Genomic DNA, 72,089 nt, shown 5'->3' with positions numbered 1-72,089 from the left:
CGTCAATGCCTTTTTGCTCAAGCGTTAGCTTAGCAATATTGCGACAAAAGATCATCCGTGGCGTAATTTTGTTCGCGACGCAATTCTACATTGAACGATGTGGGTGTAGATGTAGTAGAACGAAGCAGCATAAGACCGATTCGGTGATGTTATTTCCAGTTGGTTAAGAACTTTCTTTGCGATTTCTAAGCACAAATCTTCAGTCTTTATCAACCCTTCGTTGTGGATTTCTGCTGTGAATTTCAAGTTCGTATTTGAATTTCCGTCGCGTAGTCGACAGAAAATATCTTCAGTCATATGTAATTTTCTGTTTCTCCCATAACTTTATGGAGATGAAGAAGAGCAAGTAGTCAATATCATGGTAAAAAATGCACGAATTTGATTTGTATGTGATGTGTTGCTCGCGTCGTTAATGTATAAATTGTCGGTCTTTCTCAAATAATTTAAAGAGCTCGGCATGCATTGCGTTGTAGAAAATGGCATGCTCAACGCCGTTGACAATTTTCAATTTCTGGAAAGACGCTGTTGGACTAGGTACATTTACCAACAGCATGCGAAGGAAGAAGCATTTATCTCGATTCGGATGCAAGGTGTGTAGTGTGCCTATCGTAGTTTCTTTCAATATGCCAGGTTGTCCTTTGATTCGCTCTCCCGGTTTATGTAGTTCACATGATTCTCTACTCGCATTCCATATGCAATACATAGACATTCCCGAACGCAGCAGTGTTTTCACAAACACATCATTTTGACATAACGTGAAAAAAGCAGTTAACGTTGTCGCAACTAAGAAGTAAAACCGTTGTCCATTTTCTAGATGTACTGCTAAGTGAACAACAGCTGGACTTAGTTCGTGCATGGGAAATGAAGGAAATCGCCATACAACTTCAGTGCTGCTTCTATATCTTCTAGTCCGATACTGTGCGATTTCGTCGATATGTATGACAGCATTCCTACCAATTCTTTTTGGTTGCACTCCGAAAAGTGTCGAGTTGGTGACATTATTCACGGACTGAAAAATGTATTTGATCGCGTTACAATATTCTGCGTTTATGTGCACTTTGTATGTTTTAGATAGCAAAGGCAAATGTGGAACAACCCGCCGGTTTTCTACGTTAAATGTACCATTTCGCATAAGCATACTGCTTGTTTACTGCTGTTTTCTTCTGACCTCCGTCTGTACAAACGATATCTATTGTTTCCTGTAACTGTATTGGATGCTAATGGTCGAGGATATCGCTTAGCGCATTTTCCGCCCATCAAGCCTTGTGCATTTGGATTCAGTGTACCGCAAGTTAAAGTATCATATTTTTCGTCGCAACTTCATCCAAATCCTTATCGGCGTCGGCATCGGCTATTTCAGCGGATATTGCATCGTCGCTTTCGTCTGAGGTGATTTTGTGATAAGAGCCAGATTAGTGTATTGCCATTGCAGTGAGTACATCCAGCAGCACACAGACAGTTTATGTTTTATCATGAAATCCATCAGCGATTCCAGCTTCTGTCTGAATACATGTGCTGTGATGTCATGCCTCTCCATCGGCGATTGCCGAGGAAATAAGAGTTGTTGCGTATCGTCCCAAGCTGAATTACATGTGAATGTAATGAATAGGTCTTGAGCGCACCCAGGCATATGACATGGACTGCCTGTATATGAAGATGGCAAAATCGTTACTTGTATTACCATCATTTACAACTACATCTCGCAAAAGAACGTATTTTCCAGAGCGAAGCTTGGTATGATTAAAAGGGATAAATGTTCTGTATAGTTTTTTGCTTACGTATCTACGATGTATCGGTGAATCAATTGACGGCATTTAAAAAGGTGATTGTCTTCATTCTCTCGAACCATGACTCGCTACAAATAATAGTTCATTGTGCTGTATTTCTTATTTGTTTCTTCGCCTCTGACTGGATTTATCATCATTACGTTGAGGTAATATTCATCGGCACCATACCAAGAAATAACTGGATATTGCAAAGCATCGTAGCATCGATGAGTTTTTGCAGCTTTTGTCACTTGGTCTTTTCTCAGATGAAAAGCTTATCTATAGTTTGGAATTGATCTCCGACTATAACAACTGCCAGCTCCCGTAAAGTCGAAGTACTGAATCTTCGCACATGTCTTTCAGCAGGCGTTTTGACAGCATCAATAACAATCTTGTGTGCATCAGATGGTATCATGTCAACTGCAGTTTGGCACAAACTCACTCAGTCGTTTTTTTCGTGAAGAAGCTCGTGCAGTTGGGTAAAGATGGAACATTTTATGCTGGTTGAAATTTCGCGGCATGTATTCATTTCATCACTGCCATCACCAATGAAATACATTTATAGGAATTTACGTTGGCCGTTGATCATCTAGGAGCGGAAGTTGTAAATTTGTCCCTTTACTTTGAAAGTTGGCATCAATTCAACTATTACGATTTCTGCGCCGAACGACGTCATTTGGAAGCATACATAGTATTTCCTGATGAGAGATAGGAAATGATTTGATTCGGTGGTATATCCGGTAAAAAAAGTTTTTAATGGCTCTGGCGGTTCCTCGGGTTGATTCAGTTTAATTCTTCCGGTTCCACAACGCAATGGGGAACACTCTTCAGTTGTAGTGACGATGAAAACATGCCAGGTCAAACTGTAACCATCAGCTGGGTTATATCGGAATGCAGGACGATTGTGATCACGTGATTGTTGAACATGGGGTCGTGTTTGGAGCTGATCTGCTGTTTCTGTTGACGTCTTTCAGCCACACTCAGTCTGTCGCTTTCATTCTGCTGAGAACGAAGCAGATCTAAAACTGCAGAAAGCAATTATCCTGCTCGCAGCCGTGCATCCTCAAGTCTTACTGCACTCGCTTACTCAGCACTTTTTGAACCATTCTTTGTCTTTTTCGCTCGTTCGTGATGCCCGTTCTTCCTCAGTTTGATTCGCAATTACTCGTCGCACTGCTTCCGCTCCGGGAGTACGACAACCTAAGTTTGATCTCCTACGAGGTATTATTTTGATGAACTAAAGCAGATCCACTGCACTGGTAAAGAATAAAGAAAGTTACGACAAAAACATTAAATTTGCAGAGCATTAAAAAGAAAAAAACAAGAGCTAAAACGCAAAGAAAAAATTAAAAGCACTAACGAAATATTTCAGTTCAAACAAAAAAACAATTGACACGTGTCTTTTCCACCTCAAACAGCACTGAGAAAGAAAAAGAGTTAATAAACTAAATGAAAAACAATGAAACACGAAAAAATAAGCTGCACTCACGAAATGAACGCAATTGTAAACGGCACAGCCGAAGTCCAATGCAAAACGAAAATAAATTTAAATCTATGAAAATTCAATTTAACAATGCGATCGGAAACGCTAAAAATGTTTAGTGACAGCTGTCCGGCATGAGCAATGTTTGGTATTGCGTGTGCTGCTGTTACGTTCAACAGATTGTGCTTCAGTAGGTGTATAGAAACATGCGCATATTCGAATGCAACGTTGCGTCAAAATTTCAAAGCAATCGATGAAAAAGTTCGGAGATTTAATATTTTGAACAATATATTCTCTATAGAAATTATGATAACATTTTTGTTAATATGAGTACAAGGTGGATCACAATCAGTGAAGACACTATTGTTTAGAGAAGCGAAACACCAAGATATGATTACAATGAAATTTATTCCACCGGTTAAGGATATGACACTACACAAATGATTGGCATTACAGACCGGTACATGCACTGTGACTATGGAAATTCAGTACAGGAATCAGTGCAATCACAGCTGCTAGATGTCGTTGCGTGGAATCAAAGAACGCCTGATTACGCTGCTGGGAATACTCTGTCACGCGGTTTGTAGCTGCGTACACGAAGCATCAACTGTGGCTGCACGGGGACCTGAACGAACAAGTTGCTGACCGAACATATCCCAGACATGTTCCACAGGCGACAGGGCAGGCGAACGGGCAGGTCAGGGAAGCAGTGGTACCTGTCGTTCTTCGAAGAAGTTTTGCACATCCCTCTCGACATGCTGCCGGGCGTTGTCCAACTGAAATTTGCCATGTGCAACGGCCTGCAGGAGTAAAACCTCCCTGATGTAGCGGTAGCTCTTCAGATTGTCCCCAAGGCGTAGGAGGCGAGATCACTTGTTATAGACAATGGTACCCCCAAACCATCACATCTGGCATTTATCTGCTATTCCGCTCATCAGTACATTGTGCCCGATTGCGGTCACCATGGCGGCCATCATTGTAGGACAAGCTGAAGCACGACTCGTCCGAAAACACTACATTTGCCACTCAGCACATCCGTGTCAGCGTTCATGTGCCCATTACACTCTGCAGCGTTGGTGGGTTCTGGTCAACGAAAGCCGACGCAATGGCATGCGTGTCACTAGTCCAGCCCACAGAAGACAGCATCGAATCATCGATGCAGACATGTCCACACTCATTGCAGTGCTCCAACGTCACGCCAGCATTGTGGACGAAGCTGTTTGTCTGTTATGGCCAGGCGAACAAGATGGCGGTCCTCTCGCGCTGTGGTCACATTGTGTCATCCAGTACCCTGTCAGCGCAGTGTGCGGTCCTCTTCTCTCCTCTGATTCGAAATATGACCCATTGTTGAAGCTGTATGCCCTGTACCAGCCGCAATGTCACACGGAACGACCGACCCGCCTCCCATAGACGAATCATTCGAATGCTCTCACATGCCGATATTTCATTCTGTGGTGTAGGTTACGCATAGTGGCACTTGGTTACACGTTTCCATTTCGTATGACGACTCCACATGAACTGAGCATTGCGTAACACTGATCTGTCCCGTCGCACAAAATAGGGTGCTGTTGGGCCTCTGCCATTTAAATCATCTGTTATGGTTCCGCTGTTCTGCACATCCTGTCATTGTGGCATGTTGCAGACCATTGTTTCAGAGCGTTTCACTTTTTACAAACAGTAGTGTATTATATGTTAAAGTTCCCATAGCGTTTTTCTGCCCACATTTCCAGTTAATTATGTCCCCTTATTGCATCCTTCCTATCCAACGGCGCCATCTTTATCGCTGGTAACAATACCAATTCCCGTACCTTCCATCCACTGTAGAACTGCCCCAAAGCTTTGGCCTCTCTTCTGTCCTTTATCTCCTCAACACTGCTGTCAAGGCCAGACCATCTCCATCAGTCCACCTCCTTCGGCATCCTTATAACGCCGTATTCCTCGCCCTCTACCTACGCTTCAGAAATTCCAGCGATCCCTCCACATCCTCCTCAATCAGCTTACTTCCCAATGTAACCTTCACAAGGTCAACCCCTCCAAAACTCAGGTAAAAATTATACGGTGAACCAACCGCATAAATTTTACCTTACCATTTATGACCGTCCTATCTAGTTAACTAATACGAAAAATATCTTGGCCTGACCTTCGACTGTTAACTGATGTAGAAACCTCAACTACTAATAATCCAACAGAAAGCCCACAATAGACTAAAACTTCTAAAACTACTGACAGGCCGAATTTGGGCATTACACCCCTTTGCTATTCTCCGCATCTGCAAAACCTTGATCTGACCCTTCCTCTACCCCACCCCTTCACAAGTTCTACAAGTCCCTCCAGATCCTCGAAGGCCATACCTTTCGTCTCACTTTGCACATCCATTTATCTTCCCCCTCGTGGATCTTCTCCGATCTCATCAACCACTAAACCACCTCACCCACACTGAACACCTGTGGATCTCCTACACTATCCGCAAACTAGATTCCAGTAGCCCCATTCTCACTCCTCTGATCACCACCTCTGGTTTTACAAACTGTCCTTACACCTCCACACACTCCATATCCCCTCCCAACTCAACTTCAACCAACTCCCTCTCCCACAATAAGATCTGCCCCCATATTTGTCCCTCCTACCAACTTTAAATCTTCCCACTCCATCTCCCTCCATAACAGGGATCCCCTTCCCCTTTCCCTGCCCATACATCCCCACTCCTTTCCTCTTGTTACCTCTAACTTACCCTCGTCCTCACCCTCTGTCATTCCAACCTTCTGTCTTCCCACCAACCATCCCAGGAGCTACCTTCATCTCCATAGTTTTCTTACCTAACAGACCCCTGTACTTTCTACCTGCACACTTCAGCCCCACAGAACATATTTTCTCATCCGAAATACTTCTCTCCCAGTGCATGTCTTTCAGATTTTAAGTGAGAGTGCAGTGCTTCAGTGCATTTCCTTCGAAGAATTTCACCATTCTACGATGTGGTTTTAAAATGTGTATATTTTCGTTTTTTAACTGTTTTTGATTCTTAATTAAAATAAGAAAAAGCTTAATATATTTTTTGTTATTTTCGTTATATTTTTAAAAATTCTCTTGGCTGAAGAGCAGAATATTTGACCGCTGACTGCCCACCCCACACCCGTAAGCGGTGTGCGGGCTGCACTAACAATAAAGGAAAAAAATAAAAATTTCTATCAGTATGTGAATTAAAATCTCAGGAACTACTGTGGAGATTTTGATACGATTGTCACTAACAGATAGACTAACTCATGAGAAAGGTTTTGTATATAATTTATTACTGCTATGCCAGACAAATCGTCTGCTCGCAGTTGCTTGATGCTCTCCGTGTGAAGCCGAGGTGTGCCGCTTGTTAATAGTATACGATAGCAGAAGCAAAAGAGCCCTAGTAAACATTGGTCTGCAAAAAAACCGTTTGCGAGATAATTGTGAATGCGTGACTGCGAGCCAGCACTGTCTTCTGCATTAATTATTGCAGTATTTAGTATATTTGAAATGATAGCAACGAGGTTTGCCCAGAAAGTAATGCAACGCATTTTTTCTCAGCTGAAAACAATGCTACAAAAGCGAAACGTTACGTATGTACGTATTATTTGAAGACTCCTGAGTGAGCGCGCCAAGTTTCCGTCACTTCCGACAAATAACAACGGGACAGTTCCAAAATGGTGTCTACAATGTACGTCACAAGCAATGTGCAGTCATAGAATTTCTCACTGCAGAGAAAAAAACTGGGGAATTTTCACAAACTCTCGTGCAATGTCTATGGTGCATCTGTTGTCGACAGAAATACAATTAGTCGCTGGGCACGGAGGGTGAGGTCATCACAAGGCGGTCCAGCGGAGCTCAACTATTTGCAGCGTTCGGGGAGACCATCCACGGCTGTCACACCTGACACGTTGCAGCGAGCTGATGTTGTCATTCGCGAAGACAGACGCATTACGACTCGGCAGTTGGCGTTGCATCTGTTAATGAGCAAAGGAAGCGGCCCCAGCAAGTCTGAGGACTGCTGAGCACATCGCAAAACAAAGCTGGACAGCGTTACCCCATCCACTCTGCAGCTCTGACCTAGACCCCTCGGACTTCCACTTGTTTGGGCCATTAAAGGATGCCATACGTGGAAAACATTTTAAGGACGATGAGGAAGCTCAGAGTGAAGCACAGGCTGCGCCACCAGGACAAGGATTGGTCCCGACAGGCATACACACCCTTGTTTCGAGCTGGAGGAAGGCCGTAGATAGGAATGGAGATTACGTGGAAAAATAGGGTGTGTGGATAAAACACTGTTCTTTCGCGTGTGTAATTCTCATTATGTTTAATAAAGAACTGTTGAAGAAAAAAATGCGATCCATTACTTCCTGGACAACACTCGTATTCGATTAAGTCCCTATCTAATTGGGCTAAAATTTCACCCAACACCTACCTTATCTTGCGCAACGTTGCAGAATGTGGTACATGCTTGATGTGGCACAAGCACATTTTGCTGTTGATGAAAAGCGACTTCCAATGTGACAATATGATCTATTATGAATAGGTTGAGTAGGACATATACCTTGGGCTTCAGCATCACCTGACCTCAATCCTCGGGATTTTTCTGTCTGTGGTCATCTCAAAAGTGAAGTGTACTGCTCTTCCGCTGATAACCGGCCCAGCGAATTGTATGGTTTTTTCAAAATTTGCGAGACGATGCTGAAGTTTGAAAGAATTCGTAACTCAGTGCTGAGTTTTTTTACCCTGTCTACATCCGGTACTTTAATTCTTACATTCTGTCCAACTGAAAGTTTTGGAATTTTGTTACATGAGCCTGCTTTAATTTTCTTGGCCTGCAATTGGAGACCTTGTTTGGCAGCTTCTTGTATCCGTTTCACATTATTAACACTGTTGGAAGTTGTGAGCGTCTCGTCACAACCGTCAGCTGGTGCCGGTGTCTCGTTGTTTACTGTCGTCAAATCCTGTGTCTCTGGTGCTTCCTCACCTGCTGCAGCCTCACTTTCTACCTCCATTCCTTCTGTTCCAGTACTTGATTCACTGGTCTCAATTCCTTGGCCGTCATTTTCAGTTTCTTGTGAGTCAGTGGAAGTGGTGTTTAACATTGTTTTCAAGTCTTCTTCAGCGTTTATACTTTTTATTAAATCACGTGGGACAACTGAGGTCGCAATGCCCATTTTCATTGGAACCTCAAACATGGCTTCATATGGTGAACATCTGATCCCTTCATGATAAGCCCTATTTTTCGTTACATGCACAAACCTCAGTCCTTCAGACGATTTTGAAGTTTCATTTGTTTCCATCCAAGTTGTTAACATGTTTTCGATATCTTGATTTGCTCTTTCGACTGGTCCCTGAGATTGACTCTACCTCAGTTTCCCGTGAACTATCTCTATATCATTCCACAACCCTCATAAACTTTGAATGACTTGGTTACAGAACTCTCTACTATTATCAGAATGAAGTATACTTGGGACAGCAAAGGTGCTAAAAAGGTCCAAAAGATGATATGCTACGTCATCAGCCTACGTCATCAGCCCTTTTCGAAGTTAGTGCGCGGAGGATAACAAATTTTGTCAAATGCTCTTGGTATACAAGTGTGAAATTCGACTTATTGTGTGCATGTGCCTCAATGTCGATTAAGTGAATTTGGCATCGTGAATTCATTTCACTGTGCATGATAGGCTCCACTACAACACCCCCTTTCAATGTTTTTTGCTTTTTCTGAGATGGTTCACATAATCTCACCTAAGTAACGATTGACTCAACAGTCACATTCCTGTACTAAAGATTCAGTTCCAAAACCATCCGCGTTCGGCCGCCATGGTTTATAGCAATGTGGGTCTCATGAAGTACAGTAAACAGTTCATCAAAACGATCGTAATTAAGAATTTCTTCTTTTCCAGAAGACACTGGTGCTATGAGTTGCTCTTCACTTCCGATGTTGAGAATATCATATCGCTTCAAACGTCTGTAGCGAACAAATTTTTTATTGCAAACGATTTTTGCATTTTTCACTTCACTTAAGACAGTATAATATTGCTTAGCAGTTACATAAAAATTGTTGTCCTTCTTCTTATTCACTGATTCACTTTAAAATTCGTAAAATCTGTTACGCATAACATCAATCATTCTGATGCAAAACTGCAGAAGAAACACCACAAAAACGAATCGCAAAGATAACCGTACGCAGGATGCTTGACACTGACTGAAACTTCGCAGCAGCGAGCGGACTGAGAACTCTTAACTGCCAACAAAGAAACTTATCTGAACAATGAAACATGTCTGACCCTGTACGACGGAGGCGGGAGTCTTCGATTCAGCTTTTACCAGTTTGCATTTGTAAATCCTAAGATTTACCAATGTTTGTTGCATAAAATGAGAAATTTCGGACTTTTACCAAACCGCGATGGTAAATCTTAGGTTTCGCCGCTTAATTCTAAGATTTACCAATTATCTTACTTTTACAGTAGCATATACATTGAGAGGCTAATTCCAGAATATCCAGACTAATGAAGAGGGATCGACAAGAGGTTCGCGAACTTACACCACTTTTGCCCGACCCGCCCGGTTCTGAGCCAAAAATATACGCGAATGAAAATAATCAAAGCAGACTACTTTTCATGTTGAACTAGCACTTACTTCAGACCGTTCGAATAGTAAATATGGCAGCATTAAGTCTTTGAACAACATCCAGAATGTGGGCTTTCCACGACAGTCTACTATCTACCTGAAAACCCAGAAATTTGAACTGATCGGTTTCACTAATCATATGCCCAGTCTCTGGAATTAAAACATAGGCTTTTTTTGAACTATGTATAAGAAACTGTAAAAACTGAGCCTTAGCGAGATTTAGCGTTAGTTTATTTTCTACAAGCCGTGAACTTAAGTCATCAATTGCACTATTTGAAACAGTGCCAACGTTGCACACAACATCCTTTACTACCAAGCTAGTGTTATCAGCAAACTGAAATATTTTAGAATCAACTGTAATACTAGAAGGTATATCATTTATATAAATAAGGATGAGTGGACCCAACACTGATCCCTCGGGCACCCTTCACTTTACGGTACCCCACTCAGACCCCAAATCACAGCCGTTATAAACATTGTGAATAATGACCTTTTGCTGCCTGTTGCTAATGTAAGAGGTGAAGAAATTGTGAGTTACTCCCCGTATTCCGTAGCCACGCTGTGGCTAAGCCATGTCTCCGCAATATCCTTTCTTTCAGGAGTCCTAGTTCTGCAAGGTTCGCAGGAGAGCTTCTGTAAAGTTTGGAAGGTAGGAGACGAGGTACTGGCAGAAGTAAAGCTGTGAGGACGGGGCCTGAGTCGTGCTTGGGTAGCTCAGTTGGTAGAGCACTTGCTCGCGAAAGGCAAAAGTCCCGAGTTCGAGTCTCGGTCCGGCACACAGTTTTAATCTGCCAGGAAGTTTCGTATCAGCACACACTCCGCTGCAGAGTGAAAATCTCATTCTGGACCTTACAATACTGTTTATAATGGGCTACTGTAGCTTGATTGTGATCGCTTCTAACATTTTGATATAGTTCCCACTTTGTTTCACACGATATTTTTATCCCATTAATCAGCTACTGCTAGTACCGAGTTTAGAACGTTCTAATGGGAAGCAGCTCGTTATTGGCACTATAAAAATCCTGCCACTCTCATTCCTTTACAAGGTTTAAAAACCTCTCTATTGCCGTTGGATTAGCTTTTCTACATAGTTTGTAATTATATATAACATTTTTTTAGTACAAAAACCTTTCAGTGTTAAAATTTGTGCATCATGGTCTGAAAGTCATTCATCTTTTTACTAACAGAATGTCCATCTAGTAATGAAGAATGAATAAAAATATTGTCTATAGCTGTGCTACTGTCCCCCTGCATCTTTCTGGAAACAACACAGCCTGCATCAGATCATATGAATTTAGGAGATCTTCCAACATCCTACTTCTTGCACAATCACATACATACTTAATATTGAAGTCGTCACATTAACTAATTTTGGTACTTCCTATAAAGTGAACCAAGAACCCTCTCTAGCTTGAGCTAAAATGCTCTGGAGTGAGGCGACCTATAAATTACAACAATTAGAAGTTTAGTTCCACTAATTTAACTGCCCCTGCACAACATTCATGCCTGTGCATTGCAGTGCCGTGATACGTCTACGGACTGAAATGGAATACTGTTTCTTACTCCGCAAAGAACTCCTTGAAAAACAACCAGCCAATCTGTGTCCTGGTAAAGGAAGCCTCTGAATTGTTAAATTATTTAAGTGGTGCGTCGAAACACGAGTAATGTCAGAGTCAATGTAAAAATGTATCAGTTTGAGGTAAGGGACCTTGGTCTGGAAACGAACGAGTTATGAGCACTTGTTCAATGTTAGAGCTATGTCTCACAGTAGCAAAGATGAACAAGTGCTCATAGCACTTAAGGTGTGCAATTTATGTATGTAATCAACTAGCAATGGAATATAAAAACTGGGGTACAAAGATTAATTATCAAAAAACTAGAATATCTTACTATGATCTGAATGAGGTGTACATAATGTAGAAAAATATCAGAGATGTCATCAATCTTTTGCAATGTGGAACCCATTTTAGAAAAAGAGGAAGTTTAAATTAGATCAATATTGGAAGATCAGTAAAGGAAGCAAGGTCATTGAGATGCTCATTTCAATATTATGGAGCAGGAATGTGATAAATAGAACATAAAATCTCACATTCAAATCGATTTTACACAGTAAAGTCCTGTATGGAACAAAGAACTGAGCAACTAATCAGAGAAAAATAAACAGGCTGAAAGTATTACATTTGAATTTCTGGAGAAAATCTGCAAGGATCTCATGGAAAGACTACATGTGGACCACCATGTAACAAAGATAATGGTATTGAAGAAGGAATATGTGATGTGATGGATCGAAGAAAATTACAGTGGTATGTACATGTGAGAAGGATATAAGAAACAAGAATGCAGAATTGATACTGAGGTGAGAAATTGACGGAAGAAGAGGGAGAGGGCGACCGATGACTTTCTGGTTCCAAACTGTACACATGACAATAGGATGATTTGTTGTGGAAGATGAGAAGTCACAATACTGAAGTACCTGGAGAAATATCTCGAAGAGATAGTGCTCAGTAGTTGTGTAATACTCATTGAGAGTGCGCTCGGGGTATGGAGCCACTGGAGGCATGTCTCTCAGTAAGTGAGTACCATTGGATCCACGAGTTCCCACGCGACTGCTATCAGTGTCAAATGGAAACTTGCAATTCCGTTGCTATGATGCCCGTGCAGTGGTAAGGATACGTAATACCACACAATAAATTATGGATGAAAAGAGAGAGAGAATACGTTTCTATTGAAACCAACTTTGTCAAGATCACCACTGTAAAAAAGTAAATAGACACCGTCTACTTCGAATCTGTACCGTTTCTGTCTACTAAAATGCTACTGGTCTGTTAAGAATCACATGGGAAAAACTATATTGAGGAAGGTAAAGAAATTTATGCTGTCTCTATTGGTTTGGAAAAATGTTTCAACAGAGTTCAATGGAACAAGCTGATAGACATTATGAAGAGGAAAGGAGTAGACTAGTAGGAAAGACGACTAGTACAGAATGTATATCTACAGCAGGAAGAAAGAATAAGGACTGGAAATGAAATGTCGGAAGGAAGTAGCATTGGAAGACAAAGTTGTTGCCTCTCTACCTTGCCTGTTCAACTATATCTGGGAGAGTTTATTGTGAAAGGCTTGGATGGAAAAAGAGAAGTACGTATCGGCGGACAGAGAATACAGTGCGTAAGATTTGCTGATGACATGGTATTAGTGGCAGAAAGTGAACAAACTGTCGGTAAAATGCTAAAAGATCTAAATGAATAAGGGATGAGAATCAATACAGTAAAAACAAAGAGCATGGTGATCGGCTCACGAAGAAGACTGGCAAATTTTAAGATGGGACACTTTATTATTAGCCACGTAAGAGCACTTATATATCTTGAAGTTACGATCACTGAAGACTTGAGAGGCCATCAGGCGGTGAAAACTTGCGTTGCTGAAGCGAAGGATGTATTCAATAGGAGGAGGATATTATTATGTGGCAAACTAGATAAAAGTCAGAGGAAAGATTTTGGCTAGGTTTTGTCTGTAGTGTGACACTCTATGAGGCAGAAACATGGACACTGAGACAAGAGGCTGAAAAAATGCTAGAAGCATTTTAGATGTGAATGAGACGGAGAATGGAGAGAAGAAGTTGGATGAAAAGACTGAGTAACGAAAGAGTGTTAGAAACGTCTGATGAGAGAAGAAGAGTCTTGAAGGTTATAAGAGAAAGGAAGAACTGGAAGAGACATTCGTTGCGACAGGAGTGCTTGCTAACAGAAATTTTGGAAAGATTAGTCTGTGGAAGGCGATTGAGAGGAACGAAGAGAGACAAGATGACAGACGACAGAATGGGAAGCGGAAATTACGCGGACCTGAAGAGGATGGCGAAAGACAAGAAAGCACAGAGAGCTGCGATGTCTTTGTGCTAAACACTAATGATGATGATTATTATTATTATACTGTGAGAGTGCCCACAAAACACACACACACACACACACACACACACACACACACACACACACACACACACACACACACCCTACCTAATGTGAACAGCTAACAAACCAACAAATACTGTCGAACTAACAACCTCTGCGTGTCTTGTTACAAAACGTAATTAAGTGCCAGACTATTTATTTCGTATGGATATCGTGAAAAATCGGGTTCTTGCATTCTGCTGGCGTAATTTGCTATTCAGAGTAAGATAGTGTAGGTCCATTTACGTCTCCATTTTTCTTTGAAGAATAGCAGAAATATGATGGTCTGTCAAACAAATGAGGGTAATTAAGTTCAATGTGAAAATAATTACGCTGTTCCAATTTAGGGACGTTCAACTGATTATGTATCACCAAGGGTGGGTTCATTTCTCACCTGAAAAATTTCAGGCGTCACATTTTAATGAAAGTATTCCCTTTTGTTTGCTAGATTCTTGTTTCGAAATAAATCTGCAATCTGACTCTGATTAATGGCTATACAAAATACTACTCTTTTCCAGTGAAAATCGAGTTTGTGGTTTTTGCATAGCTACTCCTGATTTATTGTGTTCTGTTTCAGGATGCAGTCTTTCCAGTGCAACGCAGAGGCGTCTAGCCAAACTTTCCTCTCAATTCCTCCGCATTGTACACGTGAAATGCTTCGAAAAGCAGGTGACTCGCTAGGCACAGTTAATGGAGTGACATATAAAGAGTATTTCGACGACTCCAGTCACACAGTACTTACTCCATCACCGAAGAAACTTTCGACATATGAACCACAAAAAGAGGAAATCATTTATAAGGTAAGCTCAGTCTTTACTCTACATGAGGAGGACGAGGTGAAACCATCCGAACAAAAACGTTCTGAGGAGTTCGTGGAGCCTGAAGACGATGAAAAAGACAAAGACGCGTTACATGTTGTTGAACGCCCAGATGTGCCCACTCCGGAGGAACATATTGTGGTTACAGAGATTCCCACAGTTGGTTCGCAAGGAGACACTGCGTTAAGCGAAGACTTGCAGGACACAGCTGTAGAGAAATATATTGAATTTAGCCCCAGCATGTCGCCACCTGCTTTAGAGAAAGGTCATGATTACCGTTTTGATACAGAACGCTCTAGATTATCTGACAGTGAGCATTCACTGGTATCGTCGACGAAGGTGGAAGTAGGATCTCAACCAGACTTGGGATCCGTGGACGCAAGTTCGTACGAATTGGTCTCCCTTATCGGCTCAAGCCTAGTTTCTAAGCCACTAATGGAAGCACAGAGCGAAGGAAAGTGCCAGAAGAAGAAGAAGACCTCTAAAAAACTGAGAAGGGTTTCAAAATCTGTGCCTCACGTAGTGCCGGAGGAGATGCAACATCTAAACGATTTCAGCCGAGTAGTTACACAGGAAGCTATCTACGCCGAGATGTCGTCCGGCGATGACGCCTTCGCTGCGAACCAAGACCAATACGAGGACGAAGAGGAATCGTCTTACAGTTCAGAAAGTGACGACGATGCCTCGCAGACGAACAGCCAAGAAATTGACGACCTAGCTATTGAAAGCAGCTCAAGTTTTCCTGCACCTGCAGCCCCCCCTGCTTCTGCAACGAGCAGTCCAGACGGGTCAAGCAGTGCCGCCTCCCATCGAGAGGTATCTCAGTCGAGTGACAGCACATTTCAGGACGAATCAGGAAGCAGAATCTCGTGTGGACAAGGTAGTTTAGGTTTGGAACTGTTGACGGAGTCCTACATTGATCAACTCGGCCACGAGAGCAGTGAAGGACTCATGTCGAACATACTCGAGCATCCAGAGATGAGTCTCTCTTCGTTAAGTCCAGAGCGCAATACCGACGTCGAAAACAGCAAGTCTCCGTCCCCGTGCGCCACAGGATCTGCGTGCGTCTCCACCACTACCGCGAGTTCGCGACAGGAGGAACGCGAGTGCAAAGCGAGAAGGTTAGAGAGATTGGTTGAAAAGTTGTGCCATGATTTCGTTGCACAGAATCCGGCTGTGAAGCAGAACCCTGCGTCGCTGGTGTCGTACTTCGAGAACGCTGGCGCAATAATCCGTTCTCTGCCTGTTACCGAACTGAAGCGCAGTTTCAAAAATGTCTCGAAGGATATTTCGGCAGCTGCAACACCGACGGACAAGTCGCAAGCTAGTTCCGAATCGTCGCAAGTTGCGTCACTGGACAGCATTAGACCCACTCGAAGATAGAGCTGTTACTTGACCAACGGAACAAACACTCAAGAAGCGTCTCTGGTCATTGAAGTGAACTTTTTTAAATCTTAAGAGCTCAATAAATTACAAGTACTTTCAAATTTGACGTTACTTAATGCAATCTGTTTTGTTTTGTAACTAAATGTTTGCTGAAACTTCCAGGCAGATTGAAACCGTGAATCGGGTCGGGACTCGAACCCAGCACGTTGCATAGATCCCAGGTTCGGGTCCTCGTCTGGCACACAGTTTTCATCTGTGCACACAGTTTTGATCTGCCATGAAGTTTAAAATCAGCGCATGCTCCGCTGCAGAGGAAAATTCATTTTGGAAGTATGTGCTGATTTGAAACTTCCTGGAAGATTAAAGCTGTATGGCGGACCAGGGAAAGTTTCGATGTAGAGTGAAATATTAATTCTGTAACATCAGAGGCTGTGGCTAAACCAGTTCTCTGCAACATTCTTTCATCCAGGAATCCGATCCAACAACGTATGGAGGAGAGCCTCTGAAGTTTGGGAAACAGGAAAGAATCACAGGCAGAAGTGTAACTGTGAGGGCATCGTGTCTGTATGCTCAGTCGGCAAGAGCACTTCCCACGCAGCGAATGGTTCAGGGTTCGAAGCACGGTCCAGAATATTTGTAGTCTACCAGGAAGTTTCAGATGACATGTGAATATATTAGACGGACATATGCTTTGTTTCCGTAGTTTCCTCTCAGACTTGTGTCCAAAGGCCTTATTACCAATTTCAGTGCTCGGTCACTGACACAGCTCTCAAGGAAACCTAGCCAGGAGGTTGTATAGGATATTTGAATGTCTTCCAGAAATCGTCTTAAATGGTTAATTATGTCATTTTATCCTCATTATAGGCCTTTTTCCTCATGAATTTCAGCATTTTTTAAAAAATGGAAGTGAAATTCAAACAATTTTAAAGACCTATAAAGCTCCACATGAGTCATGTGATGCCTGTGACGTCAGTGGCTAGTACTCTGCTCTTACTGTCGTAATGCACACTCACAGTGATATTTTGTCTTGGAGTGTGTGGCTCTGAGCACTATGGAACTTAACTTCTGAGATCATCAGTCCCCTAAAACTTAGAACTACTTAAACCTAACTAACCTAAGGACATCACACACATCCATGCCAGAGGCAGGATTCGAACCTGCGACCGTACGGTCGCGCGGTTCCAGACTGTAGCGCCTAGAACCTCTCGGCCACCACGGCCGACTTGGCGTGTACGTTTCGAAAAATGGGTTACAAATTTTAGGGAGTAGTACCACATTGTACAATTTCATCTATAAAAACTCCGTAAAAACTGTTTTCGAGTGTTCAAAAGAATGAGAAGATGCAAAAAATGTGGTTGCATCTTGCTCGTAGAGTTCAGAATGAGATAGCGGTCACTATGTGTATTTATTTCTGTGAGGTTGATTGTCACGTAAGTGAGCACTCTATATCAACACAATGTCGCTTGTAAAGTAACAAGTAGCGTGTTGGACTTTTAATGCAATGTTAGAACAATCGATCCTCATTTGGAACAATTTTCTTTGTCCCTACTGTTCTCTTCGCTTAATACAATTGTTTTCTTAAATTTATTTTATTCGTAATACAGTTACGTAAGCGCTTTAAATTCTATGTCGTATTACATTCTATATCAGTTTTCTTTTATTCTATCAATTTGACATGAGTCACAAGGATGGTGTTAAAGAAATGTATTTCATGCCTGATAAAGCTCATATTCTGAAGAATCTGAGAAACCATTTAATAATTTCCGACCACATTATTCTTCCCAAACAGTTCGTTGAAGACAATAATTTGTCACTTCAGGTTGTCTCCATTGAGCCTGTTGTAAAGCTGTCTGATTTTGACGATAGAAAAATTGAATATCGCTTGTAACCTACGAGGAAATTTAGTAAGATCAGGATATTACTATAAAATGAAAGTTGGTCCTTCTTAGGCGCTTTTAAATCATAGTGTTTCAGCGGCAGTTAAGAATGCAGTGCGACAACAGATACTTTAAGGTTCTACCGCATCTACTGCATATTTCAAAGACATAATTTTCCGCTGGTTTAAATTAATGACATGGAGAAACAGAAAATTCCAATGTGTGAAGCTGCTGAAGACAAAAATGATGATGCGCTGCAGCTACACACGAGAGTTATTGCTCTGTCTGAAGATTTGAAAACTGAGAAAAGAGTTACCTAGAGAAGAGTACAGTTCTAGCAAGAGTCGTAGAAATTAAGTCAGAATTATCTTCTGAATGAAAAAATCACCCCTGGAAAACCTTTTCATCATGGCTGAGCAAATAATTCAGTTCCAGATTCACTCAGTTTTAAGACAATTCTGCAACTTACTGCTGTGTCACAGTACTTCCGCCCCAGTCGCCATATTATGCAGTTTTCATGTTATTTCTGGAACAAAAAAATCTGAGTTGTTTCTGAAGAAAGCATAAAAACATCAACTTTCGGAAAATTTCCACTATCAGCTTTCACAAAAGTCCTTTACGATGTTACTTAAAAGTTGCCGATGTGTTTTCCTTTACTAAATAGCTACACTGTATGCAGAAAACGTCTGCAAAAATGCTAGTAACTTCGGCTAAAGCTTCTATAACACACGTACAGCTTCGTCTTGCACCTAGTCTGTGACGTCACCAGAGCTTCAGCCAGTAACAGTGCGTTTTCGATCACATAGAAACATAATGATTTTTAGGCTTCAACTACATAAGAATAACAGATATTTTGTGTGAATATTGACCGAAAATGCTATTTTAATGTTATAATAACTCAGAATAACAACAATCCAAATCATATTTTTAATGAGCCTATTGGTCGCAGTGGCGCTTTTTTCACTTGATTTTTGATGGTGGAAATGGCCGAAGAGAAGCAGAAAGAGAAACAACGCAAAATTTTACTTTTTAAATGTAGTGTGTACGTTGTAGAAGAACGTGGAGACCAAAGTACACTCCTGGAAATTGAAATAAGAACACCGTGAATTCATTGTCCCAGGAAGGGGAAACTTTATTGACACATTCCTGGGGTCAGATACATCACATGATCACACTGACAGAACCACAGGCACATAGACACAGGCAACAGAGCATGCACAATGTCGGCACTAGTACAGTGTATATCCACCTTTCGCAGTAATGCAGGAGACGATTGTAGAGATGCTGGATGTAGTCCTGTGGAACGGCTTGCCATGCCATTTCCACCTGGCGCCTCAGTTGGACCAGCGTTCGTGCTGGACGTGCAGACCGCGTGAGACGACGCTTCATCCAGTCCCAAACATGCTCAATGGGGGACAGATCCGGAGATCTTGCTGGCCACGGTAGTTGACTTACACCTTCTAGAGCACGTTGGGTGGCACGGGATACATGCGGACGTGCATTGTCCTGTTGGAACAGCAAGTTCCCTTGCCGGTCTAGGAATGGTAGAACGATGGGTTCGATGACGGTTTGGATGTACCGTGCACTATTCAGTGTCCCCTCGACGATCACCAGTGGTGTACGGCCAGTGTAGGAGATCGCTCCCCACACCATGATGCCGGGTGTTGGCCCTGTGTGCCTCGGTCGTATGCAGTCCTGATTGTGGCGCTCACCTGCACGGCGCCAAACACGCATACGACCATCATTGGCACCAAGGCAGAAGCGACTCTCATCGCTGAAGACGACACGTCTCCATTCGTCCCTCCATTCACGCCTGTCGCGATACCGCTGGAGGCGGGCTGCACGATGTTGGGGCGTGAGCGGAAGACGGCCTAACGGTGTGCGGGACCGTAACCCAGCTTCATGGAGACGGTTGCGAATGGTCCTCGCCGATACCCCAGGAGCAACAGTGTCCCTAATTTGCTGGGAAGTGGCGGTGCGGTCCCCTACGGCACTGCGTAGGATCCTACGGTCTTGGCGTGCATCCGTGCGTCGCTGCGGTCCGGTCCCAGGTCGACGGGCACGTGCACCTTCCGCCGACCACTGGCGACAACATCGATGTACTGTGGAGACCTCACGCCCCACGTGTTGAGCAATTCGGCGGTACGTCCACCCGGCCTCCCGCATGCCCACTATACGCCCTCGCTCAAAGTCCGTCAACTGCACATACGGTTCACGTCCACGCTGTCGCGGCATGCTACCAGTGTTAAAGACTGCGATGGAGCTCCGTATGCCACGGCAAACTGGCTGACACTGACGGCGGCGGTGCACAAATGCTGCGCAGCTAGCGCCATTCGACGGCCAACACTGCGGTTCCTGGTGTGTCCGCTGTGCCGTGCGTGTGATCATTGCTTGTACAGCCCTCTCGCAGTGTCCGGAGCAAGTATGGTGGGTCTGACACACCGGTGTCAATGTGTTCTTTTTTCCATTTCCAGGAGTGTATTTCATTCATTCACTTCATAAAGGTTTCACCATGTTCGAGCAGTCAGTCTACTGTGACAGTAGACCTCCTTACAGTTTTGGCATCTGATCTAGATGTTCTCTAAGTCCACGTTTCGAAGTAGCATCTTTGGATTTTTTCCTGATACTTTAGTGTCAAATATATTTACGAGAAAGATACTACGATTAAGAGCTGCTCTATAAATCTCAGTTTCCTTTCTGTTGCTGTTATTAGGCTTCGGCTCATTTCTACTTCCTTTAATAAGTCTAGATTTTGTGTTCTCCCCATCCAGATTGTTCGGGTCGCTAACTGTCAAACACACATTTTTTTCCTCCAGTCGTTTTTTCTTTTGACACCACAATGTCCAGCTTTCACATTCACTGAGAGGAGTCAAGACCAATGAATTTGTGAAGAATTTCCGTATTTCTACAGTGGTGTGATTACCTGTAAGAAAGTTTTTTTCTGTAGCCGTAAATGTTATTTTTGCTAATGTTCTTCTTCACTTTAAATTTCTTAAATATCTATTTTCTCCTGCGGTTATACTGTAGAGTTGTTCGAATTTCCGGGTCGACTAATTTTAATACAATGAACCTTTACATTCATTTCTTATGTTTAATATTTTTGCTAGCTTCCATTACCTCATCTTTCTTCTTCTTTTACTCCGTATTTTTTCTATTTTAATGCCTAGATCCCACATGGAACATTTCGTCCGTTTTTTTTTTGTGAAACTGCAATTCTCACTATGTCACCAGAAAACGTGTACTGAGTATCTTTTTAGTACAGAACTTAATTAATTTTGTTTCCTCTTTCAGTGTAGTTATGGAAGCAATGGCAGCCCTTCCTTATTTCTTTCCTGGTTTTAGCCTTGGCTCCTATTCAATTTCGTGCTATGTGTTTTGTACACAGCATAAAAAATTCTTCTGTCCTTCCAGTCCAACGCAGTTACGCTCATAGTGGAAAAAGTAGCTCCACATTCATCCTACTTTTCATTGCTAGTCTTCCTTCGAGCAGCATACATAATGCTGTAATTGCGTCTCTTGTTTCTGTACTCCTTTTTCTAATAAGAGACTGGTCTGCTCCAATTCAGTGATGTATTTGTTTTTTACTCTTCTTTCCGATGTACATGAATGTCTTTGAGGCATGAGGTTAAGTAGGTAGTGTCCTGTAATTTTTGGAGTCAACTGCCTATGATTTTTGGGGGTAGTTATTGTTCTTGTTACGAAATCCTCAGTTAAGTTTCCTTTTTCTATCATTGATGAATTATGTTTGACAGATTTTGCTACACTTATTGTCCTACATTTTTCAGAAATGCTGCAGCGATGTAATAAACGACGATTGCTTTGTCTGAAGCGCAACTTGAAAATCATGTTTTGGGACAGGAGGATCCCACTCTTCTCACACACTGTTACCTTTGTTTTGCATAAAGTTCTTTTTACTTTAGGATGTTTTGTCGCTTTAGAGTTCTCCCATGTAGTGTTTCCATTGAGCATCCTCTTCATCATTATTCATAAATAATTCTCCATCTTAATCTGTGGTTGTTACAGATCTTGTCCTATGTGTACATTTATAATCTCTAACCGTCCAATAGTCTCTGTGTTGTCTTGCTGGTGTTCATAACGTCTGTCTTCGTGAAATGCTAAATACATTGAAACTAGTAAAGGGCAAATCTGAACATGAACTGTGAACGGAAATTGCCGACACAAGTAATTAAAAGTTAACTGTCTCATACTAAGTTTCTGTTACTGACTGCCTCAAATAGCAATATCTCGCAAACCATGTACTTTAGGACTTGTTTTACTCTGAAAATGATCCCTACTACAACATCTTGCTGTATGTTTGCTTCTTCTCAAAACATTCAGAAAAGCGCTACGGCTTGAGGACTAGATAGCGAGAAATGGAAACGAACAGCACGGGAACGAAATCCTATCGCTATTAGTCCGCTGCAGTAGCCAAAGCTTGTATAGTTCTTATGCAGCGCCAACAAACATTTCGCCGAATGCCCAGTTTGTGACATGTCTCCGCTTTATAAACATAACGCACGAGGCAGCCATCTTAAGAAAATATGCATAAAAATTGCCAGATTGCCCACCGGCAAGAAAATGTAGCAATATAGTTAAGAGATATTAAGAAATTCACTCTTCTGGAGAGAGATTTCTGTTGTGTTGGCAGAAGAGCCAACAGCGTGTTACGAATGGAGGCTGGCGTGAGGAGGGAAGAACTATACTGACGTGAGGTGTGGAATATGCCAAGGAATTAGAATTCAGAAAGCGGACGTAATTAGTTTGATACTTTAATCCATTAATGATGAACGTCGCTCTTGACGGTACATGATTCACAATATTATCTGTTCAGAATACATTCATAGTAACTGAATATGGCGCCTTGCTAGGTCGTAGCAAATGACGTAGCTGAAGGCTATGCTAAGCTGTCGTCTCTGCAAATGAGAGCGTATGTAGACAGTGAACCATCGCTAGCAAAGTCGGCTGTACAACTGGGGCGAGTACTAGGGATTCTCTCTAGACTAGACCTGCCGTGTGGCGGCGCTCGGTCTGCAATCACCGATAGTGGAGACACGCGGGTCCGACGTATACTAACGGACCGCGGCCGATTTAAATGCTACCACCTAGCAAGTGTGGTGTCTGGCGGTAACACCACAATTTCACAAGTGTGTGTTGCTTGTAATCTGAAGTGACGTGGCAAGTGATCTGGCTCGTGATATGGCAAAAGTCTTGTACCTGGTTTACAACTTCATTCGGAGTAACCGAAATCCATGAAAATCCGCGCATTGGTTACTGATACATTAGTTACGTCTATGTGATTATATAATATCTTCGATAGTAGGTTCCTTATATGACGCAGACACTCGTGGATAGCTCGTAAAAAAAGGATACCAAAGCTGTAACTCTTCCAGAACATTTTGTAATTTAAGCAACCAGATACGATGCTTCATTAGTGTCATCTTCAGTCCCCTATGCAGAAAAGGAATGGAGACATTCAAACATTGGCGAACAGAGAATAGCTGCTATACTGTAAATAGCTACTATACTGTATATATTGAATTTTTTTTTCCTTTATTGATTTTCAATTCCCCCCGAAGGGGGCGGGCTGTCAGCAGCTTAGTACGCTGCTCTACAGCCTACAGACTTTTTTAAAAAACAGAAGAAGAAAAGAAACAAGAAAAACAGGCGATAAAACGGTGACTTAAAGTGTAAAAATGGCGAAAAAATGCGGAAAGTTAAAACAGAAAGCAAAAGGGGTTGCCAATGTTAATAAAAGACACAGGAATCAGGCAAGTAACATAGTAGACACACAATTAAATAACATGGCGACAGTCTGGTTTCTGTTCGCAAGAGATAAAACAATCACACCCAGCGACAGTATGATCGCCGTTCGCAACACTTCCCAAAAGACACAACACAGAACACCCACTGTAAAGCACTCACTGTAAAACACTGCACGAAAATGGCGGCACAAAGATGACACTCCCGAGCCAAGGCAGATGGGGGGGTGGACCTGGAGGAGGGGGAAAAACAAGGAGGGAGGAGAGGAAAAAACGAAAAGGGGGGGAAACCAAGGAGGGAGAGGACTCGTAAGGCGGGAGAGGGGCAGGGCAGACACGAGAGGAAATGAGAAGAGGCAGAGGAGGAAAATGCAAAAGGACTAGGGGGGGGGGGGGGGGGAAGAAGGGGATAGAGAGAGGGGAGGTGGGGAAGAAAGAGGATGGAAGGGGGGGAGAGGGAGCCCGGGAAAAGGACAGAGGAAAGGAGGGGGATTGAGGATCAGAGTTGATAGGAGGGATAAATGGAGGGAGAGAGGGCATCATCCGGGAGGGGGATATATTGAACTGTACTCTGTCGCCTTTATTCATTCAGTGAATACACTCGCAAACTCACGACAGTAAAAGTAGGCTAATGACGACAACAACCGCTACAGCAGTTGTACGTTTGGAATGTGCAGGTCGAATAAACAGAAGTCCGCGATATCCATTTCAATATACAGGGTGGTCCATTGATAGTGTCCGGGCCAAACATCTCACGAAATAAGCATCAAACGAAAAACTACAAAGAACGAAACTCGTGTAGCTTGATGGGGGAAATCAGATGGCGCTATGGTTGGCCCGCTAGATGGCACTGCCATAGGTCAAACAGATATCAACTGCGTTTTTTTAAAATAGGAACCCCCATTTTTTATTACATATTCGTGTAGTACGTAAAGAAATGTGAATGTTTTGGTTGGACCACTTTTTTCGCTTTGTGATAGATGCCGCTGTAATAGTCACAAACGTGGTATCATGTAACATTCCGGCAGTGCGGACGGTATTTGCTTCGTGAGACATTGTGTTAAAATTGACCGTTTACCAGTTGCAAAAAAGGTCGATATCGTGTTGATGTATGGCTATTGTGATCAAAATGACCAACGGGCGTGTGCTATGTATGCTGCTCGGTATCCTGGACGACATCATCCAAGTGTCCGGACCGTTCGCCGGATAGTTACGTTATTTAAGGAAACAGGAAGTGTTTAGCCACATGTGAAACGTCAACCACGACCTGCAAAAAATGATGCCCAAGTAGGTGTTTTAGCTGCTGTCGCGACTAATCCGCACATCAGTAGCAGACAAATTGCGCGAGAATCGGGAATCTCAAAAACGTCGGTGTTGAGAATGCTACATCAACATCGATTGCACCTGTACCATATTTCTATGCACCAGGAATTGCATGGCGACGACTTTGAACGTCGTGCACAAGAGAAAGTACAGGACGATGACACATTTTTTGCACGCGTCTGTTTAGCGACGAAACGTCATTCACCAACAGCGGTAACATAAACCGGTATAATATGCACTACTGGGCAACGGAAAATCCACGATGGCTAAGACAAGTGGAACATCAGCGACCTTGGCGGATTAATGTATGGTGCGGCATTGTGGGAGGTAGGATAATTGGCCCCCATTTTATCGATGACAGTCTAAATGGTGCAATGTATGCTGATTTCCTACGTAATGTTCTACCGGTGTTACTACAAGATGTTTCACTGCATGACAGAATGGCAATGTACTTCCAACATGATGGATGTCCGGCACATACCTCGCGTGCGGTTGAAGCGGTACTGAATAGCATATTTCATGACAGGTGGATTCGTCGTTGAAGAACCAAACCACGGCACGCACGTTCACCGGATCTGACGTCGCCGGACATCTGTGGGGGAAGTTGAAGGATATTTGCCATAGTGATCCACAGACAACGCCTGACAACATGCGTCAGCGCATTGTCAATGCATGTGTGAACATTACGGAAAGCGAACTACTCGCTGTTGAGAGGAATGTTGTTACACGTATTGTCAAATGCATTGAGGTTGACGGACATCATTTTGAGCATTTCTTGCATTATTGTGGTATTTAAAGGTAATCACGCTGTAACAGCATGCGTTCTCAGACATGATAAGTTCACAAAGGTACATGTATCACATTGGAACAACCGAAATAAAATGTTCAAACGTACCTACGTTCTGTATTTTAATTTAAAAAACCTACCTGTTACCAACTGGTCGTCTAAAATTGTGAGCCATATGGTTGTGACTATCACAGCGCCATCTATCGCAAAGCGAAAAAAGTGGTCCAACTAAAACATTCATATTTCTTTACGTACTACGCGCATATGTAATAAAAAATGAGGGTTCCTATTTTAAAAAAACGCAGTTAATATCCGTTTGACCTATAGCAGCGCCATCTAGCGGGCCAACCATAGCGCCATCTGGTTTCACCCTTCAAGCTAGTTGAGTTTCGTTCTTTGTAGTTTTTTCGTTTGATGCTTATTTTGTGAGATATTTGGCCCGGTCACTATCAATGGACCACCCTGTATAGTACGCATTCTATGTGTGCCAATGTTTGTATATCTCCATTTTTAGCATAGGGGCCTGAAGATGATGCTAACAAAGGGTCGAAACTGTTTACTTAATTAATAAAATTTTAGGAAGAATTACGGCTGTTGGCCCCGTCTATAGATTGTGCCACTTGTGGAGTTCTATATTTCCGAGTATGGTGATCAGGGTACATGTGCGGACACCGGGGACTGTGGTGGCGTGTTGCTAACATTGGAAGTTAGCCTTTTCTGGTCGAGCTCATTCATGTTAATGAAATGGATTTTTTGCTATCGCCTCGTGCTAATCTTTACTGTGTTGTTTGCTGTGTTTTCGAGACACACAGAAAATGTTGGAAGAGGACCTGGTGTTTTTCCTACTAGTGTTCTCCTGCAGGAGAGGTTAAATATCTGAAAGCAAACAGGTATTTAAGTTTTAGACTGTGCGTAAAAAAGAACGTAAATGCCATACATAAACGCGTTACAGTGAAAATCGTTTCAACAGTAAAAAAGTCAGAATTATATGACAAGAAAAATAAATTTCGATGTTATTTGGCTCATAGCACTGCAGTCATGGACTGTGCGGCTGGTGTCGGCGGAGGTTCGAGTCCTCCCTCAGGCATGGGTGTGTTTGTTTGTCCTTAGGATAAGTTAGGTTAAGTAGTGTGTAAGCTTAGGGACTGATGACTTTAGCCGGCCGGAGTGACCGAGCGGTTCTAGGCGCTACAGTCTGGAACCACACGACCGCTACGGTCGCAGGTTCGAATCCTGCCTCGGGCATGGATGTGTGTGATGCCCTTAGGTTAGTTAGGTTTAAGTAGTTTCTAAGTTCTAGACAAACGTGTGGTTCCTGAAGAGGGGCAGCAGCCTTTTCAGTAGTTGCAGGGGCAACAGTCTGGATGATTGACTGATCTGGCCTTGTAACACTAACCAAAACGGCCTTGCTGTGCTGGTACTGCGAACAGCTGAAAGCAAGGGGAAACTACAGCCGTAATTTTTCCTGAGGGCATGCAGCTTTACTGTATGGTTAAATGATGATGGCGTCCTCTTGGGTAAAATATTCCGGAGGTAAAATAGTCCCCCATTCGGATCCCCGGGCGGGGACTACTCAAGAGGACGTCGTTACCAGGAGAAAGAAAACTGGCGTTCTATGGATCGGAGCGTGGATTGTCAGATCCCTTGATCGGGCACGTAGGTTAGAAAATTTAAAAAGGGAAATGGATAGGTTGAAGTTAGATATAGTGGGAATTAGTGAAGTTCGGTGGCAGGAGGAACAAGACTTCTGGTCAGATGAATACAGGGTTATAAATACAAAATCAAATAGGGGTAATGCAGGAGTAGGTTTAATAATGAATAAAAAAATAGGAGTGCGGGTAAGCTACTACAAACAGCATAGTGAACGCATTATTGTGGCCAAGATAGACACGAAGCCCACGCCTACTACAGTAGTTCAAGTTTATATGCCAACTAGCTCTGCAGATGATAAAGAAATTGATGAAATGTGTGATGAGATAAAAGAAATTATTCAGGTAGTGAAGGGAGACGAAAATTTAATAGTCATGGGTGACTGGAATTCGAGAGTAGGATAAGGGAGAGAAGGAAACATAGTGGGTGAATATGGATTGGGGGAGAGAAAATGAAAGAGGAAGCCATCTGGTAGAATTTTGCACAGAGCATAACTTATTCATAGCTAACACTTGGTTCAAGAATCATAAAAGAAGGTTGTGTACATGGAAGAATCCTGGAGATACTAAAAGGTATCAGATAGATTATATAATGGTAAGACAGAGATTTAGGAACCACGTTTTAAATTGTAAGACATTTCCACGGGCAGATGTGGACTCTGACCACAATTTATTGGTTATGAACTATAGATTGAAACTGAAGAAACTGCAAAAAGGTGGGAATTTAAGGAGATGGGGCCTGGATAAACTGTAAGAACCAGAGGTTGTACAGAGTTTCAGGGAGAGCATAAGGGAACAATTGACAGGAATGGGGGAAAGAAATACAGTAGAAGAAGAATGGGTAGCTCTGAGGGATGAAGTAGTGAAGGCAGCAGAGGATCAAGTAGGTAAAAAGACGAGGGCTAGTAGAAATCCTTGGGTAACAGAAGAAATATTGAATTTAATTGATGAAAGGAGAAAATATAAAAATGCAGTAAATTAAGCAGGCAAAAAAGAACACAAACGTCTCAAAAATGAGATCGACAGGAAGTGCAAAATGGCTAAGCAGGAATGGCTAGAGAACAAATGTAAGGATGTAGACGCTTATCTCACTAGGGGTAAGATAGATACTGTCTACAGGAAAATTAAAGAGACCTTTGGAGAAAAGAGAGCCACTTTTATGAATATCAGGAACTCAGATGGAAACCCAGTTCTAAGCAAAGAAGGGAAAGCAGAAAGGTGGAAGGAGTATATAGAGGGCCTATATAAGGGCGATGTACTTGAGGACAATATTATGGAAATGGAAGAGGATGTAGATGAAGATGAAATGGGAGATATGATACTGCGTGAAGAGTTTGACACAGCACTGAAAGACCTTAGTGGAAACAAGGCCCCAGGAGTAGACAACATTCCATTAGAACTACTGACGGCCTTTGGAGAGCCAGTCCTGACAAAACTCTACCATCTGGTGAGCAAGATGTATGAGACAGGTGAAATACCCTCAGATTTCAAGAAGAATATAATAATTCCAATCCCAAAGAAAGCAGGTGTTGACAGATGTGAAAATTACCGAACTATCAGTTTAATAAGTCACAGCTCCAAAATACTAACGCGAATTCTTTACAGACGAATGGAAAAACTAGTAGAAGCCGACCTCGGAGAAGATCAGTTTGGATTCCGCAGAAATGTTGGAACACGTGAGGCAATACTAACCCTACGACTTATCTTAGAAAATAGATTAAGGAAAGGCAAACCTACATTTCTGGCATTGGTAGACTTAGAGAAAGCTTTTGACAATGTTGACTGGAATACTCTCTTTCAAATTGTAAGGTGGCAGGGGTAAAATTCAGGGAGCGAAAAGCTATTTACAATTTGTACAAAAACCAGATGGCAGTTACAAGAGTCGAGGGGCATGAACGGGAAGCAGCGGTTGGGAAGGGAGTGAGACAGGGTTGTAGCCTGTCCCCGATGTTATTCAATCTGTATATTGAGCAAGCAGTGAAGGAAACAAAAGATAAATTCGGAGTAGGTATTAGGAGAAGAAATAAAAACGTTGAGGTTCGCCGATGACATTGTAATTCTGTCAGAGACAGCAAAGGACTTGGAAGAGCAGTTGAACGGAATGGACAATGTCTTGAAAGGAATATATAAGATGAACATCAACAAAAGCAAAACGAGGATAATGGAATGTAGTCGAATTAAGTCGGGTGATGCTGAGGGAATTAGATTAGGAAATGAGACACTTAAAGTAGTAAAGGAGTTTTGCTATTTAGGAAGCAAAATAACTGACGATGGTCAAAGTAGCGACGATATAAAATGTAGACTGGCAATGGCAAGGAAAGCGTTTGTGAACAAACGAAATTTGTTAACACCGAGTATAGATTTAAGTGTCAGGAAGTCGTTTCTGAAAGTATTTGTATGGAGTGTAGCCATGTATGGAAGTGAAACATGGACGATGAATAGTTTGGACAAGAGGAGAATAGAAGCTTTCGAAACGTGGTGCTATAGAAGAATGCTGAAAATTAAATGTGTAGATCACATAACCAATGAGGAGGTATTGAATAGAATTGGGGAGAAGAGGAGTTTGTGGCACAACTTGACAAGAAGAAGGGACCGGTTGGTAGTAAATGTTCTGAGGCATTAAGGGATCACAAATTTAGCATTTGAGGGCAGCGTGGAGGGTAAAAATCGCAGAGGGAGACCAAGAGATGAATACACTAAGCAGATTCAGAAGGATGTAGGTTGCAGTAAGTACTGGGAGATGAAGAAGCTTGCACAGGATAGAGTAGCATGGAGAGCTGCATCAAACCAGTCTCAGGACTGAAGACAACAACAACAACAACAACAACAACAACAAAGTTCTAAGGGACTGATGACCTCAGAAGCTAAGTCCCATAGCGCTCTGAGCCATTTGAACCGATGACCTTAGCAGTTAAGTCCCATAAGATTTCACACACATTTGAACATTTTTTGGCTCTTAGCAAGGAACCAACATACGATGGATAAACAGTAAAGACGTCATCTACTGCATTCTAGATACGGTTTTATGTGTTTGGAAGCATATATTTTCTCGTGCAAGTAAATGTATGTGTTTTGAAATGTTTGGAAGCATTGTTTCAGTTCTTAGGATTGCAGTGAATTCATCACATGACTTTTCACAAGAACATCCGCCATAAATTTTGCTGTGCCCATTAATAAACACTATTATCATTGTTTGATCCTAAATTTTGTTGCTATATCTCGATTTTTTCGTAATAAGCTTAGTCCCTTATGATCTCATTTTCGCCATTCGGGTGCCAAACCGCACAGCAGACAGCTCTCACAAAACACGCTATTTTGGTGCTGGCGTGTAAACGAAAATGACAACTCGAAACAGACGAGTCTCGGTAAGGAAATAAAACGCCAGGGGTGCTGCAGTAGACTCACTTTTTCCGAGTAGTCAATTGAGACATGGTTGATCGTGTAAATGGCGGTTTAGTATGCAGAATGACTGTCAGCAAATAAGTTAATGAATCCAGATATTATGACCACTTGCTAAAGAGCCTGTTGGTTCACCATCGCAAAGCAATATAGCAACGTTCTGCGTGGCATGGATTCAACAAGTCCTTGGAAGTTTTCCAGAGGTATGTGACATCAGATATCTATGCATAGGTGACGTAATCCCCATAAAAGACGGGCCGGCGGCTTGTGGACGTGGAGCTGGCTCCCGTTAGCTTCCAGATAGCTCGCATCAGGTTCATATCAGCCGAAGTTTTTGGCCAAGACATCAACGTGAGTTCACTAATGTGTTCATTTTAACTGAAGATAATGAAATATGTCGAAAACTACACATCGGTCGAAAACCTTATAATTACAATCTGTTTGTCTCGAAGGGGGACATCCAATGATACCACATTCGACCATCCACCCCATTCAATGCGCGGGTGGCGGGGGGACAACTTTGAAATCTTCAATGGGAACGCGAGTTTTTTATTGTAGATTACGATTCTACGGCAAAATTTACATACGTTTCGTCCGAAGCATTTTCTTCGTTCCGCCACACATGGTGCTGTAATAGGAGGAATAGAAATGGGTACACAATCGTAATCTACGACCTGCCACTCCGTGGCCCTTGAATATCCAATGGCACGTGGGACGCCACCTCCATGCCTTGAGGGTAGGAAACCCAGTATTTCATAACTTCTAACTAGAAACACCATTCGCAACGTTGTATTCCTCCGACGTATGAAACAGGGGCTAGTCGACATGCAGCCGTGGCTCTAGTCGAGCGCTACTCTACTTTTCCAGTGAAAGTAAGTATTCATACGTAGTACCGCCAACTTCAACACTCTTAGTGATTCGCTTTTCAAATGACAGTATACTGGACAGAAGTATATCTGCAGGAACGTCAGCACAGGAGTTTCTCATGCGATCGACCATGCCTTCACTGCCTGCTGGCACTTGCTGGTATCTAAAATGACTTTTATCTTAATAATATGAATATTTATATATGTGTTTGGAGAGAGAGAGATTGACTGTGATTGAGACTTTACTTTAAGTCGTAACTGCTACCTGAATTTTGGTTGTGGCATCCTTAAATGATCAGCTTCTGCACCAGTTGGTGACTATTATAATTTGGAGGAAGTTATTGTTCTTTAAGGTTTAAAGTACGACTCTGTTGGTTACTTGGCCGTATTGCGGATAGCTGTGAGCCCAAGTTTTCGTAGCTTTTCATACCTAAGGGACCACTGTCGTAAGTAAATAAGATCAAACAGAAATCTGCTTTCGTGAGAAAAGGAGATTGCTTGGCACACAAACTTCTTTCAAACTACACGTCCTACTACATCAAAATTGGTCAGTGTAGTTCAGCACCATAAATTCTGTCGATTGAGAGACGGCGATGACAATGAAGTTCACCTTATTTTACACAAACAAGATATTTCTATTCTTCACTTCCAGAAAATTTGTTTACAGAAATGTTTGGCAACTCTTACACCTTGAATCACATTTACATTTGCGGTATTTACATACATTACTGACCTTCTCAGAATAAAATCAGGCACAATTCAGTTTTAAAAAAAGCAGAGAGGCACATATAACATTACAGGTACACGTTTTCTTTTAAATATCACCACAGGAAGAAATACAGATCACAAGACAAATTCAGTTTATAAACAGAGCTAGTTCCGCCTAATACTGATCACAGCCCATAGCGCCAGTCAGCTGTACACTCGAACAGAAAATGTAATCAACCACACTGCTCCAACACGATATGCCAAACCATAATGAAAAACATCACATTACCTCCTGTTGCTGAGCAGACAAAAAGAGAGCAGCGGTGTGTGCTTGTTGTTCTCACGTCCTCAATACGAAATTATTACCGCATTCATGCAAAGCTCTCTCTCTCTCTCTCTCTCTCTCTCTCTCTCTCTCTCTCTCTCTACCTCTCTTTCAGTGAATGTTTTTGTTGTGATTCATATCAATGTCACGCTTTCCATCCACAGTAGTGTCAAAACAGAATACGCCAGACAACTTCTAACGACCACTCCCTGCCCAGCACTGTCTGCATGCTCTCAACCACAACAACTACAACACACTAGCTGACTGCTGCAACAGCCAACTGCCACTTCCTCGTTAAGAGATCTAGCCTGCCCAAGTAAGGCGACTATATCCTCGCTATTCATTGGCTGAGTCCAACTCGCTTGAAAGACGACGGACAAAGACCTAAGGGTAGCCAATATTGCAGAGAAAAAGCGGAAGTCGACCAATGTGTTATCAATAAAAAATCAGAATTGCGTGCCATTAATCCTCCTATAAATAAATGGAACAGATGGAAGATGACTGACTGAAGTAGACAATTTTCTACTGTCATGTTCCTCGAGCCACTGTAAGGTTCTGGCCATGCGAAACGAACATTTATCCTGCTGGAAGATCCCATCGGCCTCGTGGAAGGCACAAAGCATGAAGGGATCAGTTGATCCTCCATAATCTTCACATAATCCACAGCAGTTGTGGTGCCTGCGATTACTATCACAGATCCCATGGAAGTACATGTGAATGTCTCTCAGAAGATAATTCTGGCCCCACCAACCTACGTCCGTGGCACGGTGCACGTCTCGAGAAGCCTTTCACCTGGATGGCGGTGTACCCTGCGGGCTTTCAAATAACTACACACCCTCTGACTCAACGTTGCAATATTAAAAGTTTTGGCTTGTTTCGTTGTCTAGGGGCTGGGATACGTAGTTGCCGCATTACAGGCCAAGTACTGCTGAATCTACAGTACACAAAATGAATATACACATGAATCGAATGGCCGAAGGTTCCTATCACTCGGCAATTGCGAATTATGAATGAACCATATAAATTTATAAATGAAAGATTGCAATTAAATAAAATCTGCAGGTACTATCTTAACGTCTTTAAATGAAGAGTACGACAGCAGAAGTACTTTTGAGAACGCGGTATATTTCTGCAAAACACTTATTGGTGTCGACGGTCCAGTAATTAAATAAATTATAAGTTGAAAAACAGGGAAACAATAGATTCCTACTGCACGTAATTAGTTACAAACGACAACAAAGCTCGCGACATATTCACTTCTGAACGCGCACTACTTCTTCACTGCAGAAGCCACGGAAATCACACATGAGCACAGGTCGGCACTCCGAAATATTTCTATCTTCCGCGACCATGCGCAAACTGCTCCACTGTCCAAGTCTTTCCGCCAACTGAGCTTCCGTCAGCGTCCAGCACTCACTCCCGTGTCGTGTGCAGTCCTGTCCAGAACTGCATGTGTCCTTCTTTCCCGAACTCGCTTCCATCCAGTCTCCCCATTCACGAGCGCTATGATAGGCTAGAGCGCTCGCGCCATGTCTTCAATCCAACGTAAACTCGCAAACATATTTAAACACATACGAAATACTAGAGTTATATTTAAATAACTTGAAATTAAATAAATATTCCTACGGCTTGACCATAAACACGCTCTAACACATATACATAAACAAATTAAACCAATATATATCAAAGGAATAGAACAAAAGGTAGGCCAGTTGTAAGACGCATGCGTTGCCGGCGATGGGCGAGGCATGGGAGAGTCTCTGACCAGAGAGCAGTATGCAGTTAGTTGTTGCTTGTCGCTAGTCGGCATTAGTCTTCAGTAGTCGAGAGTAGTCTTCTGTAGTATGCAGTAGAGTTGGGCAACACGATTCTTTTTCCCGATTCGATTCCTATGATTCCATCTCACATTGCGAATCGATTCCTACGATTCGTTCACGATTCTTTCACGATTCATTCTAGTCTGCGATGGCACGATTCTTACGGAATGCAAAACGTTCTACATCTTAACAGATGGCAGGACATGTCTAAAATTATCAGTGGGGTTAGAATCGAACTGTGTCATGATAAGATATGCCAGAAATACACTCCTGGAAATGGAAAAAAGAACACATTGACACCGGTGTGTCAGACCCACCATACTTGCTCCGGACACTGCGAGAGGGCTGTACAAGCAATGATCACACGCACGGCACAGCGGACACACCAGGAACCCCGGTGTTGGCCGTCGAATGGCGCTAGCTGCGCAGCATTTGTGCACCGCCGCCGTCAGTGTCAGCCAGTTTGCCGTGGCATACGGAGCTCCATCGCAGTCTTTAACACTGGTAGCATGCCGCGACAGCGTGGACGTGAACCGTATGTGCAGTTGACGGACTTTGAGCGAGGGCGTATAGTGGGCATGCGGGAGGCCGGGTGGACGTACCGCCGAATTGCTCAACACGTGGGGCGTGAGGTCTCCACAGTACATCGATGTTGTCGCCAGTGGTCGGCGGAAGGTGCACGTGCCCGTCGACCTGGGACCGGACCGCAGCGACGCACGGATGCACGCCAAGACCGTAGGATCCTACGCAGTGCCGTAGGGGACCGCACCGCCACTTCCCAGCAAATTAGGGACACTGTTGCTCCTGGGGTATCGGCGAGGACCATTCGCAACCGTCTCCATGAAGCTGGGCTACGGTCCCGCACACCGTTAGGCCGTCTTCCGCTCACGCCCCAACATCGTGCAGCCCGCCTCCAGTGGTGTCGCGACAGGCGTGAATGGAGGGACGAATGGAGAGGTGTCGTCTTCAGCGATGAGAGTCGCTTCTGCCTTGGTGCCAATGATGGTCGTATGCGTGTTTGGCGCCGTGCAGGTGAGCGCCACAATCAGGACTGCATACGACCCAGGCACACAGGGCCATCACCCGGCATCATGGTGTGGGGAGCGATCTCCTACACTGGCCGTACACCACTGGTGATCGTCGAGGGGACACTGAATAGTGCACGGTACATCCAAACCGTCATCGAACCCATCGTTCTACCATTCCTAGACCAGCAAGCGAACTTGCTGTTCCAACAGGACAATGCACGTCCGCATGTATCCCGTGCCACCCAACGTGCTCTAGAAGGTGTAAGTCAACTACCCTGGCCAGCAAGATCTCCGGATCTGTCCCCCATTGAGCATGTTTGGGACTGGATGAAGCGTCGTCTCACGCGGTCTGCACGTCCAGCACGAACGCTGGTCCAACTGAGGCGCCAGGTGGAAATGGCATGGCAAGCCGTTCCACAGGACTACATCCAGCATCCCTACGATCGTCTCCATGGGAGAATAGCAGCCTGCATTGCTGCGAAAGGTGGATATACACTGTACTAGTGCCGACATTGTGCATGCTCTGTTGCCTGTGTCTATGTGCCTGTGGTTCTGTCAGTGTGATCATGTGATGTATTTGACCCCAGGAATGTGTCAATAAAGTTTCCCCTTCCTGGGACAATGAATTCACGGTGTTCTTATTTCAATTTCCAGGAGTGTAGTTTATTTATGAGTAAACGTGCATATGACGTTACAAGTGTGATTCTCGATTTATACGTGTAATGCCTTAATTGTTGATAGGTCACGTTTGATTTGATTGCATCTATTGTTTTATTTCAGTATGCCAGGAAAGAGGAGTCGATTTGTGTGGAAGGTGGTGCAAAATTACGTGGTATACCAGTTTGGTTGTGTGGCTTGAACGTGTCTAACTACAGACGTCTGCTTTATAGTAACAAAATCTAGCAGTGAGGCAGACGTGGTTTGGCTCATATCATCCTAAATTTTTCTGTGCTAAGATGTCTTTCCAAGTCCACATCACCCTTGTAATTCATAATGCAGCAGACAGCCCTCCCACACAGCAAATTTAGCTCAACTTTCATTTCTTCTAAATACAAAGCATAGGTATTTTGCTTTTAATTTGTCTGAGAACTTGCCGCTGTCACTACTATTTACGTGAGAAGACGACATACTCCTAAACAATATGATTCAATCGTATACAGCGACATTACTTCACTAAAATTTAATATGAATCTGAACACGGTAACATTCGAAAACTCGAACTTGAAATTGTTAATTAAAAAGCTTTTGTTTAAAGACGGTATTACACGGCGATCCGCCAAGAAAGGTAATGGTTAGAGAGCCTACATTCTCTCTATATGGGGTCTGTAATGTTGGTCTAGTGCGACAGCCATTTAGTGGCGGCACTGGTGGAACTAGCAGAATTAGCAAATTAGCAGTGAACTAATGCGATTGTATCCTACACTTTAGAAGTATGTCGTCTTCTCACATAAATAGTAGTGGCAGAAACAAGTTCTCAGACAAATTAAAACCAAAATACCTATGCTTTGTATTTCGACGAAACAAAAGTTAAACTAAATTTGCAGTGTGTGAGGGCTGACAGTTGATTTATTGTGAAATATAAGGTGCTGTGGAATTGGAAAGAGCACAGAAAAACGTAGGATGATACGAATCCGCGCATGTGCACTATGTAGGGATAGTAAATGGGAAATGCCTTTACGCTCGTTCCCGTCAGCCACCGCCAAACGTCAGCTTGGTTTTCACGAGTAATACTACGGCCCCACAAACTTCGTTCCGAGCTTCCTTTGTTCACACGCATCTTCCACTTGACTGCCATCTGGCGGTCGTAATCATTTGGCACGACTCGGCATGATTCGGAAGTTGCCTTCGAAGCATAGTGTACTAAGAATCGATGAATCGTTGGAACTTGGAATCGTCACGACTCGGAAACACGCAATCGTTCTTACGATTCTTTTGAACGACGATTCGTCCGTATCACGATTCGATTCTTACGATTCTTTATTTAGAGTCGTTCAAATGAACGACTCATTCACGAATTGCCACAACTCTAGTATACAGTAGTCTTGTGTAGTCTGCGTGAGTCGGCAGTAGTCGGCAGTTGTGTGCGCGTGTCGGCGCGTGTCGGGAGTCTGCTCTGGTGGAGACTCTGGAGGATGGGTATTATTGTAGAAGGTAAAGAAGCAGCCTTAAATGTCATCAATTTCTTTTAAAAATGCCCCAATAATAATTTTTATAATATAAAGTAGTTTTTTTAAAAAAAAGGCATTCATTTCAACGTAAAGATTTTATCCAATGAATAACTAATTCGTTTCACGAGTCACAAAGCATAGGCCAGCATTGCACGGAGCTGTGCCGAAAATTTTTTAGGTAAGAGCAGATATATTCGCAGTTTTTATTGAGGTAAGAATTTTTTGCTTTTTTTATTCAGAGTACAGGGCCGTGGCGCAGCGTTGCTGTCGTCATAAAATTATTTTTTTATTATCTTGGTGTTTAGGAATTTTTCTGTTTTGAACTTAACATTAAATGAGAAAAGAATTTTGTGGGAACATTAAATGTGAATGCATTTCTGCACAGAGATAATAAATGGGAGCCAATTTTGTTCAGAGGTTACAATATTTAAAATTCATTTAATTATTATTATTGTGCGGATGTTACACTTGGTTCATCATTTAAATAATATTTCCGTGGGGAAGTTACACTAAAATTCATTTAATTCTTATTTCAGTGGGGAGTTTATCCATGGTTCATACTTTAATTTTAATATTTCTGTGGGGAGGTTACACAGTAACCTAATGTCTCTGTGCTTTCTAACACACAGTGAATATTTAACCAATTTCTTCATGAATAGTATACATCGTATATAAACAAAGACATAGATGAATAAATATATTTATAAGCATGCTGCTACCGTTTTTTCGTGTAATTGTGGAGAACTTACAGCCTGACACGATCGATAGTAATCGGCCACTTTGACCTCCAAAAACTTATGTACTATTCAACTTACATGCCTGTAATTCATACCAATTTAAGTTTACACTAATAGCTTTCTAAAGACCCGGCGATCGACAAAATAGGATGAAGCGTTTATATTTTGGAAATTCGTTGCTGCGTGTTCTTGTTGTTGTCGTCTTCAGTCCTCAGACTGGTTTGATGCAGCTCTCCATGCTACTCTATCCTGTGCAAGCTTCTTCATCTCCCAGTACCTACTGCAGCATACATCCTTCTGAATCTGCTTAGCGTATTCATCTCTTGGTCTCCCTCCACGATTTTTGCCCTCCACGCTGCCCTCCAATACTAAATTGGTGATCCCTCGATGTCTCAGAAGATGTCCTACCAACCGATCCCTTCTTCTAGTCAAGTTGTGCCACAAGCTCCTCTTCTCCCCAATTCTATTCAGCACCTCCTCATTAGTTATGTGATCTACCCATCTAATCTTCAGCGTCCTTCTGTAGCACCACATTTCGAAATCTTCAATTCTCTTCTTGTGTAAACTATTTATCGTCCACGTTTCACTTCCATACATGGCTACACTCCATACTAATACTTTCAGAAACGACTTCCTGACATTTAAATCTATACTTGATGTTAACAAATTTTTCTTCTTCAGAAACGATTTCCTTGCCATTGCCAGTCTACATTTTATATCCTCTCTGCTTCGACCATCATCAATTATTTTGCTCCCCAAATAGCAAAACTCCTTTACTACTTTAAGTGTCTCATTTCCTAATCTAATTCCCTCAGCATCACCCGACTTAATTCGACAACGTTCCAGCTACATTTGCTTTTCTTGATGTTCATCTTATACCCTCCTTTCAAGACACTGTCCATTCCGTTCAACTGCTCTTCCAAGTTCTTTGCGGTCTCTGACAGAATTACAATGTCATCGGCGAACCTCAAAGTTTCTATTTCTTCTCCATGGATTTTAATACCTACTCCGAACTTTCCTTTTGTTTTCTTTATTGCTTGCTCCATATACAGATTCAATAGCATCGGGGATAGGCTACAACCCTGTCTCACTCCCTTCCCAAACACTGATCTCTTACATGTCCCTCGACTCTTATAACTGCCATCTGCTTTCTGTACAAATTGTAAATAGCCTTTCACTCCCTGTATTTTACCCCTGCCACCTTCAGAATTTGAAAGAGAGTATTCCAATCAACATTGCCAAAAGCTTTCTCTAAGTCTACCAATGCTAGAAACGTAGGTTTGCCTTTCGTTAATTTTTCTTCTAAGATAAGTCGTAGGGTCAGTATTGCCTCAAGTGTTCCAACATTTCTGCGGAATCCAAACTGATCTCTTTCGCGGTCGGCTTCTATCAGTTTCGTCTGTAAAGAATTCGCGTTAGTATTTTGCAGCTGTGACTTATTGAACTGATAGTTCGGTAATTTTCATATCTGTCAACACCTGTCTTCTTTGGGATTGGAATTATTATATTCTTCTTGAAGTCTGAGGGTATTTCACCTGTCTCATACATCTTGCTCACCAGACGATAGAGTATTGTCAAGACTGGCTCTCCCAAGGCTGTCAGTAGTTCTAATGGAATGTTGTCTAATCCGGGGGCCTCGTTTCGACTCGGGTCTTTCAGTGCTGTGTCAAACTCTTCACGCAGTATCATATCTCCCATTTCATCTTCATCTACATCCTCTTCCATTTCCATAATATTGTCCTCAAGCACATCGCCCTTGTATAGGTCCTCTATATACTCCCTCGACCTTTCTGCTTTCTTTTCTTTCCTTAGAACTGGGTTTCCATCTGAGCTCTTGATATTCATACAAGTGGCTCTCTTTTCTCCAAAGGTCTCTTTAATTTTCCTGTAGGCAGTATCTATCTTACCCCTAGTGAGATAAGCCTCTGCATCCTTACATTTCTTCTCTAGCCATCCCTGCTTAGCCATTTTGCACTTCCTGTCGATCTCATTTTTGAGACGTTTGTATTCTTTTTTGCCTGCATCATTTACTGCATTTTTATATTTTCCCCTTTCATCAATTAAATTCAATATTTCTTCTGTTACCCAAGGATTTCTACTAGCCCTCGTCTTTTTACCTACTTGATCCTCTGCTGCCTTCACTACTTCATCCCTCAGAGCTACCCATTCTTCTTCTGCTGTATTTCTTTCCCCCATTCCTGTCAATTGTTCCGTTATGCTCTCCCTGAAACTCTGTACAACCTCTGGTTCTTTCAGATTATCAAGGTCCCATCTCCTTAAATTCCCACCTTTTTGCTGTTTCTTCAGTTTTAATCTGCAGTTCATAACCAATACATTGTGGTCAGAGTCCACATCTGCCCCTGGAAATGTCTTACAATTTAAAACCTGGTTCCTAAATCTCTGTCTAACCATTATGTAATCTGTCTGATACCTTTTAGTATCTCCAGGATTCTTCCATGTATACAACCTTCTTTTATGATTCTTGAACCAAGTGTTAGCTATGATTACGTTATGCTCTGTGCAAAATGCTACCAGACGGCTTCCTCTTTCATTTTCTCTCACCCAATCCATATTCACCCACTATGTTTCCTTCTCTCCCTTTTCCTACTCTCGAATTCCAGTCACCCATGACTATTAAATTTTCGACTCCCTTCACTACCTGAATAATTTCTTTTCTCTCATCATACACTTGATCAATTTCTTCATCATCTGCAGAGCTAGTTGGCATATAAACTTGTACTACTGTAGTAGGTGTGGGCTTCGTGTCTACCTTGGCCACAATAATGCGTTCACTATGCTGTTTGTAGTAGTTTACCCGCACTCCTATTTTTTTATTCATTATTAAACCTACTCCTGCATTACCCCTATTTGATTTTGTATTTATAACCCTGTATTCATCTGACCAAAAGTCTTGTTCCTCCTGCCACCGAACTTCACTAATTCCCACTATATTTAACTTTAACGTATCAATTTCCCTTTTTAAATTTTCTAACCTACGTGCCCGATTAAGTGATCTGACATTCCACGCTCCGATCCATAGAACGCCAGTTTTCTTTCTCCTGATAACAACGTTTTCTTGAGTAGTCCCAGCTCGGAGTTCCGAATGGGGGACTATTTTACCTCCTGAATATTTTACCCAAGAGGACGCCATCATCATTTAATCATATAGTAAAGCTGCATGCCCTCGGGAAAAATTACGGCTGTAGTTTCCCCATGCTTTCAGCTGTTCGCAGTACCAGCACAGCAAGGCCGTTTTGGTTAGTGTTACAAGGCCAGATCAGTCAATCATCCAGACTGTTGCCCCTGCAACTACTGAAAAGGCTGCTTGCCCCTCTTCAGGAACCACATGTTTGTCTGGCCTCTCAACAGATACCCCTCCGTTGTGGTTGCACCTACGGTAAGGCTATCTGTATCGTTGAGGCACGCAAGGCTCCCCACCAGCGGCAAGGTCCATGGTTCATGGGGGATACTAAACTTTAAACTAGTGAAGATATTGAAAATCTAATTACACCACCAGAATCGTGGTGCGGATAGTGGTAATGTACATGTTCCTTTTTGAGGTATCATGATTGCTCTGGCTACTATTAATATCTATATGAACTGTCAAACGTCTGCTATTAAGGTTTCACAAAGTCCGTCACCTTTGGCACTCCCGGCATTAAAATCTCCTTCATCGACACGAAGCACCTTCCTCGTCACGGGCTCAACATACAACTCCCAGCCGGCCGCGGTGGTCTCGCGGTTCTAGGCGCGCAGTCCGGAACCGCGCGACTGCTACGGCCGCAGGTTCGAATCCTGCCTCGGGCATGGATGTGTGTGATGTCCTTAGGTTAGTTAGGTTTAAGTAGTTCTGAGTTCTAGGGGACTGATGACCACAGCAGTTGAGTCCCATAGTGCTCAGAGCCATTTGAACCATTTGAACTGCCAGCCACGCGGCTGGACCCGTCTAGCTTCGGCCAGCGTCTGGCACCACGTGGTCGGCCCGCCGACCGGCCCGGGCGGCCACTGCTTCCTCCGAACTTACAATATTTTCAGGGCGCCACGACTCTCCCGTTACCTCACAACCCAGACACAACCGTCGACGTAGTGCAATAAGAAACGTGATTCAGCCGACCACGTGAAACGTTTCCATTGATCCATCTCGATGATGCCGTGAAAACTGCAGTGGTTATCGATGATGTCGTCGGGTCAATATGGCAACACGCAGGGGTCATCTGCGACGAAACCACATGTTCAACAATGTCCGCTGGACGGTGTGCTCTGGAACACTTCTGCCTGTAACAGCATTGTCCACTTTAAACGGATCTGCCACGAATCCTGTTTTACAGGACGTGCAAACTTGCCACCTCCACGGTTTTTGAGAGACATGGACGTCCAACAGCTTGTTGCCTACTAGTGGTTTCTCCGCCCTTCAACCTCTTTCACATATGCGCGCGACAGTAGCGCAATTGGCGCCGACCAGTTTCACCGTTTCCGAGATGCGCGTTCGCAGGCGACAGGGCATAACAATCTCCCTGTCTGTTCATTTCTGTGATTTCCACAACGCGTTATTGGATATATACAATTAGTAATTAATGTTCCAAGCTTTCTATTACTGTAAGATTACCTGGTACATACAGCATCATCGTTAATACTCGTACTCTCCAGGTTAATGCACTTCCAATTAAAGGGTGCAATTTTTATGTGCTGTGTTCAGTGAAAACGCTTTCTGTCATACCGAAACAATGAGGAAATTGAGTTGTTGATGTATCAAATCTTTCGGTATCCCGTCTTTCTCTTCAAACAATTCTTTAATTCTTTCACTCACTCCTACGGAGTGCACTCACTTAGATTTTATCTTAGGAGAATAAACTACACCATCAGAAGGTGGGCTTATCAAGATTCGTATTTTTGATATTGCAGTTTACATCAACGAATACTGTATCCTGCTGGCCCGTTCTTTAAAATTTCACCGTGATTTCACATCCACTGATGAATAGAGGTCCCTTTCAGATTTCCTCATCCGATACTGTTCACGGCCATAGGAGTTCGCGTTACTCCTGCGTGTTCTCCGATTTTATCTACCCTTGTCACATTACACTGTCGTTTAGGTCTTCCTTATCTCTTGCAATCGGGCAAAGAACTACCGATCTATCTACCAGCCGTTCTCGTGTCCCCATGTCCGCTCACCTCATTTAATTCACGTCGTAACTACGTCTTCCAGTCTCGTCTCTTACCTAATCTATTTTTATTCCTGTCTCACCTAGTAATACTCGATTATCATTCCTTCGTTGCCCACTGATGAACCCTTAATTTTTTGTGATTTTTCAGTTTCTCCAGAACAGTTTCTTGCTCGAAAAGTCCACGGGTGTACTGCCGGTCCATAGTGTCCAAAGAGCACAATATTTCGGCGATCAGACATGTCGCCATCGTCAGGTGCGCTGACGAATAGTTCGTCAGCGCACCTGACGATGGCGACATGTCTGATCGCCGAAATATTGTGCCCGTTGGACACTATGGACCGGCAGTATACCCGTGGACTGTTCGAGCTTAATTTTTTTAAATTTGTTTCTTGTTAAAAATTAATGTCTCACTGCCATTAAGCGAAAGTTAGTAATCTTACAATTTCTGAATATCGGAAGCTTACTTTTAAAAATTCTTTACCAAATGCCCTCCATTCCGCTTTCACTCTGCTTTCATCTCCCCTAAATACAAAAAGGTAACCAAGAATTTCCATGACTTCCGTCTACATCTACATGGCTGCTGTGCTATTCACCCTTAATTGTTTGGCAGAGGACTCAAAAAACACTTTCAGACTACTTCTGAACAGTTCCACTCTCAAATAGCACGTGGAAACTATAAACACCTAAACCTCTCTGTGCGATATAAGAAGATAGTACCTGTTCTCGAAAGAACAGGTACCATTGATGACCGTGCAGCTTCTCTAGAATAAATGACGATTAATTGAAACTCTCAGCTGCCGACAGGAGTTGTTGATATACCTCGATGGGGACAGTTGTGTGCTTCGACCAGGACTCGACCCCAGGACCTCCTGCTTACATGGCAGACACTGTATCCATCCTTTCCACCGAGGACATAATGAATAGCGCCACTGCAGGGATTTATCCCTTGCACGCTTCAACAACACCTGTCAGCAGCTGAGGGTTTCAACTAATTATCATTTATTCTAGAGAAGCTGAAGGTTGTCAATGCTATCTGTTCTTTCGAGAACAGTTACTATCTTCATATATATAGTTAAAGGCTACCCATTCATTGACCTTCGTGGGAATCGTCACCTTAGTGTGCGCGAGTAATGAGTGGATGGGGAAATATCTATTAGGTACATTACGTATGTAAATTGTGGACACTTGGGTGTGTGGGTCTCACAGGAATGTGGGTCTCACCTTTCGAAAAAATTGTAACTAGTTAGTTACTGCACATTTCAAAATTTTGAAAAGAAATATTTATTGTTTTCAATGAATTCTTTTAGCAGATTACATAAAAATTTAACCCTAAAACTTAAGTCTCAGTAGCAGATGTCACTTTCCCATATGAATGTCGTATTCAATGCTGAGAGTTAAAGTCACCCACAACGAAACAAATAGGCATTTTTTTTAAATTTTTTTGTAGTGCCCATGAAATCAGTAGTACACATTATTGAATGTGCGTTGATATTGCTAAGAGTCTCCTAAAAGGAATTTTCAAGTTCTGGATTCTGCTTGCACATCAGTACCTCTTCAAAAAGTATGTTGTTAATATAATTCAACAACAATTACTGAATTTTGTTTTTGTAATTTTTTTCGCGTGGTTATAACCTCCTTGGCATTACTAGGCTTAACCACGGTACCACCTGTTTGTGGCCATACAAAGGGATTCATGTGTTGAGAACGTGGCTGTTACAGACTGAGCGATCCAGTCTTGTTTGCATGAACCTCGTCAGTCACCTTATCGTGTTGTTTGTTGGGGCTTCGTATCGAGAGTGTCAAACCAGAGGCCATATTTTTGCTGTAATCACCTTATCGTGTTGTTTGTTGGGGCTTCGTATCGAGAGTGTCAAACCAGAGGCCATATTTTTGCTGTAATGTGCTCTGCTACAACATAACAGCGCCTGCTGACATAATGCTTACACGCGGCTCAGACTGCACACTGCAGCTGTTGCCGCCAAACCGCCACGACAATGGAATTCCCGTGTTTGTGTATCTTGTAGCAGCTGTCTTCATATTTTATCAAAGCGTGCTCTGTGTGAGAGTTAGAGGCTGGAGTGGGAAGCGATGCGCCTGGCCTTATCGCCTCCATTAGCACACAGAGTCCGACGTTACTGTAACTTACATCTTTCTTTCGCATAAGCAGTTAGATAGCTAAGTCGTCTCGCTAGGAATGATACGTTTCACAGGCCTACTAGGGGTTCTGCTGGGAAAAAGGACGAGAAGTGACCGAAGTAGGGAGGCAGGATTAAAAGTTATCAGTTCAATGGACGGCAAGGTCATTAGAGGCGAAACACAAGCTCAATTGGGCAACGGTAGGGAAGAAATCCAAACTTGGACATTTTAAAGGAAGCATCTCAAGCGATTCAGTAAGCCGCACTATACGTTAATGATATTTTGCATTCTTTGTCGTCCCAGTTCGAATTTACTCTTAACAACATCGCCCTTTTGGAATCCGACCCTTGAAATGAATCCCTATAAACTGCAGTGGTATAGAGCTATCATCGAAAACATTGTGGCTTAAGATTGGTCATAGGGAATTCGCAAATTTATGTTAATCTCTAGTTCCAACAGTTCAGACATCTTGATGCCCTACAATTTTCATTATTACAGATTTTCCTTTTCAAACAGGTCAAAACTTACCACAGAGAGAAAATGAGTTCCGGTACGCCAAGTATTGAGTTCGATAGATGGCATTTTATCACAAAGGACAGCATTTTATAACAGCGTCTCAATGTGTCTAGTCAACAAGCAGTACCCATTGGCAGTTATGAAACTATCTACAACGTTGCTCTTACAAATAGTATCTCAGTAACAATAAATGGGAATTCTCAGTCTTTATCTTTATTTGTTATTTAGCAACAACAAAAATCGTGTTTATAGCATTTCTGGAAGTACCATTGCTTTCACTAGACACATTGAGAACCTTAACTGTTATATGTACTTACCTGCAAGGTTTTCAGTATTGAAATAGTGTATATAGACACTCCAGTCATATAAGACCACATGGTAAAAAAAAAACCACTGTTTCTGAAGATACTTTTCATATTTCGTTGATTAACTTATTTTGCTCACCATTTTTCCACTTGAGTATTACATCATAATTCACAAATTGTATCATCACCGGTCTTTTGGATCAGATACAGGAAAAGGATAGGGTTGAAATTTTTCAGAAGCAATATCCATATTACATAAATATAAAATATATATTCACGCAAGAGGAAGTTATGAACGTGCTCTCGTTGTACACCACATTAATTACTTAAATTTACAGGACATTGTTATTAAAAGGTATCGTGGAAGAAATTAAAAATCAAACAACAGCGTTAAATACATATAGGACTTAATAAATCTGGATTACAAAACCACTGCAGAAGATCATATTACAACTGATATGAAATGAAAGAACGCTAATCATGATTTATACTTTGAAAATATTTGAAGATTCATTTCTTAAACACGTTAAACAAATTAGAATAAAATACTTAAGTAGAAAAATCAAAAAGTATTATGTTGAAAGAAGGATTTTTAAAATTCTGTTATCAAGAAATAATACATTTCTGCTTCTAAAATTAAGAACATATTTAGTTTTGCAAAATATAATCAAATACAGGGATGACAATACTTCGAGTAAAATTCTAAAGGCATATGGTGTAATGATTACTGCATCTTCTGAAATGGGTGATAGGAGGCATGTCAGTAATTGGTTCAAATGGCTCTAAGCACTATGGGACTTAACAGCTAAGGTCATCAGTCCCCTAGAACTTAGAACTACTTAAACCTAACTAACCTAAGGACATCACACACATCCATGCCCGAGGCAGGATTCGAACCTGCGACCGTAGCAGCAGCGCGGCTCCGGACTGGAGCGCCTAGAACCGCACGACCACCGCAGCTGGCACGTCAGTAATTATTGACCTATTTTGTTGCCAGTGTTTTCCGTTATTCTGGAGAATGTAATACATCCTAGACGTCCGACGTCCATGGCGAGGTCCATCTTTGCAACTATGACAGAGCTGCAGCGCGATACAGATGGGCCCATCAACACAAATGACAGTGATACAGGGTACTTAGTACATCACGACTGCATTGAAGAACGTTGCTCAACTAAATGTGTCATTTTCCTGTTCAGTTGCCAAATTGTGTGGGTATCAAGTAGTAAAGTACTTCCACTCGCTTATATCGTACACATCACAGTGAGCCATATTTTTGGTTGAATGTGTTTTATTTTCAGACAAGATGGCAGTGGCTAATTTACCTTCAGGTTTGTCTCTGTTTTAGCTAACAATCATAGGGATTTGCTAGGACTTCTAAGATACCGTGATACGTCCGACTTGCTTCCAAAATATCAGGGAGGCGTTTTTAATGTCTATTATTAGGTTGGTTGACGCATTCATGTTTTTAAAAGTGATCATCCACCAACAAATTCCTTTATAGCTATAGTAGTCTCCTTCCTATAGGCTATCATCTGTGTTTTAACAGAACACTTTCCACCATTCGAAAAAAAATTAATTATTTTTAAAGATGTGCGATAGTGCGGTTAGCGGGCAAACGTGTGTGAGACTGTAATAGAGTGAGTGCAGCTGATTAGTAAGTTTGTCTTATTATCAATTTGTAACATAGGGTGATTACACACATCAAAAAAAGTTTTGCTTCACCCCGGTTCCCAAAATTTCTGAAGATAGACGTTGACTGTGGATACTGTATCACAGACACAGTCCCTTTGACTGTTCAGAGATGTCACTAAACCCGTCCAAAGATGTAAACAACCACGCATGAGCAGCGCCTATTAGACGGAGGGGTTCCGACAGCCGATCAGTTCCAGTAATTCTACCAGGAAGGAGGTACATAGCTCATGTCGTCTGTAGTTCAACCATGCCTAGACGGTCAAAATCGCGGTTCGATCGCGCCTCCATTGTTATTTTGTGCCAGGAACGGCTCTGAACAAGGGAAGTGTCCAGGCATCTCGGAGTGAACCAAAGCGATGTTGTTCGGATATGGAGGAGATACAGAGAGACAGGAACTGTCGATGACATGCCTCGCTCAAGCCACCCAAGGGCTACCACTACAGTGGATGACTGCTACCTACGGATTATGGCTCGGAGGAACTCTGACAGTAACGCCACCGCGTTGAAAAACGTTTTTAGTGCAACCGTAGGACGTCGTGCTACGATTCAAAGTGTGTGCAGTAGGCTGGATGATGCTCAACTTCACTCCCGACGTCCATGGTGAGGTCCATCTTTGCGACCACGACATCATGCAGCGCGGTACAGATGGGCCCAGCAACATGCAGAATGAACTGTTCAGGATTGGCATCACGTTCGCTTCACCGATGAGTGTCGCATGTACCTTCAACCAGACAATCGTCAGAGACGTGTTTGAAGGTAATCCGATCAGGCTGAACGCCTTAGACACACTGTCGAGCGAGTGCAGCAAGGTGGAGGTTCCCTGCTGTTTTGGGGTGGCGTTATGTGGGGCCGACGTACGCCGCTGGTGGTCATGGAAGGCGCCGTAACAGCTGTACGATACGTGAATGCCATCCTGAGACCGACAGTGCAACTATATCGGCAGCATATGTGCAAGTCATTCGTCTTCATAGACGACAATTCGCAGCCCCATCGTGCACATCTTGTGAATGACTTCCTCAGGATAACGCCATCGCTCGACTAGAATGGCTCTGAGCACTATGGGACTTAACTGCTGCGGTCATCAGGCCCCTAGAACTTAAAACTACTTAAACCTAACTAACCTAAGGACATTACACACATCCATGCCCGAGGCAGGATTCGAACTTTCGACCGTAGCGGTCGCGCGATTCCAGACTGTAGCGCCTAGAACCGCTCGGCCACTCCGGCCAGCTACTCGACTAGAGTGGCCGCATGTTCTCTAGACATGAACCCTATCGAACATGCCTGGGATAGATTGAAAGGGGAAGTTTACGGACGACGTGACCCACCAACCATTCTGAGGGATCTACGCCGAATCGCCTTTGAGGAGTGGGACAATCTGCACCAACAGTGCCTTGATGAACTTATGAATAGTATGGTACGACGAATACAGGCATGCATCAATGCAAGAGGACGTGCTACTGGGTATTAGAGGTACCGGTGTGTACAGAAATCTGGACCCCACCTCTGAAGGTCTCGCTGTATGGTGGTACAAAATGCAAATGTGTGGTTTTCATGAGCAATAAAAAGGGCGGAAATGATGTTTATGTTGATCTCTATTCCAATTTTCTGTACAGGTTCCGGAACTCTCGCAACCGAGACGATGCAAAACATTTTTTGATATGTGTAATTAAACTTTCGCTACTTGAGCCAATGTATACAGGAAACTATTTGCCGTATTGTTACCAAATTTAGTAGGAATAACGTTCAGACCATGTGTTTCAGTATTTGCATCGTTACAAGTGTTAGCGTCATGACTTGTCGTTAGACGCCGGTACTGGTACGACGACGTAGGGCTGAAACACAAGCATCAGTATACATTACATTTGGGAACAGTCTACGTGGGTATGGACGAGGTGAACAGAGCTTTACTCGTAAGGCTGTTTAATGAAAACGACAGGAGTAGCGCTGCTGCTCTTGGCGATTATCGACGCATTAATGGAATACGGTGAGGTTCTCTTTCCTGACCGATGTTGAGGTACGCGATTCGGCAGTTAGAGTTAACTGGCGATTTGGGAAATACTCCTGGGAGAGGCCGACGGGTACTTCCGCTTGAAATTGTTGGGGAAGTTACTGTTGCCATAGCTGAGAATGCTGGGCGCAGTGTGCAGTCTTCAAGCAGTGCACGAGCAGTTTCAAGACGGTTGAACATTCCATGGTCCACCGTTAGAAAAGTGATGAGAAAAATTATAGAATGGTATCTGCAGAGTGGTCCCAGGCTGTCGTGGATACAGGTGGTCATGACACACTGAGCAACATTTGTAACCTGGAACGTAAACATGTTACGCAACGAATAAATGTTACTTTCTCAACTGGAAATTAAAATGTGCTTCTTTCAAAACCTTATTCGTTATTTCTGTTTCGTGTGTTCATAGAAACGTTTTCACAAAGTTTCATTCTACTACCATCAATCGTTTATCATTGCCGCCCTCTCAAGTAGTGAAAGTGTTATTAATTATAACAATACCTATATTTTATACATTTTAGCACACTCGTTTCTACCTATGTGACAGCGCTAATTTCCTTATCACTGAGTGCCCAGGCTCCAGCTCTCAGCAGATATACATCTACAGAGCAGCAAGTTAAGTGTTTGTCTTTTTCTGTGTTTTCCTCGTAGTACATTTGTTAAATTTCGTGTGTGTTTTTCTGTTTAAGAGGTTTAACCTCGCGTTTTGATAAGTATAAATTTATTCAGTCCTTAGAGTAGTAGTGGCTCATTTGTTTTGTTCTGAAGGCAACCGTCCGTTTCTTCAGTAAGCCAGTCAGTGAGGCTCCAGTTCTCGGATGATATACATCTATAGAGCGGCAAGTTAGGTTTTTATCTTTTTCTGTGTTTTCTTCGTAGTATATTAAATTTCGTGCGGTTTTTTTGTTTAACCCTGATTTTTTTTTTTTTTTTTTTTTTTTTTTTTTTTTTTTTTTTTTTTTTTTTTTTTGTAGCGGTGAATTCATTCAGTCCGTAGCGCAATAGTTGCTCACTGAACCGGCAGCTACATAGCTCATTAACGCATCAGCGTCCATTGGCGGCAAATCGGGAACGCAGCAAGTGGCTTATCTAGGATTATGAGTGTTTTTATATTTTATTACTTCAGTTAGTCTTGCTAGGATGGCTGGGATGTTTGAATACTGTGTGCGGATGCAGGAGAGCTGGCCGCAGTTCGCGAACAGGTGAATGATCTTTTGGCTACGGCCAATCACATTCAGGCTGCTGCCTCTTGGTGTAGCGGTGGCGGACAATCTGGCGCATCACAAGGGTACCTCAGCTGTCCCTGTCTTGCCCACGGGATCTGCTACCGAGGCACCTCCTAGTGTACCCGACGCGGCGGATCCATACTTACCGCATAGTGAGTGGCGGGTGGTAACGCGTTCGCGTTGCTCGAGAAGGAGGGCCAGTGTGGAGACTGGCCGCCTGATCTCGCCCATTCACTCTGTAAGTGGACAGGTGGCCGCTCCTTCAGCAGAGTCCGAGCAGGCACCCGTGGGGGGCGGGGGGGCGGGGGGGGGGGTGGCAGGGCTTGGAACTCGAACTGTGGTGTCACCGCCAGACACCACACTTGCTAGGTGGTAGCTTAAATCGGCCGCGGTCCATTTAGTACATGTCGGACCCGCGTGTCGCCACTGTGTGATCGCAGACCTAGCGCCACCACAAGGCAGGTCTCGAGATACGGACGAGCACTCGCCCCAGTTGTACGGACGACATTGCTAGCGACAATACGGACGAAGCCTTCCTCTCATTTGCCGAGAGACAGTTAGAATAGCCTTCTGCTGAGTCCATGGCTACGACCTAGCAAGGCGCCAGTAGCCTTACATAGTTTGAGAGTTATCGTATAAATGTCTCATCAAGACTGCTGTATTCACATCAAAGAATAAAAGTTAAGTATAAAGCAGCTACGTACTTTTGTTGCTACCATTCAATAGTTATCCTGTTCCAGACTTGACGCCAGTCGGCGTGTGTGTACGCGTGCCTTTCTTTCGGCTCCCTTCGCAGTGTGGCGTAACTAGCTTGTTACGCCACAACACGAACGTTAGGCGCTTCATGGAGCCCCTTAGCCAGATAGCGTTCAGGACCGGAAAGAATAATGTGCACTCGGCACTCAGTATTTCTGCCGGAGCACTCACCCGAGATGTGGAGGCGCCCTTAACTGTGTCTATCGAGCGTGTGTGGCCCATGTCGGTACCAGCGACTCCTTTGCATGGGTTCTGAGGCCATCGTCAGTTCATACAGGCGGCCGTTGGAGGTGGTGAAGACCGCCGGCCAAGCGCGTGGGGTGCAAGCAGAGCTCGCAATTTGCAGAGCTGATCGCGTTCCTTTGGTTTGGAGCCAGGTGGAGGGTCTCAACCAAATGTTTCTTCGACTCTGTGACGGTCTTGGCTCCAAATTTTTAGATCTGCGTTATCGTGTGGGGATTAGTAGGACTCCCCTCGATAGGTCAGGGGTGGACTACCCAAAGGAAGCAGCTGCTCGAGCAGCAGAGCACTTGTCGAGTGCACCTGAATGGTTTTTAGGCTAGGCGGTAGTTTGAGGTGCTCTGATGAACACTCGGCACTTGATACGCAACAAGGAAAGCCAGAAGGCGTTCAGAGGCACTTCAATTGTAAAAATTTATCAATAGACTGTCGAAGTATTCGTAATGAAGTTCCCGAATTTACTTGCCTCCAGGGAAGCTCTCACGCTCGGATTATTCCTGGGACCGAGAGCCGGCTTAAACTCGAATTTGAAAGCACTGGGATACATAGCGAGTCGTGGAACATATATATGGGAAAGACAGATCAGAGGCCATAGAGTGGGAGCGTTCATTGTAGTTGACAAATGTATCGTCTCTATTGAGGTCGAAGTTGAGTGTGACAGTGAAGTTATTTTGTCACGTGTAACAGGCGTAAGTGAACCTAAATTAATTGTTGGGTGGTTTTACCGGCCACCCGATTCCGCTGCGACAGTTCTATAGCCATTCAAAGAACGTCTACAGTCAGTAGCGTAGAAGTACCCATATAATGCAACACTAGTTGGAGCCGACTTTAACCTACCGAGTATAGACTTGAATGTCTTTGGATTCGTTTCATGGTACAGACAGCCAGTCATACGAAATATTTTTGAACAAGTCTTTTGAAAACATCCTTGAGCAGCTTGCTCGCCGGTCCACATGCAATGCGACTATCTTAGACCTTTTAGCTACAAATACCTTATCGAAAATATCAGTATTAGTGATCATGATGTCATTGTAGCAACTATGATTACGTAAGTTAATAAGTCATCCAAGAAAGCTGGGAGGCTCTTTCTGCAAGATAGATAAATAAGCAGTTCTTAGCATCTCACTTAGACAGTAAATTGACATCACTTAGTTCCAGTAAGATGGACGTAGAGGAATTACGGGCAAAGTTTAAGCAGATTGTAAATAGTGGTTTGAAGAGTTATGTGCCTAGCAAGACCTGTCATGGTTTAACAACTAAATTCGGAAGATGCTGGGCAATCAGGGGCTGCTGCACCTCCTGTTCAAATGACAACAAGCAACGGTTAATAGAGATTTATGAGTATGTGAAAAGGTCTTCGAAAGAAGTATGCAACAGCTACCACCGTCACACCTAAACAAAAGATCTAGCAGAAAACCCTAGAAAATTCTGGTCCTATGAGGCTTCCCTTCAGTCCCTTGTCGACCGTGTCGTGCGGCAGTTGAAGGCAGCAAAAAGAAAGCCAAGGTTCAAATTTCACGTTCAAAAAATCGCTCACACAGGAGAAGCGTAAAATCGTATCGTCATTTGACCATCGGACAGACTTCCGTATGGACGACATAGTAAAAAGCATCCCTGGCGTAGATACATAACTGAAGATTTGAAAGCAAACAAAACACCAGGTCTGGACAGAATCCCAGTTCGGCTTTACAGCATTACGGCATTAGCCCCTTACCCAGCTTGCATTTATCGTGAATCTCTCGCCCAGAGCTAAGTCAGAAGCGAGTGGAAAAAAAAGCGCAGGTGACTCCAATATATAGGAAAGGTAAAAGAACGGATCCGCAAAATCTCAGAACAATATACCTAACTTCTCTTTGTTGCAGAATCCTTGAACATACTCTCACTTCGAATATAAGAAACTTTCTTTAGAATGAGAAGTTTATGTGCACGAATCAGTACGGTTTTGAAAAGCATCTCTCGTGCGAAATCAGCTTGCCATTTTCTCACATGATATACTGAGAACAATGGATGATGAACAACAGGCAGATTCCATATTCATAGATTTCCGGAAAGCTTATGACACGGTGCCTCATTGCAAGCTGTTAACGAAGATACGAGCACATGGAATAAGTCCACAGATGTGTAAGTGGCTCGAAGACTTCTTAAATAATAGAACCCAGTATGTTGTGCTCGACGGTGAGTGTTCGTCGGAGACAGGTGTATCGTTAGGAGTGCCCCAGGGAAGTGTGATAGGAACGCTGTTGCTCTCTATGTATTTGGCGGACAGGGTGGTCAGCAATCTGCGGTTTTTTGCTGACGATGCTGTGGTGTACGGTAAGGTTTCGAAGTTGAGCGACTGTTGGAAGATACAAAACGACTGAGACAAAATTTCTATTTGGTGTGATGAATGGCAGCTAGCTCTAAATGTGGATAAATGTAAGTTAATGAGAATGAATAGGAAGAACAAACCTGTGATGTTCGGATGCAGTATTACTAGTGTGCTGCTTGACATAATCAAGTCGTTTAAATATCTGGGCGTAAAGTTGCAAAGCGATATGAAATGGAAAGAACATGTCAGAACTGTGGTAGAGAAGGCGAATGGTCGACTTTGGTTTATTATGAAGAAAAGATTGGTTCAGCTGTAAAGTATACCGCATATAGGACACTGGTGCGATCTATTCTTGGATGATGCTCGAGTGTTTGGGATGACAAACTAAAGGCCGAAATACTAAATGTTTCACAGAGGAAGACTGCACTGTAGTTCCTTCTCTAGATTGTCGCTCAGATGACAAAATGGTAGATATCGAAATAAATGACAGAGCGATAGAAAAACAATTACAATCACTCAAAAGAGGAAAGACCGCTGGACCTGATGGGATAAGAGTTCGATTTTACACAAAGTACGCGAAGGAACTTGCCCCCCTTCTTGCAGCGGTGCACCGTAGGTCTCTAGAAGAGCGTAGCGTTCCAAAAGATTGGAAAAGAGCACAGGTGATCTGCGTTTTCAAGTAGGGAAGTCGAACAGATGTGCAGAACTGTAGACCTATACCTCTAACGTCGATCAGTTGTAGAATTTTGGAACATGTGTTATGTTCGAGTATAACGACTTTTCTGGAGACTAGAAATCCACTCTGTAGGAATCAGCATGGGTTTCGAGAAAGACGATCGTGTGAAACCAACCTCGCGCTATTCGTCCACCAGACTCAGAGGGCCATAGACACGGGTTCCCAGGTAGATGCCGTGTTTCTTGACTTCCGCAAGGCGTTCGATACAGTTCGCCACAGTCGTCTAATGAACAAAGTAATAGCATATGGACTATCAGACCAATTGTGTGATTGGATTGAAGAGTTCCTAGATAGCAGAACGCAGCATGTCATTCTCAATGGAGAGAAGTCTTCCGAAGTAAGAGTCATTTCAGGTGTACCGCCGGGGAGTGTCGTGGGACCGTTGCTATTCACAATATATATAAATGACCTTGTGGATAACATCGGAAGTTCATTGAGACTTTTTGCTGATGATGCTGTAGTATATCGAGAGGTTGTAACAATGGAAAATTGTACTGAAATGCAGGAGGATCTGCAACGAATGACGCATGATGCAGGGAATGGCAATTGAATCTCAATGTAGACAAGCGTGATGTGCTGCGATTACATAGAAAGAAAGATCCTTTATCATTTAGCTACAATATAGCAGGCCAGCAACTGGAAGCAGTTAATTCCATAAATTATCTGGGAGTAGGCATTAGGAGTGATTTAAAATGTAATGACCATGTAAAGTTAATCATTGGTAAAGCAGATGCCAGACTGAGATTCATTGGAAGAATCCTAAGGAAATGCAGTCCGAAAACAAAGGAAGTAGGTTACAGTACACTTGTTCGCCTACTACTTGAATACTGCTCACCGGTGTGGGATACATACCAGATAGGATTGATAGAAGAGATAGAGAAGACCCAACGGAGAGCAGCGCGCTTCGTTGCAGGATCATTTAGCAATCGCGAAATCGTTACGGAGATGATAGATAAACTCCAGTGGAAGACTCTGCAAGAGAGGCGCTCAGTAGCTCGGTACGGGCTTTTGTAGAAGTTTCGAGAACATACCTTCACCGAGGAGTCAAGCAGTATATTTCTCCCTCCTACATATATCTCGCGAAGAGACCATGAGGATAAAATCAGTGAGATTGGAGCCCACACAGAGACATACCGAAAATCTTTCTTTCTACGAGCAATACGAGACTGGAATAGATGGGAGAACCGATAGAGGTACTCAAGGTACCCTCCGCCACACATCGTCAGGTGGCTTGCGAAGTATGGATGTAGATGTAGATGTAGATCCGTGCCAGGTCGGATTGAAGAAATACATTCAAACAATTCAAAGGCGGGCTGCTAGATTTGTTACCGGTAGGTTCGAACAACACGTAACGGAGATGCTTCGGGAACTCAAATGGGAGGAAGACAACGTTCTTTTCGAAAAACAGTATCGAGAAAATTTAGAGAACCTGCATTCGAAGATGACTGTCGAACGATACTACTGCCGCCAATATAAATTGCACGTAAGGACCATGAATATAAGATACGTGAAATTAGGACTCGTACAGAGGCATAAAGACTGTCGTTTTTATCTCAGTCTGTTTGTGAGTGGAGCAGAAAAGGAAATGACTGGCAGTAGTGTGGGGTACCCTCCGCCACCCACTCTACGGTGGCTTACGGAGTATCTGTGTAGATGTAGATGTAGACATAAACCACAAAACACACACACACACACACACACTACTTGATATTTTTATGATATATCCTGGGCATGTAACTATGTAAATCTCAACGTTTTTAGACAAATCATGCTTTGTTTAGTTACGGGAAAAATATTCACTGCTCAGTTGCCTAACCTCACTTATATAAAATGAGGATGCAAGTTTAGTGTTTGAACATCACAGGGTATAACACTGATGTTAATTTTAATAGATGGCGAATTAAACTTAGACAAATATTTCAACTGAAGGCATTTAAAATAATAAAAATGACATCTTTAACAATTCTTAAGTCATTTCTGCACGTTGTCTCATTTAGTGTCGGAGAGGAATGAATCGGTAAGGTAAAATAGTTCGTGTATTTTTATGCAGTAATATTCTCTGGTACTTTAATTCAGGATATCTCGTTTTTCTAACAAAACATTTTTGTTATACGGATCTGAAATGTACTAGTAGTATGACGTACTCATCTATGATCATCTTTGCAGACAGTCAAAATGTATTGTAATTGCAGTTTCACAATACGTTCAGTCTCATGCAGTTTGTTGTACTGTAATATAATCTATTTCAAGACATGTGAAGTAACCAACAGCAATACTAGAAGAAAAAAAATAACTTAGTGGTCTCCTAAAACCGTATTTATCTCAGAAATAAATAATGGGCAGTCATAGAATATGGCAAATTTATTTTTAAAGGGTGTTGCATGTAGATGAAAGGATTAACATACGACAAAATAGTTTTTATATGTCCATCCTTCTGAATGGATATTTGAGAGACTTCGGCCGTTCACTTATGAAATAAAATGGTGCACCTACAGCTCCTTTTGTGAGGTTATTTATTACATGGCTACCAGTTCAGTTCTTCAGTACACCACCTTCAGGCCTATCTGACGCTAAGGGGGTTTACTCCACTCATATACACGATTGGCCAACACCATCCACTAGGTAGTTGATGGTTGGGGACACAACATTGTTGTTACAGGTACTCTGCGAGAGCCAGTTAACAGATGTTGCCCACTGATGAATCGTGTATACGATTGCAGTTAACCCCTTTATCGTCAGTTGAGGCCTGATGATGGTCTTCTGTAGCACCGATACTGGTAGGTATAGGATAAATAACATCGTAAGGACTGCTGTAGGCGTTCCAATTTGTTGCATACACGACAAAAAAGGAAGAGAACAACATCAAATGTCTCAACAGTGTATCAAAACACTGATAACTTAGGTAAAATATGAAGACGCAGTTTGCTGTGCATAAAATAAAATAAAAAAAACATATGAAAGCAACATCAATGTTTGTTCAAAGAGTACGGCACAGTTTCGTAAATTATTAAATTTGGTAAAAATAATCAAGTTTGCTGATAATGCAGATAAGATAGTGTGATGAATAGGAATCATTCTGATCGTGTATTAAGGTAAAATGTGTGGTGTGCATGTCTGTCTGATTGGAGTCATTTTAAACACAATTATTCGTGGTAAAAACTATGAGGTTAGCCGAGGACATTGTAATTCTGTCAGAGACAGCAAAGGACTTGGAAGAGCAGTTGAACGGAATGGACAGTGTCTTGAAAGGAGGGTATAAGATGAACATCAGGAAAAGCAAATGTAGCTGGAATGTTGTCGAATTAAGTCGGGTGATGCTGAGGGAATTAGATTAGGAAATGAGACACTTAAAGTAGTAAAGGAGTTTTGCTATTTGGGGAGCAAAATAACTGATGATGGTCGAAGTAGAGAGGATATAAAATGTAGACTGGCAATGGCAAGGAAAGCGTTTCTGAAGAAGAGAAATTTGTTAACATCGAGTATAGATTTAAGTGTCAGGAAGTTGTTTCTGAAAGTATTTGTACGGAGTGTGGCCATGTATGGAAGTGAAATGAGGACGATAAATAGTTTAGACAAGAAGAGAATAGAATCTTTCGAAATGTGGTGCTACAGAAGAATGCTGAAGATTAGACGGGTAGATCACATAACTAATGAGGAGGTATTGAATAGAATTGGTGCACAACTTGTCTAGAAGAAGGGATCGGTTGGTAGGACATGTTCTGAGGCATTAAGGGATCACCAATTTGGTACTGAAGGGCAGCGTGGAGGGTAAAAATCGTAGAGGGAGACCGAGAGATGAATACACTAAGCAGATTCAGAAGGATGTAGGTTGCAGTAGGTACTGGGAGACGAAGAAGCTCGCACAGGATAGAGTAGCATTGAGAGCTGCATCAAACCAGTCTCAGGACTGAATACGACAACAACATTCGTGGTATCATACAACACTGGTGGTGTACAACGTCTCCCTGAGTGATACCACCCTAATTAATGACTAAAACGATGGAATATTTTACGTGAAATTGTCATGAAGCAAGAAAAATATTATTGAAACTGGTTGTTTGTGACTAACTCAAAAATTAAAAGAATATTCACTTCCACTCAAAGTTTCTCTGAGCAATAAAGCTGTAAACTTTAATCATTTCACGTTTATTCTGAAGTATTAGTTGGTGAGTCAGAGGCAACTGTTATGAACTGATCCGCAACTGTAGATATAAAATATTTTTGCAGTATTGTTTCAGTGGAGTTAAACAAATCCTCAGTATTGAAACGGAGGTACTATGGTTTCTTACAGTACTCCACCATATTTTTATGGCGCAAAAGGCTCTGTCAGGAATGCACAACAATGAAATGACAGCAGAACTATATTGAGAATAAGATACGACACATAGAGTCGGCCGGTGTGGCCGTGCGGTTCTAGGCGCTTCAGTCTGGAACCGCGTGACCGCTCCGGTCGCAGGTTCGAATCCTGCCTCGGGCATGGATGTGTGTGATGTCCTTAGGTTAGTTAGGTTTAAGTAGTTCTAAGTTCTAGGGGACTGATGACCACAGCAGTTAAGTCCCATAGTGCTCAGAGCCATTTGAACCATTTTTGAATACATAGAGATGTTGGTTTGGGTTGGAGTTATGGAACTTTAGTATCAAGACATCTAAAAGTAGCTGCTTTAATTTGACAGGTGTCTAGTTCGTCCAGTTTTATCTGAATTTCTGAATCGATATCTTTCCAGACCCCATTAAATGCCATACTGAAAATGTCGAAGTCCATTTCTATTGTTCGTAAGTCCTGCACACTCCGTTAATTTTTGTCAATGAAGTATTCCCAGTGCAGTCCGTTTTCTGAACTTCACATTAGATCGTAGAACATTCAAGTACATATAAAGCTTAATTCCCCGAGAGTCTTATCGTATCGAGCGCGAGCGCAGAGCTACAAATTTTTCAAATATTCTGTTCTCCTCGCACAGTACAAACGACCTTAATAAGTGTTCGACTCTGGTTGTTAATACTGAATTGTGTCAGGAAATTTGTCTCTTCTCGAGCTCAGCTCTCAGAAAAGGTCAAGACAGAAATCACGGAATAGTATGACTTTCCTAGTTTTGGCACAGCATTATATTGCCATAACGTGAGGTCGCATCAAAGCAGGCGGAATCTCTTAGTGGGTGAGATCTAGATATTAATATTCATACATCTCAAAAGAGCGCTTAATATGGGTTCGCGAACCGGCGGAGAATTAATGTGGGGTTGGAACTCATGTTTTAAACCGACCCGTTTTTGTCATATGCCGGATATTAATTTCTCCGTCCTATAGAGAAACCAGACATTGCTTGCGTTCCTTCAAATTTTTCTAGGCGGTGTTCGGAATAATCCAACTGCACTTCGCGAAATTGTTTAATGTGTGGTGAAACTTACCGCAAAGCAGAAATATCAACAATAAATTAATTCACAGTAACATGAGGTAATCTATTCCGAAACACCCACAGACAGATTTCCATTAATTTACATTAGAACTAATTACGCATCTTACTGTCTGGTACATTTGTAGAGAACTGTTATACGTAAAACATTTAGACAAACATCAATAGTGCGAAATTACCAGTTAGTGGAAGATTTCATAATGCTGTATACTCACTAACACCGTGTTTATGTAGGAGGCCTATTCGGAAAGTAAGGTTCGAATCGCCGTAGCTAATCGAATGCTCGCTAACATTGAAATGCGTATATACAGCGACTTCTGGCATGCCTTGTTCGTCAAATGACGCCATTTCCGATGGTATTGTCTCAGTGTTTTGTTTAAAAAAGATTGATCAGCCCGCCGACTGTGAAATACGGTCAGTATTTCGGTTTTTGTGACGAAATTCATCAACAAATAACTGAGGTGTATGGCCCCATTGCGAAGAGTGACGGCAAAGTGTGTACGTGGGTGAGAGCTTTCACGTGACATCACCTGTCAAAGCGAAGTCCAAGCAGAATATCTCAACATGCGAGGTTATGGCAACCGCAGTTAGCGACAGACATGGAGACAATAGTAAACACACCACTTCCTGTGCTTCCATGACTAAACTCCCACGTTCAACACAGAACAAGCAATGTAGCCTTCCCAAGTCTGGAGTTCTGTTGCTGCATTAAAATGCCGGACCCCATTCTGCCATTCAGACCCAAATTCCGTTCAGGTCTTTTGGAAGGGAACAGATTGTCCACCAACCGTACAACCAAGTCTTGGCATAGTGCAATTTTCACTTGTTCAGCAATCTAAAGGAGTTTCGCGGCGGCAAGCAGCATGTGACGAGGTGAAAGAAGTAGTTAAAAATTTACAGGCGCTAGACGTCTACGGCTTAGCGATATAAAAGGTTGTAGAACGTTATGACAAATGTTTAAATAAATATGGAAACTGTGTAGAAAGATAGAGAAACATGTAAGGAACTAAAAAAAAGAAAGTTTTTTGAAAAAATCTGTGATGGTTTATGTTTTATAAAAATTGGACCTTACTTTCCGAATAACCCTCGTACATTAACTCATTGCCACAGTAAAGAAGGAGAGTTTGAAGCTTTTAGAGAAGCCTTAGATGTGCTACTACCAGTCTCATCTGAAGTATGACAGAGATCTGGGTGATAAAGTAGTTACTTGCCGGGTGCTCCCTAGCTAGACAGGACGTATTTCTCAGTGGGTGTGGTAACGCATCTGCGTCGCTGTTAGGAGAGATGTGTGCTCTGTTCTTAAGAACCCAACGACCGTTAAGCTGGAACAGCACGAAAGATAACAAAACAAAATTTTGCTTGATGTGCATATACAGTGTAACAGAAAGAATACATCATTAAATTTGTAGATGATGTGGGGGTACATAGGCTGTGAAATTTAACACGTTGTCATACATGGACGAAATAATGATTCGTACGTTGTTACGCTTGAGGCTACTTGCAACCATCAAGGGCACTCCAAGGTAGGAAATCAGAGACACAGCGCGGAGGGTAGGCAAAAGTGGTAGCGTTTAGGTTACCGGAGATAAAATAGTGACAATGGAGCCATGCAAATTGCAGATGCTCTGTGCAGCTGTCCCAGGGGAGAAGTTTCACTTCAGAGAATTAACTGGTAATTCCATCAACCGCCTAGACGCTGTCGTAAGGCGTACTGTAGAAGATGGCCACGAAGAGTGTAACCTCCCCACAGAAATAAAAAATAATGAAAATGGACCATGTGTAACCTCCCACGGAAATAATAATTAATTTAAATGAATTTTAAATAGTATTGTAACCTGTGAACAAAATTGATTTCAATGTAATCTCTGAACAAAATTGGCTCCCATTTATGATCTCTGTGCTGAAATGCATTCACGTTTAATGTTCCCACAAAATTCAATTCCTAAATCCGGAAATAATAAAAAAAATTCAGTAACCTGGTAAATTTTATGACGACAGCAGCGCTGCGCCTCGGCCCTGTATTCTGAATAAAAAAGGAAAAATTCTTACCTCAATAAAAACTGCGAATATATGTCCGCTCTTATGCAGAAATTTTTGGGCACAGCTTCGTGCAATGCTGGCGTATATTTTTTTCTGATTCTTGGAAGGAATGATCATGCATTGGAAATATTCTTTAAATTGAAATGAATGCTTTTCTTTAAAAAAATTACTTTATATTATGAAAATTATTATTGCGGCATTTTTAAAAGAAGTTAATGACAGTTAACATGCATTACTAGATATGCGCAAAGCTGCTTCTTTACCTTCTACAATAATACTCATCCTCCAGAGTCCCGACCAGAGCAGACTGCCGACACGCGCAGGCACGCGCCGACCGCCGACTACTCAAGATTAATGCAGACTAACACGGACTGAAGACTACAGGCGACTGACTACTACTGCCGACTGACGCCGACTACGGACTAGCGCGGACTCGCGCCGACTAGCGACAAGCAACAACTAACGATAAACTACTCTCTGGTCAGAGATTCTGTCATGCCTCGCCCATCGCCGGCAAAGCATACGTCTTACAAGAGGCACGTCTTAGCATAGGCAGCAAGCTTGTTACTTGCTCCGAAAACTGCAACGGCAGTGGATACGCACAGGTTAGAGTGTTACTACAGTAGTACCCACCCACAAAAGGGCGGAGGGTGGGGCCAAGTGAAGTAAAACACGGTTGTTTCTGGCCATAATAGAAGTGACAGTGGCGTTTAGCTTTCAGCTGAACGCCGTTGATACCAAACTTGGAGTTTGTTAATGTAAAACCCAGAAGCATCCCTACCTACCGAGTAGGAGTTGGGGAGGAATCTAAATGTGGTCGGCCAGAGGCACCCTGGAGATGCAGAACGACTCTCCAGATAGGCCCAAGCTTGTTAAGAGCTGTTGGCTCAAATGGCTCTGAGCACTATGGGACTTAACTTCTGTGGTCATCAGTCCCCTAGAACTTAGAACTAATTAAACCTAACTAACTGAAGAACATCACACACATCCATGCCCGAGGCAGGATTCGAACCTGCGACCGTAGCGGTCTCGCGGTTCCAGACTGTAGCGCCTAGAACAGCTCGGCCACCCCGGCCGGCAAGTGCTGTTGGATTGGTGGGTCAACTATAGAAAGGGAGAAATAGTGAACCGCCATGATTCTTTAAAACCCATGTTTTTGTATTCAGAGGAAGTTCTCAGTTACATCGCCGGGGAGCCAACTCCGTGTCGCTCGTGGTCAGCCTCGGTAAGCACCGACTTGTCTGTCTTTCTCACTTGGAGTGCTGCTCTCAGGTTTTTACTTAACGTGATGTTAGTATTCGCTACTTCTGTTTGTACTTGCCCCCGTGGCTTCAGACACTGACTTCTGCTGTGCAACCAGTTGACTACTTTGCTTTTTCTAATGTTTGGAACTAGCCTTCAGTGTAATAATTAGACCGATCATAAATAAATAGTGTTAATCAGACCCCTGGACTCCATGATTCTCCTGTTGCAATCATCCTGTCGAGTCCTAGAATCTGCATCTCTCGTAGATGCCCCGGATCAGTGTTTGACGCTGATCCAACCCATTAACCTGCCTTCACCGGGAATTTGTCTTTCTGCATTTGCCCCTCACCGCTCGGAAATTGTAGACTGACCCTAAACCCTTGTCTTCCCTCTGTCGTGTGTCACGTCACAACAACACGAAGCTGGCACTTCTGACAGCAACTATGGCTCTAACTCGCCTGGCCGTCGAGTCGAACTGCGCATGTGTGACAGGTATGAGTACATCGTTCCGTGCTGCTTCATCAGTCGAACGCCCTTTTTATCAAGGTCAGGACAGCAAGAGCAACATGCGGTCTTCCGTTATCTTGTTGAAAAATGTCAGGGAAACCTAGAAGATAGGACACAGCCATTGGCTTAACATGTAAACATGAACTAGATGCTTTGCAGATTACCATCAGTGTAAAGGCAATCTGATCGTGTTGCACCATACCAACCCTTACTGTCGCGTCATGTGCTGGGCCCTTGTGACGATGACGAACACGATATTGCAGCATTCTTACTCCTTCTATCCTTGAAAGGCATAAGTCATTCCACGTCTCATGTATTCTTCTTGGTTTTGACTTATCAATTTCGGCAGAGTAGTTTTCCTCCGCCGGCATTTGCAAGCATTTCTCATATTCATATTGTCCGACACAAGAGGGAAGATCACGCTAAGAACCTAGAATTTGTGTGTTTTCATTCTCACATGAACTACAATTGACAGTCAGAAAAAAATTTACCTTTTACCAACGGTCCCAAACATAGACGCTTGTTCACTTTCAATGATTGTGGTCGTAATAACAAATGCACGCAACTAGGCAGCTTTAGGTGGAGGCTCTTCCTTTAGCTTTGCGATAGCAGCCTAGTATGGCAGTTGAACGTTATGTTCGAAGACAGCTCCGGGGGCCTAAGTCGGCGCGACTCTGCGTTACCAGAGGCGGTCGCACGTTCCCCGGGCGTGGGGCCGCGTGGTTGGGCGTTTCGTATCCACGTGCTGGGGCGCCGTCTTCAAAATTTCAGCCGTTGAACGGAATGGGATATTTTAGGCAGAAAGAAGCGAGAGTGATCTGTTTTGTCTTCTGGCTGGAGGAACGCCTGCTCTTTCTAAAAGAAGCAGTTTGGGGATTGGTCAATATACCCCCACCAAGTTTGGTCGCTCTCTGTATACTGAGACGTGGACGAGAGCAACTGCAACAAGCAGTCGCTGCTCCGCGATCAAGTAAGCAATATTTTTTTGACGGGAATTAGATCGATTTCGAATTAGGTTTTTTCGTAACGATGCAACTGCATCGCTAGGAGCAGTACGGAATTTTCGTGAGTGACGATTTTACGATTATTTTTATGTAGATGCAGATGGAACCGATTCGGTTCATTTCGCTGTGAGTCACAAGCTGGCTTTGATGTTTCAATAATAATGGAAAGTGGTGAATTTTGCTTTCGAATTTTCGTCTCTGAATTATTGCGCGTCTATGTTGCGTTCCCTAATCCCACTCGTCCTTTTGAGAACAAATGATTTGTACGTTGGTATAGGGTTGATGGTATGGAACCACAGGTTATTATTTTTAAGTCTGTTCCATGTAAATGTAGTTTGAGGAGTACGTTCCATTTGTGAAATAAATGTTAATAATACGGTTACTTACAAGGGGAGGCCGCCAATTGTGAAATTCAGATTCGATTCATACTGCGCATAATAAAAGCTCATGGCCATAGGTGTAATGTGGCAAAGCACCAAGATGCACTTCTCAGCCGTTGTCGAGAAAATCGACAGTTAAAAGAAACCGTTGCGGTGAAATACTCTCTACGATTAAAAATTTTCTACAGCGTCGTGGCGCAGCGGTAAGCGCTGGGGTTCGTAATCTGAAGGTCGCCGGATCGAATCTCGCCCCATGCAACATTTTTTTTTTTCTTTTTAGTATTTGTTTTTTGTAATTCAAATGTGTGTACACACACACATATATATATATATATATATATATATATATATATATATATATATATATATAATTCCCGGCAATCAGTTGCAACAATTATGCATATAATAAGTTGTTGAAAGTCGTTTGTCGTGGAAAAACTGGCGACTTCGAACATCATTATGTTTTCCGCAAACAAAGTTGTATTTCACAAATGTTATTAATTGTCTTCATAATGTTAACCACGAATAGTTAACGGAAGACGTAGAAACGATATTCCGAAACGAATACATATAGCGTAAGTCAAACGTTCGAATTAGAATAGAAACCCTACGAACACAAATTCGCTGTGGCAGGTATGAAATATAAACTCCGTTACTCGCTCGTTACACTTGAAGGACAGATGTTGAATGGGCCGAAACGAGCCGCCGCATAACAGCGCAGTTGCCCGCTAACTTCGAAAGAAGGTAGATGCGGTCCCTAGCGCAACATTGTCGAAAATCAGTGCGGACGTGAGGGCTTTGGTACACCCTGTTAAACAAACGGAAAAATGGAGGCGGTACAATTGGAGAGCGATCCGCCTTCACCAACATGCATAAGCAATTCATTAATAGTTTATATATATATATATATATATACATATATATATATATATATATATATATATATTTGAATTACAAAAAACTAATAATAAAAAAATGTTGGAGGGTGCGAGATTCGATCCGGCGACCTTCGCATTACGAACCCGAGCGCTTACCGCTGCGCCACGACGCTGTAGAAAGTTATTAATCGTAGAGAGTATTTCACCACAACGGTTTCTTTTAACTGTCGATTTTCTCGACAACGGCTGAGAAGTGCATCTTGGTGCTTTGCCACATTACACCTATGGCCATGAGCTTTTATTATGCGTAGTATGAATCGAATCTGAATTTCACAATTGGCGGCCTCCCCTTGTTAGTTCGTTATACCCCTTCTCACAGAGCACGCCATCTGTTGTGTGCCAGTGCACGCTTATTGAGTTCGGACAAAGAAGAGCTGGGTGAGCAAAGATTGAACATCATCCTTTACAAGAACAGTGGTAAAAGCCATTTATTTCCAAAGCCAGATATATATTGAATTCAAAAACACACAAGATTCAAGAGCAGGACGAATATGTGAGCGTCAACACCTCAAACGAGAAATGCAACACCTGGAAACTGTTCTGAGGAGCAATGGGTACTCCACAAATTACATTAGAAGTGTAACAGAGCCAAACACTCGGCGAAGTAAGGAACCAGAAAAAGAAATGTCGGGTACGGCCTTTCTGCTATACATTCCCAGAGTGACGGACAGAATCGGCAGTATATTGCGCAAACACGGCGTAAAGACGATTTTCAAACCGACAAGGAAGATCAAAGAGTGTCTTAGATCGGCGAAGGAGAAAAGAGACCCACTTGCAATGTCGGGAATATACCGTATACCATGCACATGCGGAAAAGTTTATGTCGGAATGACTGGACGATCAATTAACACCAGGATCAAAGAGCATAAGCGACATTACAGGTTGGGGCAGGTGGAGAAATCGGCCGTGGCAGAGCACGCACTGAATGAGACCGACCACGTAATAAAATTCGCCGACACGGAAGTTCTGGCTGTAGAGAAACACTATCACACGCGCTTGTTCAGAGAAGCTGTAGAAATCCAAAAACACGCGAATAGTTTCAACAAGAGAGAGGAAAGCCTTAAGGTAAACGGATCCTGGCTTCCAGTACTGCAGCGAACGACCGTCGCAGGTAGCAAGAGGAGAACCGCACTGGAAATGACCGCGGAGAAGCCCTCGGACGTTGGCGCGCCAGGTACATATAGTCTGCGGCCGCGAGCTCGCCTCCAGTTCACCACCAGCAATGGAGGGTGAAGCTTTGACAATGCCAGCCACTCGTGCTGGCGAAACGTCAGAAAAATCATTAGATGAACGTCGGCCGAAGAACCCGAGACAGAAGCCAATAGGCAGTTTGTCAACAAGTGGCCACGAAAGCCTTAACAATTTTGTAAGATTCAAGATAATAACTTCTTGTTTGGTTAAAGGAACAGCAAGTATGTTGATTAAGACAAGAAGAATACTGGAGCAACGAGTCAAATTTAAGCTGAACAGTAAATATCCAGAACAGCAAAGGCTGAATAATAAATTAGCTAGTGTCTGGAAGACGCAAAACAGATTAAACTTGATCTGACTGCAAATTTCAAAAGTAGTAAACGACGTAAAGTGGGGCATTAAATTGCCACAGCAACTCCGCAAATAGCCACGCTTAAACAACATCGGCTCTGATGTCACAGCGAAGCCGGTCGCCGCACAGCAGCCCGTCCGAACAACACAGGTAGGTATCTCTGAAACACACAAAATACACTTTTAAAAACAGGAGAAAACGTACACATAATCATGCAACAGCGATATGCTAACCCCAGTTCCCCGCAGGGTAAGTGAAGGAATCTGTCTCTTCCTATGATAATTCAAGCAACGTGCACCTATGTATACTAAATAACAGTCACAAATAGAACACTTACCATACTTGAGGCAAGTAATGACTACTGTCAGTTACTCAGTAGACACTGTCAGTGCGGGTGGTCGCAAGGAAGTAGCGTAATCAAAAAGCTAGGCGCAAGGCCGTCAATAAAACCCATTAAATTTGTAAACCACCAGATACATACATCAAGATAAAGACGTTAAATAAACAAGTATACACATCAGAAGGAGCTCCTCGTAAGAGACTGAACTTAGTCAAAACCGGACGACAGATTACAGCAGCAATAGTGACAATATGGTGCCAGAAAACTTCACTTGGCAAATTATTGCTAATGGTAATTACTTAGTAAACATGGAGGTACCACGTGCGCAGGCGGTCACAAGCAAGTAGTGAAACATGAAACGCCAGATAAATTAATAGCTACATATATCAATGTGAAGGTGTGAAATGGCAAAAACTATGCCCCTTACACGAAGTCATTAAAGATTACCGAACTCACATTGAGCGAACAGTAGGGCTGAACAAAAATGACTGACAAGGCACAATGCATCTTGTAGAGGGTATAGTATGGACATATTGGAATAATTAATGTTGGGTGATGGTTTTAAAGTCATTCACACAACATGAAAACTTTGTGGAAACGCGTCGATTTGCTGGAGGTTAGTTTATCCCAGGGAAGTATTCAGAGTTGACCGCAGCTGGGTGGTGGCGCACGCCTCGGGAGCGGCGAAGGGAAGCGACAATAGGCAGCTTAGGGCGGCTCAAGCTCTGAGAAAGCGGTAACGGTGCGCGGCCTCCAGCTGCCTTAAGACGAGTGACAGTGAGGGGGTGGTTGACTCCATGCTGGTGTACCGGGAAGCAGACGGAGAACTTGTACGCCTGTTGATGAATGCCCGTCATCCCGTTTCCAGTGAAACATGCGAGAAAGCTGCACAAAGCTATGGTGGAGCGGTCAACAGAGACCGAAATATACGTGTTCGTGACTATAGCAACTTCATGCTGAATTCACAGCCCACAGAGTCTGAAGTAAATCATGTGAAGAGCGACAGAATGAAAGACGCCAGCCTCTGATGGGAACATAGGACAAAGGAATTTGAAGTACTCTCCTGGAGTCAGAATTCCGGAAAAATTGGTGTTTTGTGCAGTCGCTAATCTTGATGGGTGGCCTGGGAGGAACTACATAGCAGCAGTTGAGAGGAAGGGAAATTTTGTGGGAACTTGTTCACTTCCTAGAACAGGCATTGGTCGGCGCTGGGAAGCGACTCATAATTAACGCGACTTGCGCTGCAATTGGAGTAAGTGATTTTGCTGGAGGGGAAACCGAGGCGATGAGTGGACTGGCAGAGGTCTCCGTAGGGGCTTTCCGTTCCCAGCTTGCCTAGAGTACGGATGTGGCGCCCTTTACTCAGCTTTCCTGAGAGAGAGTGAGCATCTCTGCAGTTTAGGGCTTAGCAAACAGAAGGATTGAGCTTGGAGATAGAAAGTTTTCTTTCGGCTATGTACTGAGTAAGATAGCTAGGAGTGAATAGACGAGCGCAGCCTTGCAGCGCCACGAGGCCGGCCGACGTCCTCACAGCGACGACGCCCCGCCACACTGAATTCGGTGATATTGCACCCGCTTCGGCTTGAGTTAGGCCACTGATTAATTTGTTGGATCACGTCGGCAAAGTTTCCACAAGGGTTTCATGGGCCGTGCATTGTAGAATTCTTCTCGCGCTTTGAATTACTCCTGGGTCAGTCGATAGGAATTAATTTTGATTTATCGCGCTTTACTCCACGTAAACGCAATTTATTCCCACTGCCTGTTAAGAGAGTCATGTAATGTGATGATTGAAGGTCGTGAGTTAAAATAAATTTGTGCTAATCAACTGCATCTGTTTTCAATCAAGTAGTTGAAATCCCAAGTCGCTTTCTTAATTAATTTATGTTCAACATTTGCATCTGGTGTTCAATAGCTGAATATATCATCAATGTACACTCCTTTTTAATTAAAAGGGATGAATTCTGAACCAATTAATGTCAACACTGCCACCGCAGTTCAATCAGGAGTCACAGGGCCTTATTACTTTCTTTGCGTTATCTGATATTGCGGCAGTTTTGCACTCTCTGTTGATCTGTTAGTCAATCAGCTGGGGTGAACACACGCCAAAACCAGATAATTGACGGGTGGGGTGTTACAAAGGCATTAAATAAACAACAACAAAACACCAAAAGTAGTTTCCTCATGAGAGACTGAGCGTAGCCAAAATAAGACAACAGGTTACTGTCACAATAGCGACAGTCTGGCAACGGAAAATTTCAATCGGCAAGTACAAAGAGGTGACATACACGCTCTAGGCAAACACGCAGCTGCGAGGGCACAGTGCTGGGAAAGACACCGCGGGACAGCAGAATTCTAGTAAAGCATTCCAAGACTTGCTCATCTGGTGTCGTGAATGGAGGTCTGTCAGGAGACTGCTTCCGATCGCAAGATGTCAAGAGCTCTAGACCCTGGAACTGGAGGCCTACTGCAAAACGCGCTCCTCAGGCTGCAACGGACCGCCTGTTACTAACGGTCGTCTCCCAGATCCGTGTGGTCGCACCGAACTGATCTTTTAACTCGCTTTCCGCCAACTTTCGCCAAAACACGCCCCGCCTGCCCGACAGAACGGCACGGCGACGAACTCAGGACTCATAGAGCGGCCAACATGACCCGCCATGTATCAGCCACAGCTGCTGCCACCACCTCACTCCTTGCAGGTTCGAGAGCCCACCAGAGCCTCAGTTAACGATGCGCGCGCGTCCTCTGGCCTAAGATAGGCCCATTTGCAAACCGGACTCGACCTATAGAGTCGCAGTTCGACTCACCAACACATGTCCCCATGACCTGTACTGTTTAACATCCTTTACCATGTGAGAGAATATTACTTAGTATGTTAGCACAGTGTGACTCCTGATTGGTCGTTTTGGTAGCAAGTAATTAAAACTCCATTGCGCAGTTCTCTGTTTAGGGTAGAGAGCAGGGCCAGTAATCAGTTAAAATTTCAAGCAAGTTCAGGCAGCTTGTCAATCATTGCTGAATAAATAATGTCAGTCACGTTGTTTGTGCATAGTTAGCGTCAAAGGTCTTGTTACAAGGTGAAGTGATTCATTTTTATCATAAGTGAGAACCACTTTTAGTCCCTGCACACGGGTATAT

This window comes from Schistocerca serialis, chromosome 7 (genome assembly GCF_023864345.2).
Source record: "Schistocerca serialis cubense isolate TAMUIC-IGC-003099 chromosome 7, iqSchSeri2.2, whole genome shotgun sequence".
Lineage (NCBI taxonomy): Eukaryota > Metazoa > Arthropoda > Insecta > Orthoptera > Acrididae > Schistocerca > Schistocerca serialis.
This window is presented reverse-complemented; position numbering follows the sequence as displayed.